The following is a 72,089-nucleotide window of genomic DNA, read 5'->3' on the forward strand; positions in this document are numbered from 1 at the left end:
ACATCAAAATCAGAATTTCTGCTAAGGATTGAGGTAAGGGTGAGAAATTGTTTCAATAATAAGGGGAGTGATGGAAGGGTAGAATGGATGAACCCTTAACCTCCTCAGGATTGGATGTTTTAAATCTAAATTATGATGTTTGTGTTATAATTGTTGATTGTAGGGTAAAATTAGTGTGAAATTCATGTACCTTATGTATGCATATATTTTATTTTGATGTTGTTGATGATATTATACCATTGATTCATGTTTGAAGGTTTTGACCTTGATTGTTTTATTTATGACTTAGAGATGATAAGTATGATGATGTGTTGTAATATGATGTTGATACATGAAAACTATGGTGTAGATGATGAGTTAGGAAGCTATAACCATGAGAAATTGGATTTATTTGATGGACCTTCATAGTATAATTTTTTAGCATTTGAGGAAGTGTTTGGATGGTTTAAAAACTGATTTTGGGGAAAATTTTACAGTATGTGCCGATTTGAAAAGCTCATGCGCTGATCTGAAAAGGTCATGAGCCGACCTGAAAAGATCATGAGCCGACCTGTACGAGTCATGTGTCAACACATAACTTTTGATATATGCATACATAGGTATACCCAAACGATGTGCCATTTGAAGCGTTAAAAAGATAACGTTCAGATCTATAATGTGATAATGATAGGTGAATTATTTAAGTCTTATTATTATGCTTATTGTGTTGGTGAAGTTTTTGGTCATATGTGTTAGACGGTGTGGCTAGTGATCGAGAGGTGGGGTGAATAGATCACCTCTTTGAAAATAAACGGATTTAAAATTTTATCAGAGTTATTGAAACTTAGCGGAAAATTTCAGTCCCGAATCGACTTCCGTCTATTCTGAACCGCTACTGGAAACCCGGACACGCGAATTTATTGCTGGATTTGAGTTAGAACGACAGAGATTATTAACACCAGAATCTTATCAAATTGAATGCTCTTATCACTAAATCCTAATTCCAATGAATAAAACTCAGCAGACAGTTTTGTCAAACAATTGGTGTGTATGTGATCAATGATGAACAATGGTGGACTTTAGTTAAAGAAGTTTTCTTGCCACTATTGTATCGCGAAAAATACAGCCACAACACACTAACTGAAATTACAAAACTGTTGAAAACGTAAAGAGAGATAAGGAAAGAATACGATACGCAGAGATTTGGTAAGGAAGTTCCCCACTGTCGTCCTCGCGTGTGGGTACGTCTCCCTCTCAATTTCAAATGAAAATGAGAACTGTAATTATCAATAATGCCGAATTCGTTGATACAAGGTTACAATACACAGACAGAATTCTAAATCCCAAGAACTTCTTCTTGTATCAAACCTCCACTTGATCTGAGCTCGATCAAGAATTTCCTGCAAGAAATTGCAAACAATTCACTGGTTCCACGACCTGTTTGCGAAATTAACCAAATTCCAAACCCTACGTTGCGGCTGAATTTGTTCTGCAAACGTGACTAACAAACCCGCAAGAACACTCCAGTTCTTGAAGGACAAACCGATTGGTTTTTCCTCAAAACCCCCTTCAACCTTCAACTCAGCTAGATCCTCGATCGTTCCACTGAACACCTCAGCTAGATCCTTGATCGTACCACTGAACGTTATCTCGTTGATCCTTTAATCCAAAGAACAAGAATGATTATGTGTTGATGTTCTTGAGGAAAAGTGATTGAGAAGATGAAGAAGATGAAGTCTCTTTCAGGTTTCTAACTGCTCAAACAATTGCTGCTACACACCCCTTTAATTTGTGTTCAACTGTTTATCTCTTCTGAATTCGTACTTCCCGTACTGCTGTCACAATACTTCTTATATATGAAGGACAGAAGCTGTTAGTAGACAAAACAGACTTATGCATTGATACAAAAGGTTATGCATCGATGCATACTGTAACTTTGATTAATTTTAGAGAATTAATGTAAGCATGTATCGATGCAAAGCTCGTATGTATCGATACATAGAGCATTTTAACTAGGCATGTATCGATACAAGACTCGTATGGATCGATACATAGAGCATTTTAACTGACCATGTATCGATACAAGACTCGAATGGATCGATACATACTGAAGCAAAAACGTTTTGTGATTTACAACAAATTTATGGATCGATGCATATGAACATGTATTGATACATACTAACACAAAATGGTTTTTATAAGTTCTTTTAAGAGATGTATCAATGTGGATCTTTATGTATAGACATGAAACAATAGTATAGGCTAAAAACACAAATGAATCATGTAAAATAATGCACAACCAACAATTAGACAATGATCACACAATTTGCTATCACTCAAAACTTATTCAAAGTAAAGAATTTGCTCACAAACTCCCCCTTTTTGAGGATGGCAAATTTTTAGCAGGATGTGTGATTCTCCCCATGAGTTTGTGCATATCTGTCAACATCTGCATTTCTCCCCCTTTGTCAACATCAAAAAGAAGAAAAAAACAGTTTTATCAAGGCAACATGTTGTAGCAGGGCACAACAAAAATGATAAAGAAGCTAACAATCACAAAGAAAGAAGCTTAAAAAGTAAAGAATCACTCACAAAGAATGACAAATGTGAAATGCAGAAGACATGAATCGATACATACATCTTTGAATCGATACATACTGATGTCAAACCAACTTTTAATTAATTTTTGTGCAGTATGGTTATGCAGTATGAAGTATGTCATGATAATGATGCCCAATTATAATTCACAAATCAGATATTAATGTTAAAACAATATATGCAAAGAAATTCATATAAACGAAAATAAGAAATTTTGTTCTAACATACACAATCACATAGTTCTAAAAGAGATATAGAAAGGAGTGATATTACCTCTGTTGGTGTAACCTTGTGAGGAATAAGTGAAATCTAAAGCAAATCTCATCAACCAAGGTGAGGCATGATATAAATAAGAACAAACATGCTTAAGACAACAATGGAGAGAGATCTAAGATCCGTAATTCGCGACGAATGTTGAAGAACGGTTCTGTTGCCAAATGTTTGGTGAAAATATCAGCAAGCTGATTTTTTGAATCAACATGCTCAAATACAATGTCTTCTTTTTCAACATGATCGCGAAGAAAGTGATGTCTAATCTCTATGTGTTTAGTGCGTGAGTGTAGAACAGGATTTTTAGTAAGGTTTATGGCACTAGTGTTGTCATATTTGATTGGAATACGTTTGAGTTGAATGTTAAAGTCTTGTAGTTGTTGCTTTAGCCACAAAATCTGAGCGCAACAACTACCGGCTACAACGTACTCAGCCTCTGCAGTTGACAAAGCCACAGATACCTGCTTTTTGCTATGCCAACTTACCAAGGAGTTTGAAAACAAGTGACATGTACCACTTGTGCTTTTCCTATCTGATTTGCAGCCAGCAAAATCAGAATTGGAGTAACCTACTAAGCTACAATCACTTCCTTTGGAATACCAAAGCCCATATTTAGATGTTCCGTGAAGATATCTAAATATACGCTTAACAGCTTTCAGGTGTGATTCCTTAGGATTTGATTGATATCGCGCACACATACAAACACTAAACATGATGTCAGGTCTAGAAGCAGAAAGATACAGAAGAGACCCGATCATACCTCTAAACTTTTTGACATCTACACTCTTACCATGCTCATCTTTATCTAGATTTCCGTTGGTAGGCATAGGGGTGTCAATTGATTTTGAGTCGTTCATTCCAAAGCGCTTGAGTAGTTCTCTGCAGTACTTTGTTTGACATACTGCTGTACCCTCATCAAGTTGCTTTATCTGAAGACCTAGGAAGTAATTCAGCTCCCCCATAAGACTCATCTCAAATTCACCCTGCATAACCTTAGAAAATTCTTCGACCAAGTGTATGTTAGTTGAACCATAAATTATATCGTCTACATAAACTTGAACTAAAAGAATGTGCTTTCCCTTGTGTTTAATAAAGAGAGTATTATCCACTTTACCTCTTGAATATCCATGATCAATTAGAAATTTGCTAAGCCTTTCATACCAAACCCGAGGGGCTTGTTTAAGACCATACAAAGCTCATTTTAATTTGTAAACATAATCTGGATTTTCAGCATTTTCAAAACCAGAAGGTTGTGAGACATATACTTCTTCATTTATGACACCATTTAGAAACGCACTCTTTACGTCCATTTGGTAAAGCTTAAAATCATTTGAACACGCATAGGCAAGCAAGAGACGTATAGCTTCAAGGCGAGCAACTGGAGCATAAGTTCCCTCATAGTCTATGCCCTCCTCTTGGTTATACCCTTGTGCTACTAAACGTGCTTTGTTCCTAGTTATCACTCCGTTTTCATCAAGCTTATTTCTAAAAACCCATTTAGTACCTATGATATGATGATCTCGTGGACGAGGGACAAGTTCCCAAACGTCATTTCTTTTAAATTGATTAAGCTCTTCTTGCATGGCCATTAGCCAACTTTCATCAATCAAGGCCTCTTTGGCATTTTTAGGTTCTACTTGTGAAACAAAAGCGAAGTGAGAACAAAACTTACTTATCTTAGAACGAGTCATTACTCCCTTTGAAATATCTCCCAAGATGTTGTCAATAGGATGGTCTTTTGAAGATTTCCAAGCTGATGGAAGGTCATTCACTTCAGCTGTCCCTTCTTCCTTATCTTCTTCATGACTAGTATCTTCCTCCTTCTCATGGGCAACTGTTCTGGACTGATCAGTTTCCGTAACAGCTTCCTTGAGTATGTCTTCTGTAGATACACCTGCGTCATCAAAAGAAATACCTTTTCCGACACTTTTCAGATAAGACTCATCAAAAGAAACATGGACAGATTCTTCAACAGTAAGTAAACGCTTATTATATACTCTATATGCTTTACTTGATTGTGAGTATCCAAGAAAGATACCTTCATCCGCTTTTGCATCAAACTTCCCAATATTTTCCTTACCATTATTCAAAACAAAACACTTATAACCAAATACGTGAAGATGTGACAAGTTTGGCTTTCTTCCTTTTAAAAGCTCATAAGGAGTTTTATTTAAAATAGGACGAATTAAGATCCTGTTTAAAACATAACAAGCTGTGCTAACTGCATCAGCCCAAAAGTATTTTGGTAATCCACCCTCATTTAGCATTGTTCTTGCCAACTCCTCTAAAACACGATTTTTACGCTCCACAACGCCATTTTGTTGTGGAGTTCGAGGAGCTGAAAAGTTATGCTCAATACCATACTTGTCACAGTACTTATCAAAGTGATAGTTTTGAAATTCACCACCATGATCGCTACGAATTGTAACTATTTTGGAATTCATTTTGTTTTGGGACAGATTTGCAAAATTCTTAAAAGCAGAAAAAGTTTCATCTTTGCTATGAAGGAATATAGTCCAAGTAAATCTAGAATAGTCGTCAACGATTACAAAACCATAATAATTTCCACCTAAGCTCTTTGTCCTAGAAGGTCCAAAGAGATCCATATGGAGAAGCTCAAGGGGTCGTGAAGTTGAAATTACACTTTTAGATTTAAAAGAGACCCTCGTTTGCTTTCCCATTTGGCACGCGTCACATAGGTGGTCTTTTGAAAATTTTATTTTTGGAAGACCGACTACTAGATCCTTAGATACAACCTTATTAAGCAAATCGAAATTAACATGCGTTAAACGTCTATGCCAAAGCCAAGAATCATCATTCAAGGTAACTAGACATTTAGTACTTGTTAAAGATACATCAAAAAGGTCAAGCATATAGATATTGTTTACTCTTACTCCCTTAAACACGACATTCTGTTCAGCATGTTCAATTATGCAGCAAGTTTTTATGAAAGAAACTTTATAGCCCTTGTCACACAATTGACTTATGCTTAACAAATTGTGTTTAAGCCCCTCTACTAAATGGACATCAGAAATAGTAGTGGTAGAGAGATTACCTACACTACCTTTGCCAAGTATAGCTCCTTTGTTATTGTCTCCATAAGTAACATATCCCTTCTTCTTTGCTTTGAAGTCTATAAAAAGCGATATGTCACCGGTCATGTGCCTTGAGCAACCGCTGTCAAGAAACCATCTCCTATCTACGGAAGCAAGGCACTCATCCTACAATATCAAAAGAGAGAAGTTGGTACCCAATTTTCATTGGGTCCAAGTGGGTAAGTGCTAACATGGTTTCCTTTTGGCTTCCATTGATAAATACCTTTAGGAACAAGAAATCTCCTAAACTTGCATTTCTCAATGGTATGGCCAGCACGACAACAATAATGACATAAACCATGATGATGTGTTTGTTTATTCTTGTTCATTAAATCCTTTGGAATAAAAGAGTATTTTGCATATGGTGGATTTAATGACTTCTTAAACAACCTAGAGTCAACGGTATAAGTAACCTTAGGTTGTAAAGCTTTTTCCAATTTGACCTTGAGAGTGTTTACCTCTTTTTACCAAATATGACAAGCTTCACAATACCTAACTTTACTACATCCATCAATGTCAATATCTTTTGAATTTTCTGCAATACTAGCTTTTAACCATTCTAAATCTTTTTCAGCTTTGTATACTTTACCTTCCAGAAATGAAAAAATTTTGTTTATCGGAAGATAATCTTTTAAAAGCATCTACAACTTCGTTATGCAGTTTTTCAAAAGCTATTTTCAGTTCAGAAAAAGTCATAGAAGAGAAATTATTATAGTAGGCTTGTTTTACCTTTCTATCATTGATTTTCTTCTTGTGGTAGGACAGATTTTTGGTGTGCGCCATAAGGCACAGATTTGCGGTTTCATCACTATCACTTGAACTTTGTGTGCTTGATGAATCACTATCACTTTCCTATGCAATGTAAGCTCTTCTTTGTTTGTTGTACCCTTTTGTTTGAGCTTTTCCTTGATCCTTATACTTCATAGGACAGTCTGTTTTATAATGTCAAGATTTACCACAATTAAAGCAAGATCCTCTTCCTCTACTCTTCTTATTCTCTTCCTGTTTTGAATCTGTAGACTGTCTTCGAAACTTCATGAGGTTTTTGTCGGAATGCTTGAGTCCATTCTTTCAAATGAATCTATTATATATCCTTACAAACAGTCCCATTTCCTCATCATCCGAATCTTTGTCACTACTAGAATCATTGTCACTTTGCTCTTTTCGTGAGGACTTAGAACTAGAGGCCACAAGAGCTATTGGCTTCTTCTCTCCCTCTTTGTCTCTCTTCTTCTCCTTTTCCTTCTTACTTTTGTTCTCAAACTTTTCAAGACTTTCTAATGCTTGCTGATGTTCTTCCAGCTTTCCAAACAGAGTTGTAATCGTAAGTGTCGTTAGATCGTTGGCTTCCTTAATAGTTGTTACTTTAGGTTGCCATTCCCTGCTAAGACACCTCAGAATTTTATTAGTAGCTATTTCATTGGAAACAGGTTTTCCAAGTGCATTCAACCTATTAGTGAGATGAGTGAATCTCTTTTGCATGTCGGAGATAGATTCTCCTTGTTTCATGCGAAAGAGCTCAAACTCTTGATTGAGTGTGTTAATGCGGGACTGTTTTACATCAGTAGTACCCTCATGGGCAACTTCTAATGCATCCCATATTTCTTTAGCTGTCGTGCAATGGGATACCCGATAATACTCATCAACACCAAGTGCTGAAATTAGCATATTTCGAGCTCTCCAATCACACGACCACTTTTTCTCATCTTTCTCATTCCAATCCGCTTCTGGTTTAGGAACTATGGCGCCAGCCGCATTTGTCATAGTAATTTGAAAAGGACCATTTTCAATGGCAGCCCATACTAGCCTATCCACAAAATTTATATGAACTCGCATGCAGTCTTTCCAGTAGCCGTAATTTTCACCGTTGAAAATAGGCGCTCTATTATACGCCCCCTTTGGTTCAGAATCCATATCGTTACAGGCAGCCATAGAGCACCAGCGAACCAGGCTCTGATACCACTTGTTAGATGGTGTGGCTAGTGATCGAGAGGGGGGGTGAATAAATCACCTCTTTGAAAATAAACGGATTTAAAATTTTATCAGAGTTATTGAAACTTAGCGGAAAACTTCAGTCCCGAATCGACTTCCGTCTATTCTGAACCGCTACTGGAAAACCGGACACGCGAATTTATTGCTGGATTTGAGTTAGAACGACAGAGATTATTAACACCAAAATCTTATCAAATTGAATTCTCTTATCACTAAATCCTAATTCCAATGAATAAAACTCAGCAGACAGTTTTGTCAAACAATTGGTGTGTATGTGATCAATGATGAACAATGGTGGACTTTAGTTAAAGAAGTTTTCTTGCCACTATTGTATCGCGAAAAATACAGCCACAACACACTAACTGAAATTACAAAACTGTTGAAAACGTAAAGAGAGATAAGGAAAGAATACGATACGCAGAGATTTGGTAAGGAAGTTCCCCACTATCGTCCTCGCATGTGGGTACGTCTCCCTCTCAATTTCAAATGAAATTGAGAACTGTAATTATCAATAATGCCGAATTCTTTGATACAAGGTTACAATACACAGACAGAATTCTAAACCCTAAGAACTTCTTCTTGTATCAAACCTCCACCTGATCTGAGCTCGATCAAGAATTTCCTGCAAGAAATTGCAAACAATTCACCGGTTCCATGACCTGTTTGCGAAATTAACCAATTTCCAAACCCTACGCTGCGGCTGAATTTGTTGTGCAAATGTGACTAACAAACCCGCAAGAACACTCTAGTTCTTGAAGGACAAACCGACTGGTTTTTCCTCGAAACCCCCTTCAACCTTCAACTCAGCTAGATCCTCGATCGTTCCACTGAACACCTCAGCTAGATCCTTGATCGTACCACTGAATGTTATCTCGTTGATCCTTTAATCCAAAGAACAAGAATGATTATGTGTTGATGTTCTTGAAGAAAAGTGATTGAGAAGATGAAGAAGATGAAGTCTCTTTCAGGTTTCTAACTGCTCAAACAATTGCTGCTACACACCCCTTTAATTTGTGTTCAACTGTTTATCTCTTCTGAATTCGTAGTTCCCGTACTGCTGTCACAATACTTCTTATATATGAAGGACAGAAGCTGTTAGTAGATAAAACAGACTTATGCATTGATACAAAAGGTTATGCATCGATGCATACTGTAACTTTGATTAATTTTAGAGAATTAATGTAAGCATGTATCGATGCAAAGCTCGTATGTATCGATACATAGAGCATTTTAACTAGGCATGTATCGATACAAGACTCATATGGATCGATACATAGAGCATTTTAACTGACCATGTATCGATACAAGACTCGAATGGATCGATACATACTGAAGCAAAAACGTTTTGTGATTTACAACAAGTTTATGGATCGATGCATATGAACATGTATTGATACATACTAACACAAAATGGTTTTTATGAGTTCTTTTAAGAGATGTATCCATGTGGATCTTTATGTATAGACATGAAACAATAGTATAGGCTAAAAACACAAATGAATCATGTAAAATAATGCACAACCAACAATTAGACAATGATCACACAATTTGCTATCATTCAAAACTTATTCAAAGTAAAGAATTTGCTTACAATATGTTCGGTTAATGCATTGATGACATATTCCGACGATTTTGGTCATAACTTTCATTTTGTAAGTCCGATTTTGATGTCGTTTGAAGCCTTAGAAAGCTAACACTGAGACCTATATCATGGTAGTGATTAGTGATATGTTTGAATATTATTTGTGTACCGACTATGTTGATAAATGTATTGGTTTATATGTTTGGTGAATGAATTGTTGCATTGTTGTAATATCGTGGTGTCATAATGATGTTGTTATGTCGATGATGTTATGATAATGATGTAAAGGAGTTTATAAGTTGCTATTGTTTGTTGGTATTATTGACATGGTAACATGAATTGATTGTTTCATGATGAATGATATGGTGCATAAATGATGAGATGTATGTGGGGATCCTTTTGGTGAACCTTGTTGTGTTAATGAATGTTATTTGAGAGTCATGCAGCATGGTGTACGGGCTTTATCCCAGTTTTTGTAAGCCTCTATCCTATAGTGATGGATCGGGTGTGACTGGATAATTCCTATTATGGGGGATTAGTGAAGCGTTACCTATGGTGATGGCAACGAGTTTTGGTGAACCTCGATCCCATGGTGATAGATCGGGTGTGAGTAACTAACTCCTATTATGGGGGATTAGTGAAGTGTTACCTATGGTGATGGTAACAATTTGGTATAACCCGGTTCTAAGAGGGAATCTGATCCTATGGTGGGGATCGGGGAGCGAAATGAACTTGAGTGTTCATATTTGGTACCACATGCATGTCGATTCAGTGTTGAGTACATTGCATAAGTGTTGCATTTGTATTGATGTTGTTGCATATGATGTTAATGATAATTGAGATGTTGTTGCATATGATGTTAATGATAATGGAGATTTTCTTATGGTGTTTATTAAATTATGCATTAAAATTATATGTGGGGTTTAAGGTGTTACATATAAGGCCCGATCAGAATCACTGAATGCCTTGAGTTGAAAAGGAGAAGTAGAGGAAAAGAACAATCCATGGGACGGGGTTGTTTGATGTATCAAAGCATACAATGAGTAGCTTGCAAATAAAGATTTATAGGTGATGACATAAACTGGCTGAGTTGCTGGACATGAAAACTAAGGTCAAGTCTTGTATCGCACAGATAAATTAACTACCCAATGAGACTTCTATAAGTAGTAGGATCAGTGGGAGAAGAGGTGTCTGAGATAGTATATTTATGAGTTTGGTCATGGGTGTAAGAGAAGGCTTGGCACCAAGAAGGCCTGCATCATGAAGTAATTCAAGAGTGTACTTATGTTGGCAAATGGAGATGCCAAAAGAAGAACGAACCACCTAAATGAGAATGCATCCTATACATTTATACAAAGGTTACATTATTATTGAGAATCAAAATAACCAAATGAAATAATAGAAAAGTATAAAAATCGGGCTCGTAACCGGTTACACCATTCGGTTAACCAGTTACACCTGACAATGAAATTAAATCAACTCAGTGGTAACCAGTTAACACCACAGGTTAACCGATTACGCCTTCGAAGAACATAATTTTCTTCTACTTTAGAGGTATCGTTTCTGTAATACCCCAAAATTTACCCTTCATTTTTTCTGAAGAAAAAAAAAACGAAAAAAAAAAATGAAAAAAAAAATGAAAAATAAATAAATAAATAAAATTAATTAAATAAATAAATAAAATATAACAAATTTTTTTGGACTTGGGTCTCCCTCATTTGAGCCCACTACCCACGAAAATCAGTCTATAAATACTGAAGTTTCAGTAGAGGAAAACACACTTGGAGTTACACTGGGAGATTCACTGGAGAAAGATTTTGAGAGAAGCAAAATACTCTGAGGTTTCCTTGTAACAAAACCCTGAGGAAAAAGATAGTGAGAGAAGAACTAACAGAGTTCAGAGCAGCCTCCAAACCCTGAAGGGAACTCAACTGCACAGAATCACCTCTGCCTCACATAAACCCTAAGGATTGTTTTGTAAACCTCACGGGTGCAACTCAATTTCAATCAAGCTCTCCAATCAGGTTTGCCCTATATCCATCATCTTTATGCCTTTAATTTGAATGCTTTGAATGTATGAGGTATTATGGGTGAATTTGATACCCTTTTGATGCATGTGTTTGACAAGAGGTTTAGGCCTCCTACCCTTGGTTGCTTTTTGTGAGCTTTTTGTGAATTTTGATGGAATTATTCATGTGGTTACATTTTGATTTAAGGGCAACTCTTGGTTACCCTATTTTGTTTCTCTAACCTGTTTGTTGAATTTTTTTGTGAGGGCTCACATGACGTTTGCAGGGATAACTTGCGTGGTTTCCCACTTTATTTGTGGGATACCCCCTGGAGGTTCATTCCGATTACCTGTACTGACCAACTTTCTTTGATGATGTTAGCTTGGAAGGATCTCAGGGTTTCCCATTCCTCTAATTGCTGTTACTTCATATCTTTATCCGTGTGGTACTTTTACATTTTTCCCGCATTTTACTGCTTTCCTAGCTGGAAGACCTCGATAGGAGGCAATGTTTTTGTGTTTACTTTATGCAGGTTCCTTTGTCCAGGGTTAAGAGCTATGAGGTCTTATCCTCATTACCCTTTTGCATGCGCGTTCCTACAATGCAAACAAACCCTTCATTGATTTTTCTTCTCCATAACACACGTTTACTCCTTCTACTACAGGTGAGTAAGTCTCCAAAGGTCGAGCATCCGGTAGATTGCGTAGTAACGTCGTTCATCCAAAACCCAATCCACAACCCCGTAGTTAGCCGAACTACGGCTTGCCCTGATTCTCATTCCAGATGAGATACGTAGGCATAAGACGCGATGTCTTAGCGAGCACACATCCCCCAACCCATAGGTCAGCCGAGCTACGAAGACTCTGATTCTCATATTCAGATGAGATACGTATGTAGTGGATGCGACATCCGTGCGAGTCATTTCTCTTAACCTTTTTAGTAAATAAACACATTAGGTAAACCCACACCCTTTAGACAAAAACCACAAAAGTGGATCCCGTAGAGTACTATGGATGCGTAGGGGTGCTAATACCTTCCCTTCGCATAACCGACTCCCGAACCTAAGATTTGGTTGCGAGACCCCGTTTTGTCCTTTCCTTTTTCAGGTTTACTTCGAGCATTTCCTTTCCCTCCTTTGGGATGAATAACGCACGGTGGCGACTCTTCTGTCATTTTTCTTTCGCCGGTTGTTTTTTCGCACACTGTATTTTTCAGGTTGCGACAGCTGGCGACTCTGCTGGGGACTACTAAGAAGTTGACCTCTTGCTGGTCCATCTTCCCTAAGCGAGTCCCTCCTAGCTTTTGTGATTTCTTGTTCATTGGGTGTTCATGCTTTTGTACATTTATTTACTTACTTGCTTGCATTCATCTGCTGTATCTGTTGGAGCTGTTGTTTGTTTGTTGGGATGGGATGTTCTACGAGAGATAAGCCCATTACCCAGGCTTGAGTGTACACACAGGTTTTAGAGTGGATGATCATGAGGCTTGCGTGGCATGTTGCTACGTTAAGTCGTTCGTGAAGAACCACACCCAGACGAGGTTTCTCTTGGATATATTATGTCCTACGGATGTTCCGTAACGACATGATGTTCCTTTAGAAATCGTCGACTCTGGTGACCATTTCCCGAGAACTCAGTCGAGGCCTCTCCTCCGAGACGTGATTATGTTAGCTCTGGTGGGCGCATTCTCGCTGATCAATCCGAGGACCCCGAGACTGGGAACTTGCTTTAGGATGTCCTGTTGAGGGGAGTCAGTGGAGGTCTTTTATCCCGTAATAATGCCAAACCTTCAGTGGTAAACGTATTATTCACGACTGAAGGGCTGAAGTTGACGAACTTCTGTTCTTAGAACCTACCAGTGAGGGGCAGGCTAAATTCAGGAAACCTTAACCTCCAACCAACCCGGTTTTCTGGAGCAGAGCTTTGATCTTGTATTATATTCCTCAGTGGTTTTCTCTTCAGACAGTGTAACCCGACAGATGTTCAAGCAGATACCGCAATCCTGATTGACATGCCACTGCATTGCATTCACATCATTGCATCACATCATTTTGCATTCATATCATTTAACACATGTTTATCTATTACTAGGGGTTTACATCTTCTTCTTGATTCTAGTCGGGGTTTTCTTCTTACACTGTTTATCAAATGTGAGGCTGGAATCAAGGGGGTAGAATGCCCTTTGGAATTGATAAACATGTCATTGCATTTACATATTCATTTACATAACAGGTACCGCCGCAGTGTTCTCAGTTGTTTGGTGTTCCATTAGCAGGATAGCTGACTCAGGCATTCACCGATACGGTACCCGAAGGAATCAACAGAGAGCAATGGAGAGCCTACAAGCAGAGCTCGCCGAGATGAAGATTCGCATGAATCAATTCATGGATTTGGTTCAAGGGGTGGCTCAAGGACAGCAGGAGCTTAGATTGTTGGTGCAGAGGGATCCCCCTATTACTCAACCGGAGACGTTGGCTGATCCTCCAGCTGGAGAGGCTAATGGTCCCAATGGACCGGGGCCTATCCCGATCCCGCATGTCAACCTAGATCAACAACCCATTCAGGATGGTCAGGATGATCAGTTCCCCTTGCTTCAGGAAGACTTTGGCATGGACCCCATGTTTAGAAGATTGGAAGAGAGGTTGAAAGTAGTGGAAGGACAGAATCCTCTAGGAGTAGATGTTGCTGACCTGGGGCTGGTCCCAAGTGTGAGAGTGCCACCGAAATTCAAGGTCTCGATATTTGACAAATACAATGGCAGCTCTTGCCCCAAAACTCACGTGCAAGCCTATTTCCGTAAAATGGTTGCATACTCTGATGACGAGAAGCTACTTATGTACTTCTTCCAGGATAGCCTAGCCGGGGCATCCTTGGAATGGTATATGAGGCTGGACAGAGCCCACATCCGTTGCTGGAGGGATTTGGCAGAGGCTTTCGTGAAGCAGTATCAGTATAATGCAGACATGGCTCCGGACAGAACTCAACTTCAGAATCTGTCTCTTAAAAGCAATGAGTGCTTCAGGGAATACGCTCAACGCTGGAGGGATACAGCTTCCCGTGTTCAGCCTCCTATGTTGGAAAAGGAAATGGCCAACATGTTCATGAATACGCTGCCTGGACCTTATCTGGAGCGTCTGGTGGGGTGCAATGCTTCCAACTTTGCTGATGTGGTCTCTACTGGAGAAAGGGTGGAGAATTACCTAAAGACCTATAAGAGCCAGAGTGGAGGTGGATCCTCATCAGGGGTGAAGAAGCCGTTCATTCAGAGACAGAAGAGGAGAGAAGGGGATGCAAATGTCATATCTTCTTATCAGAACAGGGATAACCGGAGGAATAATTTTCAGAATTATCATCAGCAACCGTATGTTGCGGCTGTGACCATTCCAGCTGCAGCGCCACTACAACAACAACAATCACAACGTCAACCAGCTCAGTATCAACAGCAGCAGCAACCGGGTAACAGACCCGCTTATCAACAGAGGCAAAGGATGATGGACCGGCGTTTCGACACCCTTCCAATATCGTACACTTAGTTGCTTTCTAGTCTTCAACAACTACAACTTGTGCAATTGCACACTCTGGCTCCACCTATTGGTAGACTTCCAGTGGGTTACGACGCCAACGCTAGGTGTAGCTTCCACTTTGGGGCACCTGGCCACAATATTGAGAATTGCAAAGCTTTTAAGCACGTAGTTCAAGACCTCATAGATTCAAAGGCCATCGACCTTGCACCGGCTCCGAATGTCGTTAACAATCCCATGCCCCAGCATGGTGGTGCGAACGTTAACATGATAGAGGGAAAAGCCAAGTCCATTAAGGATGTGCTGAAGTTAAAGACTCCATTGTTGGATATCAAAGGATGCTTGCTGAAGGCCGATGTTTTCCCCGGTTGTGGGAAGGGTTGTTTGGATTGTGCCACTCAGAGTGGAGGTTGTTTGAAGCTACAGCAGGGTATCCAGGCCTTGCTCGACAAAGGTATCCTCCAGGTTGAAGATTTGTCTGTCCAAGAGTTTATGGAAGGGGTTGAGGAAGAAGGGTTTGAAGATGCTACTGATGAATTCGCAGATGTTGTTCCTACTGATTATGTAATCCATGATGATGTATTTATTCCCGATGTTTCGGATGCTTGCACTTCACTGAATGAGATTTCCGAGTACGATTGTGATATTGCTACTATCACTATTTTCTACCCAACTAATCAGATCAGTGTGCCAGAAGTGCAACCCGTGCCACCAGTGTGACGATCTACTATGACCATCACAACCCCTGGTCCTTTACCTTTCACCAGTGAAAGGGCCATTCCGTGGCATTATGGGGGGAGCGTGTATACGCACGATCATAGGGTGGAACGGCCACTGAAAGTAGAAGAGGGTCAGAAGCCTGAACTTGACGGTCCCGCAGTGGATAATGTCGATGGAATCGGCCGATTCACCAGGAGTGGTAGATTGTTCTCACCACCGGTTACCCAAGCTGATAATGCTGATGCAGTGGCGAAATCCAAAGGCAAGCAAGTCGTGAATGAGGGTACCTCTGCACCCCAGGATGGTTCTGAGCCCACTTTTGCAAAGGATGTGGACGAGCTTCTGATAATCATAAAGAAAAGCGACTACAAGGTAGTCGATCAGTTGATTCAGACTCCGTCCAAGATATCCATTCTCTCACTCTTGTTGTGTTCGAAGGCACACAGGGAGGCACTTCTGAAGGTTCTTAATGCTGCATATGTACCTCAAGAAATCTCGGTAAACCAACTAGAAGGGATCGTCGCCAATGTGCATGCAAGCAACGGGTTGGGTTTCACCGATTCTGACTTGACACCAGCCGGACGCAATCATAACAAGGCTCTGCACATCTCGATGGAATGCAGAGACACCGTGCTATCGCATGTTCTGGTGGATACAGGCTCCTCTCTCAATGTGCTACCCAAGAGAGCCCTGTCGAAGTTAGAAGTAGAGGGTTTGGTCTTGAAACCTTCAGATCTTATTGTGAGAGCCTTCGATGGTTCTAAGAGATCGGTGTTTGGAGAGGTAGAATTGCCAATTCTGATTGGATCACAAACCTTCAACACTGTCTTCTACGTGATGGATATCAGTCCTTCCTACAGTTGCCTGCTGGGTCGTCCTTGGATCCATAATGCTGGGGCAGTCTCTTCAACTCTACATCAGAAGATTAAGTTTCCGGTCAACGGACGAATTATCACCGTCTGTGGTGAGGAGGACATCCTGGTCAGTAACCTGTCTACATTCAAGTATGTAGAAGTAGAAGGTGAAATTCATGAGACTCTGTGTCAGGCTTTTGAGTCAGTTCAAATCAAGGATGCAACTCCGGTGGAAGAGGTTAAAGCGGGTGCCTCTATCTCATCCTTTAAGCAGGCACGGGCCGTGGTGGATTCAGGTGTTGCTCCCAGTTGGGGGCGTCTGTTGGAATTACCAGTGAAAGAAGATAAGTTCGGGATTGGGTATCAGCCAGTTTTGACTTCTACAACACTTCAGGGGCCGATCACTTTCTCCAGTGCTGGCATCATTCAGTATGGTCAAGTCTCTGCGGTCAACGAAGAAGATGGGGATAATGATTGTGACATTGACAACTGGGTGCGTCCGAGGATCCCGGGTGAAGTCATCAACAATTGGTCTTCTGAAGAGATTATCCAAGTCACTCTTCTTGAAGAGTAATTTTCTTTGTTTATTCATGCATATCCAAGTCTTACGTTCCGCCCAGGGCGTAATGACTCATTGTAGGGCCCGTCTATGTGACACTTGCATTTTTATCATAAATAAAGGACGTATTTTTGCATTCAAATATTTCGTTCCCTGTCTTTCTATTTTTGCAGTTTTTCAAAATAAAAAATGGCAATGTTTTGTTTAGTTTTCACTTCTTGTTCACACTCATAAGCACATACCATCACTCATGCAGATGCACATCACCGGATCCTATTGATAACGTTTCTGCTACGGCTCGTTTCGACTTTGAAAATCCAATCTTTCAAGCTGAAGAAGAGGATGATGAAGACTGTGAACTCCCTGAAGAGCTTACCAGGTTATTAAAACAAGAGGAAAGGGTTATTCAACCGCATCAAGAGCCTACTGAAGTGATTAATCTCGGCACCGAGGATGCCAAGAGAGAAATCAAGATAGGGGCTGCTTTAGAAGACAATGTGAAGAAAGGGCTGATTGAATTGCTGCAAGAATACGTTGACATCTTCGCCTGGTCTTATCAGGACATGCCTGGGCTGGACACAGACATCGTGGTACACCGCTTGCCTCTCAAAGAAGGTTGTCCTCCGGTCAAGCAGAAGCTCAGAAGAACAAGACCAGAGATGGCTGTCAAGATAAAGGAAGAAGTGCAAAAGCAGTTGGATGCAGGGTTTCTAGCAGTCACCAATTATCCGCCATGGGTTGCAAACATCGTCCCAGTACCTAAGAAGGATGGAAAGGTACGGATGTGTGTCGAGTATCGGGATCTGAACAGAGTTAGCCCTAAAGATGATTTCCCATTACCTCACATCGACGTTTTGGTGGATAATACAGCTCAGTTCTCGGTATTCTCCTTCGTGGATGGCTTTTCTGGCTATAACAAAATCAAGATGGCACCAGAAGACATGGAAAAGACAACTTTCATAACCCCATGGGGCACCTTCTGCTACAAGGTGATGCCGTTTGGTCTGAAAAATGTCGGGGCAACATATCAACGAGCTATGGTAACTCTGTTCCACGATATGATTCATCATGAAATCGAGGTTTATGTGGATGATATGATTGCCAAATCTCAGACAGAAGAAGAACATTTGGTGAATTTGCAGAAACTGTTTGAGCGTTTGAGGAAATTCAAACTGAGACTTAACCCGAACAAGTGCACTTTCAGGGTGAGATCGGGAAAATTGCTGGGTTTTATCGTTAGCGGAAAAGGGATTGAGGTGGATCCCGACAAAGTAAAAGCGATACAGGAAATGCCAGAGCCAAGAACAGAGAAGCAAGTCCGTAGTTTCTTAGGGAGGTTGAACTACATTGCAAGGTTCATCTCTCACCTGACAACCACGTGTGAGCCAATTTTCAAATTGCTGAGGAAAGATCAGGCTATCAGGTGGAATGAAGATTGTCAAAGGGCTTTCGAGAAGATAAAAGAGTATCTACAGAAACCTCCAATCCTTATACCTCCAGTTCCTGGGAGACCTCTGATAATGTACCTGTCAGTGACTGAGAACTCGATGGGGTGTGTATTGGGACAGCATGACGAGTCTGGTCGAAAAGAGCATGCCATATACTACCTTAGCAAAAAGTTTACCGACTGTGAAATCAAATATTCGCAGCTTGAGAAAACTTGTTGTGCTTTGGCCTGGGCTGCTCGCCGACTGAGACAGTATATGTTGAACCATACTACCTTGTTGATTTCTAAGATGGATCCAGTGAAGTACATCTTTGAGAAGCCGGCTCTCATCGGACGTGTTGCCCGTTGGCAGATGATTTTAACAGAGTATGATATCCAGTATACATCCCAGAAAGCCATCAAAGGGAGTATTCTGTCAGACTATCTTGCTCAGCAGCCAATTGATGATTATGAGCCGATGAAGTTTGATTTTCCAGATGAACACATCATGTTCCTCAAGATGAAAGACTGTGAAGAGCCAGTTGTTGAAGAGGGACCTGATCCAAACGAAAAGTGGACTTTGTTGTTTGATGGGGCTGTCAACGCCAGAGGAAGTGGAATTGGCGTTGTCATTACAACTCCGAAAGGTGCGCACATACCTTTCACCGCTCGTTTGACTTTTGAGTGCACAAATAATGAAGCTGAGTACGAGGCCTGTATCTTGGGTATTGAGAAAGCCATTGATTTGAGAATCAAGACTTTGGACATCTTCGGAGATTCAGCTCTGGTGATCAATCAAGTGAATGGTGATTGGAATACTCTCCATCCCACTCTGGTCCCCTACAGAGACTACACGAGAAGACTGTTGACTTTCTTCACAACAGTAAAATTGTATCATATACCTCGTGATGAGAACCAGATGGCAGACACACTTGCTACTCTATCCTCCATGATCAAGGTAATTCGTTGGAACCATGCTCCCAGGATCGATGTGATGCGCCTTGACAGGGCCGCATATGTGTTTGCTGCTGAACTGGTAGTCGATGACAAGCCTTGGTATCACGATATCAAGTGCTTTCTGAGGAATCGAGAGTACCCTGCAGGGGCATCCAACAATGACAGAAAGACTTTGAGAAGATTGGCAGGAAGTTTCTTCTTGAACAAAGACAATGTGCTGTATAAGAGGAACTTCGACATGGTTTTGCTCAGATGCGTGGACAGACACGAGGCGGACATGTTAATGCAGAAAGTTCATGAAGGTTCCTTCGGTACTCATGCCGGCGGACATGCAATGGCTAAGAAATTGTTGAGAGCAGGTTATTACTGGATGACCATGGAGTCAGATTGCTTCAAATATGCTCGGAAGTGTCATAAATGCCAGATTTATGCTGATAAGGTGCATGTACCGCCAAATCCTCTGAATGTTATGACTTCGCTGTGGCCGTTTTCTATGTGGGGCATTGACATGATTGGAAAGATTGAGCCGACTGCTTCCAATGGGCATCGCTTCATCCTTGTTGCCATCGACTATTTCACCAAGTGGGTCGAGGCAGCGTCGTTCGCGAATGTCACCAGACATGTGGTTGCCCGTTTCATCAAGAAAGAAATCATTTGTCGTTATGGGATTCCCGAAAGAATCATTACTGATAATGGTTCTAATCTCAACAACAAAATGATGAAGGAGTTGTGTCAGAACTTCAACATTCAACATCACAATTCTTCCCCTTACCGCCCTAAGATGAACGGCGCTGTTGAGGCGGCAAATAAGAACATGAAGAAGATTGTGCAGAAGATGGTCGTCACGTACAGAGATTGGCATGAGATGTTACCTTTCGCCTTGCATGGGTACCGCACTTCAGTACGTACATCGACCGGGGCAACCCCTTACTCCCTGGTGTATGGTATGGAAGCAGTCCTACCTGTTGAAGTGGAGATTCCTTCTCTAAGAGTCTTGTTGGATGTCAAGTTAGACGAAGCCGAATGGATTCGGACAAGGTTCAATGAGTTGAGTCTTATCGAAGAGAAGCGAATGGCAGCCATTTGTCATGGGCAGTTGTATCAGAGTCGGATGAAGAGAGCCTTTGATCAGAAAGTGCGTCCTCGTTGTTTCCAAGTCGGAGATTTAGTGTTGAAAAGGATCCTTCCTCCTCAGACAGATCACAGGGGCAAGTGGACTCCTAACTATGATGGACCGTATATTGTCACCAAGGTTTTTGATGGTGGGGCCTTAATGCTTGCAACTATGGATGGTGAAAACTTCACTTCCCCTGTGAACTCAGACGCAGTTAAAAAATACTTCGCATAAAATAGACCCGCTAGACAGTAAAAAGAATAGTCCAGGCAAAATTGGGCATCCCGACGAACCAAGAAAATGAAAAGGTTCGGGCAAAAATTAGGGATTAAAAATGAAAAGATCGTACACCCGGTAAGTTGAAAACCTGAAAAGGCAACTTAGGCAAAAATGGGTATCCCGGTGGATTGAAAACCCGAAAAGGGCGATCCAGGCCAAAGTTAGGGATTAAGCGAATGACTGCGTTCTGAGTTAGTTCTGAATCTCATCTCATGTCGATGAATGGAAATTTTCGAAAGGTAGGAAACAGTCCAATCACCTTTTCAGAAGGCTGATCATCTGGAGGATCTTGAAGACGGGCAAGTCATAGCAGAATTGGAACCCAATAGAAATCCATTTCACATTGTCATTAGATTAATTTCTGTTTTTATCTTTTGTGCGATTACCTCTTTCCAGGGATTGCTTCCTAATGTAAATCCCTATTCAGAGGCCATTCAATCAATAAAATCATGTTATTCAGTATATCTCTGTTTTCATTTTCATTTTACTGTTTTGTTTGCAAAAATGACGTCCGAATTTTTGATAAACATTGCATCATGACACATAAGGGCTTTACAGGTACATGCTTAATAAACATTTAAAATTGCTGTAAATTTTAAGTGTTTTGGATCGTCTATTCAGAACAGATACCCTCGGGGCATTTCCTTAAAATCCCCTGCAGATGATCGTGAATATCTTCCCCAGTGAAGTCGCCAACAGACGAATCTGGTGTCTTATCCCTGCAGAGCTGATCAGAGTGTTGGATTCTTCAATCCCCAGCAGGTTCTCACCACTGTACTTCCCCAAGCGTTTGTTTCAGGACATACACTCCCCAGTAGAGTTGACAGTGCCAGACTATATATCCCCAGCGGAGTTGACAGTGCCAGACTGTATCTTCCCAGCAGAAGTGGCTGCTCCTTAGGGTTCGAGGCCAGATCGATAATTCCAATGCCAGATCCATGGTTTCTTTCCTTGAAGCAGAACCTCGGTACCGTATCAGTGTTTGCTTCCCCTGCTGAGTCATCTCTCGCTGATCGTGGTTTCCAGAACCACTATCGCTTTCCCCAACAGTAGGTGTTCAGTGTCGTTCTCTCCCCAGTCAGAATCTCAGTATTTCGTCATTGCTAGAACACCGTGTGACGGGTCATTTCCCCACAGAATTCTTTGCGTTGTGCATCTCCAACAGCCTTGCCAGGGTCTAGAAGATGGTGATCATTTCCCCAGTAGATCCCCTTGCCTCAGCTTGGCATTCTACCCAGCATTTCGCATCCCTGGATGTAGAATCATATTGCATTGCATCCTCCAAAATCGCGTAGCATTTCCATTTTCATGGAGCATTACGCCATTGAAAGATTCAAACATACGCATGTAAGCATAAAACATTCTCGGTATCCCAAGTGATAAGTTAGAAGTTGTTTCCAGTACTCAGACTGAAGATTGTTCATGACCCACCTTGGTTATCCCCAGCAAGTGTCATTGGCCCATGCGTCGCCTCTATTTTCTTTCCATATTTCTGCCGATGCTGACAGGCATGAAGTTTTTCCGGTATTCAGATCGAAGTGACGTTCAGGCCAGTTTCCGGTATTTAGACCGAAGTGGCATTCAGGCCAATTTCCGATATTCAGATCGAAGTGGCATTCAGGCCAATTTCTGATATTCAGATCGAAGTGGCGTTCAGGCCAATTTTCGATATTCAGATCGAAGTGGCATTCAGGCCAATTTCCGATATTCAGATCGAAGTGGCGTTCAGGCCAGTTTCTGGTATTCAGACCGAAGTGGCGTTCAGGCCAGTTTTCCGATGTCCAGACCGAAGAAGTTTCCGACGTTCAGGTCGATGCAACTTGTGGCATTCAGGCCAGTTTTCCGATGTTCATATCGAAGAAGTTTCCGACGTTCAGGTCGATGCAACTTGTGGCATTCAGGCCAATTTTTCGATGTTCAGATCGAAGAAGTTTCCGACGTTCAGGTCGATGCAACTTGTGGCATTCAGGCCAATTTTCCGATGTTCAGATCGAAAAAGTTTCCGACGTTCAGGTCGATGCAACTTGTGGCATTCAGGCCAATTTTTCGATGTTCAGATCGAACAAGTTTCCGACGTTCATGTCGATGCAACTTGTGGCATTCAGGCCAATTTTCCGATGTTCAGATCGAAGAAGTTTCCGACGTTCAGGTCGATGCAACTTGTGGCATTCAGGCCATGGTTATTTCTGTGTTACCATTTATTTTGGTATCCAAGTTAACATTCTTTTTCGGTATTCAGACTGACTCTCACCGTACCAGACGGATTCTTCTTTCAAGACCACCTCTTTGCCGATTCTGACAGACATTGTTACTTCACTTCACTTCAGTGCAAATTTTTGGGCTTTTATTGTATTCAATCCCTTGATACCTCGAAAGTACGAAAGCAGCTGTCATCTTCTTTCCAGGTCTCCAGTTGATTGAATAGGGGCAGCTGTAATACCCCAAAATTTACCCTTCATTTTTCCGAAAAAAAAAACGAAATAAAAAAGAAAAGAAAAAAGAAAAAAAAAGAAAAAAAAAAGAAAAAAAAAAGAAAAAAAAAAGTTAAAAATAAATAAATTAATAAAATTAATTAAATAAATAAATAAAATATAACAAATTTTTTTGGACTTGGGTCTCCCTCATTTGAGCCCACTACCCACGAAAATCAGTCTATAAATACTGAAGTTTCAGTAGAGGAAAACACACTTGGAGTTATACTGGGAGATTCACTGGAGAAAGATTTTGAGAGAAGCAAAATACTCTGAGGTTTCCTTGTAACAAAACCCTGAGGAAAAAGATAGTGAGAGAAGAACTAACAGAGTTCAGAGCAGCCTCCAAACCCTGAAGGGAACTCAACTGCACAGAATCACCTCTGCCTCACATAAACCCTAAGGATTGTTTTGTAAACCTCACGGGTGCAACTCAATTTCAATCAAGCTCTCCAATCAGGTTTGCCCTATATCCATCATCTTTATGCCTTTAATTTGAATGCTTTGAATGTATGAGGTATTATGGATGAATTTGATACCCTTTTGATGCATGTGTTTGACAAGAGGTTTAGGCCTCCTACCCTTGGTTACTTTTTGTGAGATTTTTGTGAATTTTGATGGAATTATTCATGTGGTTACATTTTGATTTAAGGCAACTCTTGGTTACCCTATTTTGTTTCTCTAACCTGTTTGTTGAATTTTTTTGTGAGGGCTCACATGACGTTTGCAGGGATAACTTGCGTGGTTTCCCACTTTATTTGTGGGATACCCCCTGGAGGTTCATTCTGATTACCTGTACTGACCCACTTTCTTTGATGATGTTAGCTTGGAAGGATCTCAGGGTTTCCCATTCCTCTAATTGTTGTTACTTCGGATCTTTATCCGTGTGGTATTTTTACATTTTTCCCGCATTTTACTGCTTTCCTAGCTGGAAGACCTCGATAGGAGGCAATGTTTTTGTGTTTACTTTATGCAGGTTCCTTTGTCCAGGGTTAAGAGCTATGAGGTCTTATCCTCATTACCCTTTTGCATGCGCGTTCCTACAATGCAAACAAACCCTTCATTGATTTTTCTTCTCCATAACACACGTTTACTCCTTCTACTACAGGTGAGTAAGTCTCCAAAGGTCGAGCATCCGGTAGATTGCGTAGTAACGTCGTTCATCCAAAACCCAATCCACAACCCCGTAGTTAGCCGAATTACGGCTTGCTCTGATTCTCATTCCAGATGAGATACGTAGGCATAAGACGCGATGTCTTAGCGAGCACACATCCCCCAACCCATAGGTCAGCCGAGCTACGAAGACTCTGATTCTCATATTCAGATGAGATACGTATGCAGTGGATGCGACATCCGCGCGAGTCATTTCTCTTAACCTTTTTAGTAAATAAACACATTAGGTAAACCCACACCCTTTAGACAAAAACCACAAAAGTGGATCCCGTAGAGTACTATGGATGCGTAGGGGTGCTAATACCTTCCCTTCGCATAACCGACTCCCGAACCCAAGATTTGGTTGCGAGACCCCGTCTTGTCCTTTCCTTTTTCAGGTTTACTTCGAGCGTTTCCTTTCCCTCCTTTGGGATGAATAACGCACGGTGGCGACTCTTCTATCATTTTTCTTTCGCCGGTTGTTTTTTCGCACACTGTATTTTTCAGGTTGCGACAGTTTGCCTTGCTGTAACTGGTTACACCCCCGTTTTAACCAGTTACATCACTTTAATTACTTGAAATAAATTCAACACACCGCCTTAATTCAAATGCTCAAAATCTTCCATGCTTATATTCATCTTCAACCTCTTTAATACATACTTTGTGACTCCCTTAGTCAACAAATAAGCAACTTAGTCCTCATTTCTGCAATATCCAAATATTAACCTTCCTTCAATAACAAGTTCCCTCAATTAGTGAAACCTCATCTCAATATGCTTGCTCCTCCCATGTGCAATTTGGTTCTTAGCAAGATTAATCACGAAAACATTGTCAACCAGGAGTGTAACAGCCTCACCCTCACTGCTTCCCAACTCCTCCAATAGATTCATAAGCCACACGGCTTGGCATACTCATAACGAAGCGGAAATATACTTAGCCTTACAAGATGAGAGTGCAACTACCGAATCCTTCTTTGAACACCATTAGATTGGTGTTTCATCGAACATAAATATGTATCCAGTTGTAGACTTTCGATCATCTTTATCTCCGCACCAATTGGAATCGATAAAACCGTGATAATATCATTTTTTACCTGTATCCGCTGCACGAAAGAGACTTCCACAGCCAACAGAGTGTTTGATATATCTTAGGATCCTTTTGAATGCTGCCAAGTGAGAGATGTAACACCCATTGCATGCAATTATCAAAGAATTTAATTAACAAAATACAATCACTTAGGGTGTCACTCACAATAATCATAGCCTATTATGTAACACGGGTTACAACAAAATATTTCACTACACACATTTTCACTTAGGATGTTTACACGACATCCAACTCATCTGAATAACTTCGCAGCAGAATCATAATAAGAAAACATACCAATTTTAAATCTCGTAATAGTTTTCATAACAAAATTAAAAGCACCAACTCGTGAGTTTTCTCCAAATGTTATCACACCAAAACATAAAACAAATACGAGAGCATGATTGTCTCTTAGGAAATTTCAACACAAAATAAATAATTTTCTCCTCAGTTTACATATCAGAGCATAACCAAAGCTAACACGCATAAACTAAAAGAAATAGCTCTAGTCTCTACTCTTGAGTATCAAACATAAGGGATAAGAATTCATTTCAATAATAACAACATAGAATGTAAATAGAGTACAACATATACACAATCATGCATAATAACATATCACATTCCACTCCTAAATTATCATCAGCATCACCTACAACAACACCATCATTACACACAATCATATTTCACGCATATAATTCATTCATGTTATGCGACTCACGACAAAGACAACAACTCATATGCATGTGGTACCAATTCAATATTTGGTTCTTCTTACAAACCCAATTCCTCCTTCGAAATCCCGAACTCCCCCTTCCGAGTTCTAGATAAGTCTTTTGTCCCCCTTCGGACCTATAACTTATCTCCTTCAATATATCAACAATGAATGTATGACATGGTAATAATGCAATTAACACAATAATTATAATAATATTTAGCGATCTGCAATCGATCACACAATCGCAACCATGCATAACGTAATCCATCCTTCAAGACTATCACCAATATAATAAAACACATCCTCCCAATCATTTACAACACATCCAATAATTTGTAAATACGGACCTCGTCCATATTCGTCACATCATACATTTCTTTCTCACCTGCTACTGACCTCTGATAAAATCATTCAAAATATTTTACGCTTAAAACAAATTTATAATCCTCTATTTCAGCTACCCAATTATTTGAACCCCGTCCTTAAATTATTTACGAGTTGAAAGTTATTATCAAAACCGTGCATGAAGGCGTTACCAAAAATTTGTTGTTTTCTGAACTTTCCAACACGGTTTTCATCTTCTCCAACCCCAAAAACGACCATGAAATCATCCCCAAAAATATTTAACCCCTGAAACAAAGTTATTTTCCTCTGCTTCAAATACCCAACACTTTAAACCCCGTCCCAAAATGATTTACAAGTTGAAAGTTATTATCAAAATCGTGCATAAAGGCGTTACCAAAAAGTTGTTGTTTTCTGAAATATTCAGCACGATTTTCATCTTCTCCAACCCCAAAAACGGTCATGAAATTATCACCAAAAATATTTTACCTTTGAAACAAAGTTGCATTCCTCTTTTTCAGCTAGCCAACGCTTCAAATCCCATCCCAAAATGATTTATGAGTTGAAAATTATGATCAAAACCGTGCACAAATGTGTTACTAAAAAGTTATTGTTTTTCTGAAATTTCCAGCATAATTTTCATCTTCTCTTACCCCAAAAACATCCATGAAATCATCACCAAAAATATTTTATGATTTTAAGTTCAGCCATAAATATACATATATCAATCACTATTTATATTCATATGATCATGGATCTATATACTATATCAATCCCTAAAAACTTCAAACATCATCAATGGTGAACATACATGAACACTTTAGAATATAAATTTCATTCAACAAATATCAACATTCATCATAAATTCAAAAAAATTTAAACATTCCTCTGACCTTACATTCATATCTCTATTATTGAACCAAATTCTCATCCTTACCTTATAATTCCAGAAAAATTCAAGCTTTTGGATATGACTTCTCTTCCCTGTAGCTCTCTTTAGGTTTTCCTTACTTTTCTCTTCTCTTGTCTCTTTTTCTCCAATTCCAAAAGTTTCACCTCACTTCTCTCCTCATAAATCAAAACCTTATTTCTACCTTTCTAATATTCCACTAAGCCTCAACTTATTACTAACTTACATTATTTATTTTAATTCTCCACAATTTTCACTTTCCACCCCAAACTCATTATTTCCTTTTATTTTATTATTTCATTTAAATAATAACACTAAAACATTATTTAATTAATTAAATAATTTTAAATAAATCTATCAATCTCTAATTACTCTTCACACTCTCTACCTAAGGGTCACTCACCCTTGTTGCCGTAACACATCTCAATTATCACACAAATAATAATTAGGTACACACATAAAATTATAATTTTAATTAATATAAATAATTTCTATAAAAACAGAGTGTTACAAGACACCTTCAGTCTTCCCATGAATCTACTCACAATACCGACACTGAACGCCAAGTTTGATCGCGTATTGTACAAGTAACGCAAATATCCAATCAACGTCCTATATTGAGTTGGATTAACATCTTGATCATCCTCATTCTTAGACAACTGCGGCCTTGGTTCAGCTGGAGTAATGACAACATCATAATGCTTCATCTCAAACTTCTTCAATATCTCAAGAGCATACAGTCTTTGGTGCATGAGCAAACCCCTTTTGGACTTGTGGAACTCAATACCAAGAAGTGTGTCATGAGATCAAGGCCAGTCATCTCAAACTCTTTCATAAGTTCACTCTTGAACTTAGAAATACATTTTTCGTTTTTTCCCATTATCAACAAGTCGTCTGCATATAGACAAAGGATAATCGCTCCTTCACTTGTATTCGTCTTCACATACACTCCATGCTCGGATACACACTTCTTGAAGCCAACATCCTTTAGGAACCTATCTATTCTTTTATTCCAAACTCTTGGAACTTGCTTCAAACCATATAATGTCTTCTTCAACTTATAGACCTTCAGCTCTTGGTTTCACACAACAAAATCAGGGGATTGTCCTACATATACCTCATCTTCAAGCGGTCCGTTCAAAAATGCATATTCGACATCCATTTGGTAGATGGGGGAAATTATGGTTATTTGCAATACCAATAACAAGCCTAATGGTTTCAATCCTAGCAATCAGTGTAAATACCTCTTTAAATTTTAGGCCTTCTCTTTGCAAAAACCCCTTAGTCACCAATCGAGCCTTATGCTCGATTATCTTACCCTTTGGATTTTCCTTCACTTTAAACACTCATTTCACACCAATTTGCTTCTTTCCATCCGGATAATCAACCAACTCCTAAGCATTGTTATTCTCAATGGATTCCAACTCCTTCTTCATAACACAAATCCACTTTGGATCACTTAAGACGTCTTTTGTATTAACGGGTTCAGATTCGACCATAAGTGCAAAATGGACAAAAACACCATTATCATTAACTTTGTTGTCTCAGAACAACTCAAAATCTTGGAGTCTTTGAGGAAAACCTCTTTGCCTTGTTGACCTTATAACCTCTCGTTCATTTCGGGCTTCGACGACGAGTTGTTCCGCACTTCCCTTTTATGCAGAACTTAGAATTTCGAAGTTGTAACCGGTTATAGATTTTTGTTAACCGGTTAACGCGTGCTTGTAACCAGTTAACGACTTCTTGTAACTGGATAACAGTTGCTTCACTTGCTTCAATTCATCAACCACAACATCTCGACTGATTAAGATCCTTCTATTTTGAGTATCAAACAGTTTATAACCACCGGTAGAGTGATACCCTACAAGTATCATCACTTCTCCCTTATCATCCAACCTCTTTCTAAGTTGTCCCGAAACATGTCGGTATGTAATGGAACCAAAGACTCTCAAATGGTTCAGATTCTGTTTGAATACTAACCATGCTTCCTCCGGTGTTACTTTCTCAAGCTTCTTTATGGGACACATATTCAACAAATAGGCAGATGTGGATACCGTTTCTTCCCATAACTCTTTTGGTAAGTTCTTCCCCTTTAACGTGCTTCTTACCATGTTCATGATCGATTGATTCTTCCTTTCGGATATACCATTTTGTTGTGGTGTATAGGGCGGTACTACCTCATGTATAATCCTTTCTTGATCACAAAACCTCTCAAAGTCTTTTGAGACATATTTGTCTCCACCATCCGTTTTGAGCACTTTGAGTTTTTGATCACTTTGTGTAAGAACAAAAATTGTTCTACAACAGATTCCTTGATTTTGATGATAACAAAGGATGAAACCAAAAATGGCACCCTAACGAAAAGTTTCTAAGTGTGCAGGATTCTAAAGAAAGAAGGAAGAAATCTGATGACATCATCAGATACAGAACCAGATCAGATACAAATTATCAAATGATCAGAAGCATCTGAAGTGGAAACAAGTTCAAGAAAGTCTAACTCTGAGCATAACAGCAAAGTATCAGAAGCATCTGAACAAGAAGTAAGCTCTAGATGGTCTGACTCTGAACAACGCTATCTCTAAATTCCAGAAGTTATCAGCGCTGTCTGAAGAAACTATCTGAACTCAACATCAGAAGCAAGATTCCAAGATTCTCAGATACACGAAGACTCTGATCATGGAATTGCTAATTATGAAAGAGTAACGTTAAAGTCAAGTAAAGATTTGCAAATGGATTTCCTAAAACAGAAAGAGACGTTAATCTCCAATTTCAATAAAGAAGATACTATATGTGGTAAGTAGTCACTTCAAGGAGAGAAAGTTATCCTGCAGAAGCTATTTATGTTATGGCGTAAATTCATCTTATTACTCATCAGTTTCAACTACTACCTCACTGATCTATATAAAGGACTGCAAATCAACATTCAGTACAACAACATATACAAGGAGAAATTATACTAAAACATCAACACACAAGAAAACCTTCTTGCTCTCTAAATCTTCACGAAGCTTTTGCTTATTACGTGAAAAACTCTTGTTCTTAATATTGTAATACTTGCTTTCTTAGAAGCACTCTAGATTACATAAATCTTTTATCTATTGTTTGTTTATTTCCTCAAGTGACTCTGTGTAGTCTGTATACTTGAGAGGACTAAGAGATCTTCCTCTTAGACGTTGTTTGTAATCTTTCAAGATTAGTGGATTAAGTCCTTGTTGAAGGCGAAATCACCTTGGCCGGGTGGACTGGAGTAGTTTTGTGTTATAAGCGAACCAGTATAAAAATCCTTGTGTGATTTTCATTTTGAAAAAGCGTTTATTTTCCAAACAATTCAAACCCCCCTTTCTTGTTTTTCTCACCTTCACTTTGCCTTTCAACCATGGACTTGAACTTCTTAAACACTTCAAATACCTCGTCGTTTCTCTTGATTAGGTATGTCCATAACTTTCTACTATGATCTTTGATAAATGTGACAAAGTACATATTGCCACCAATGGAATCTACTTGCATCGGTCAGCACACATCCGAATACACCACCTCAAGGTGATTCTTGGTTATACAACATGCATCCTTGCTGAATTTACCCTTATGTTTCTTTTCTTCCACACATTCTTCACAAATTTTAGCTAGTATGTTGATCAATGGCAACCCTGTTACCATTTTGTTCTTTTGCAAGTCTTTGAGATCTCTAAAGATGAGATGCCCAAGACCACAGGGCCATATCCATTATTCTCTACTTTTTATAGTAGAAAGACATCTACGTTCCATAACCTTAAGCTCAACCTTAAAGGTTCTATTGGCAGTCAAAGGTGCTTTAAGGACCAAAACTCCCTTTGCATTCATAACACGCAGCCCTTTGTTTTCCTGTAAATCTTGTAACCCTTCTCAAGTAATTGGCCACTACTTAGAAGGTTACATTTGATTCCTGGAATGTACAAGACATCTTTGATCAAGGAATATCTACCATCCCTTCTCATGATCAAAACATCATCGATCTCATTTACTACTAGAGTGGTGTCATCCGCGAACTTCACTTTGTTCTTCATGGCACGATTGATTTTAACAAACCAATCCTTCCTCCCTATCATATGAGTTGAACAACCCGAGTCCAAGTACCATTCCTTGTTGCATTGAACTTCTTTCATACTCATCATGGCTTTTTCTTCTGCATGTAACCGATTAACCGTATCATTCAATCGGTTATAACTCAATTTTGCAAAATTCCTTGAATTGCTACTATTGTTGTCCCGCAACTTATTGTTGTTGCATTCTTTTTCTGTAATCATGATCAAGAGTGTATTCTCTTTATCAAACTCTTGTTTTGCAACCTTGACTTCTCCCCTTGAGGTTCCTTCTTGTTCGCATTCCACTCTCTTGCAAAATGAACGAACCTTTGACACTTAAAGCATTTCTCCTTGCTCTTGTTAAACCTCTTCTTTTCACCTCTAAAGTTTCCTTGACCACCATTTTTGTTGAAGGTGTTCTCACCCATTTGACAAGCCGAATTCTTTGAATTTTGAGGCTCTCTTCCACCAAAATTCTGAAAATTCCCTTTACTCTTCATGGACCATTTTCCTTTCAAAGCGATCTCCGCTTTTGCCTTATCGAAATTTATCTCCTTCATCCTTTTCTCATGAGTCTCAAGAGAGCTTTGCAACTCTCAATTGTCACAACTACATTGTCAAATCTTGGTGTTAAAGAATGCAATATTTTCGCAACAACATACTGCTATCTAACAGTTTCTCCGTATGCCTTGACTTGATTCACCAACCTAGTGATTCTCGTTGTGAAATCGTTGATTGTCTCATTTTCTTCCATTTAAATCAATTCGAGCTGACGTTTGTGAGTTTGTAACCTCACTGCCCTCGTCTTGTCAGCCCCTGCATAGGCCTTCTCTAAGATCTCTCACGCTTGCTTTGACAATTCACAATCACCGACTTTCTCAAAGTTGTCACCATTAACACATTGATAGATAAAAAAACAACGTATTGAAATCCTTCTTCTTCTCTTCCTTATGCGTTGCTTGTTGTGCATCCATTGCACCAGCGACAAGAGGAGTAACCCCATTCTTGATCACTACAAGAACATCTTGGTAACCAAACAACACTTTCATTTGCTTACACTATTTGATGTCATTCTTTGCATCAAGGATATGTAGGTTTTAAGGGATTATTTCATCGTAAACAAAACTCATGTTGCACACTAGGTGTTTGTGGATCAGAACCAGACTTTTGATGCCAAATGTTAGAACTTTGAATCACAAGATTGGTGTGAACAATGGTGGAGAGAATTGGAATGTGGAAAGCGAAAGAGAAAAATTAAGAGAGAGAGAGAGAGAGAGAGAGAGAGAGAGAGAGAGAGAGAAAGAATTGAGGGTGAGAATTCAATCATGCATTAATCTAGGATGAGAATGCATCTTATACATTTATATAAATGTTACATTATGATTGGGAATCAAAACAACCAAATGAAATAACATAAAAGTACAAAAATCAGACTTGTAACCGATTACATCATTCGGTTAACCGGTTACACCTGACAATGAAATTAAATCAACTTAGTGGTAATCAGTTAACGCCACCGGTTAACCAGTTACGCCTTCGAAGAACATAATTTTTTGCTACTTCATTGGTGTTGTTTGCCTTGCTGTAACCGGTTACACCTCCGTGTTAATCAATTGCAGTACTTGAATTACTTGAAATACATTCAACATGAGGTACACACATCACTAACCTTGATCCATACTAGAATCCCACTTCTGCTTCTTCACTAAACTAACCATGACTCTGAAACTATTTGTTAGTGAGTCTGAGGAACGTCAGATGTGTCGATAAATTAAAACATTAAGAATTCGAGAGATCTTAACATCACATATACACTTAATATACACTTAAAACCTTAAGACACTGAAAATATGAATCAATTCTCTTATTATCTGATATTTCCTCCATTCATAGTTAATGTAAAACTCAACCACTCACATTTGAATTTCAAATGATATATTAGATTCATTAATACCTTTAAATAGATTCCGGTCATTAAAAAAATGTTTGATAGATAAATAAATAAATAGATGTATAACCTAGTAAATCTATAGATAAAATTGTCACCACTATAAAGCATGAGAAAATAAAGTTACAAAACCCCAAACAAACGATTGTGTAGTTAGAGTTCAGCCATAGAAGTTTCGCTTGTTTGCACCTTAAGTATAGTAACTAGATTTAGTGTACATGCATCATACATGATACTAAATTACCAAATATTCTTTATCCCTCGCGGGACAAAAAAATTATTATATATCACAACAACTTCTTCAATAATATCATCAATAACTTTACTAAAAATATTAATTCATGTGATATTTGATCTTCAAGTTGATTATTTTCACAGAAAGACTAATAATGATACCGTGCAGTAAAGATCAGCTAATCCCAAACTGAAAACAAGTGTTTAAAATAAACCTTGCTGTGCAAAATCATCCACCAAAGGGAATGTTTGAACTCACTTTTGGGGATATGATGATGATTCTCCCTATTAAAATGTTTTCAGAGGCCAATGCAGAAATTTCAACATTGCTACACATTCACTGCTGCAGCATCACTCCTCGCAGGTTTCAGTCACAGAACCAAATCTTAGCTCAGCTGGAGGAATGAAACAGTCCACAGAAAGGCCAGGGACATTGAAAGCCACTTCTTCAATTATCCATGCTTCTTCCATCCTTGTTTTTGTGTGGCTCATTGCTGTTTCTCCAAACTTGAAAAGTGTTACGTGAGAACGACCCGAGTGAGCAATCATTATCCCTTCAACAGGCCTATAATCATCAAGAAATGAATTGATTGTTGTCTCCCAATATACAGCATCGCCTCCGTTGTTCTGAATACGAGTTAAATGAGAATCTTCCAAGTGAATAAGAAGTCCTGTTTTCTGACTGAAGTGTCCTAGCAAAACATGTCTAATGATCTCTGTGGAACCTTGGCTTCGGGAATTTAACGTGGATGGATCGGAACATATTTTGAGAATGAAACAGTCCTCTCCATTTATCTTCTTCTCTCCAACACATCTTGAATTCATAAACATGCTTGCAGTTGTTCTTGGATCAAGACCCTGCGAGCATAAAAAAGTCTAAATTATAGAATGGAAAGACAACAAAAGGTAACTGATAACAGATAGTTATGTTGAAACCTGAAGAGAGCGTCTTAGAGGCCTAGGTGGCCCTTTGGCCGAATGAGGACCAAGCCACGGTGTGTGGCGCCACACAAGTTTCCCATTGCAACCTGCATGAACCTTGCTTCCACCAAGAGAAAGCTCCACATACCACATGTCTGGCTTCATCTGCCACAGGACAAACCCACCGGATTGTGCAGCTTTAGAGGGGTTCCGTGTACGCACAAGCTTGTTAGCCGTCTCAAACTCGGAAGCAATCATCCTCACTTTTCCCATTGCATAAGCATTGTAAATAGAATCTTGAAGCTTCAATCCCCCAGAAGCAGCTATGTACTGTTGCAATATGTAGTGAGCAGAAGATGTTTCCTGTAGCAATACCCAATAAGAGGGTAATGAAAATCTTTGGTAACTAAGTAACACTAATAATCTTTTATACAAAATAGTAAAAGATAAACTTTTCAAAGAAAAGAAAGAGGAAAGTGAGAAACAAACAATGGGAATGTCTTTGATAGCAAGGTGAGGAAAGGGCTCGGTGATGCTGACACGGAGAGGAGCCAGAGGAGCACCAAGAACACCAAGCAGCAGCCTGAGATCGGAAGAGGAGGAAACAGAGAAGCTACATTCTCTTTCCTCGGGGCCCTCTTTCAACGGCGACATTGTTTCCACCGGTGGCCTTGAGAGGCATCTTTCTGCAAACAGCAAGTCCAGTGGAGGAACATGGTCTTTCTTCCGCCGCCGGAGTAACGTTGAAATCGGAGTAGCACCGCTCGCCGGCAACAGGCCTTTGATTAAGTCGTCTTTGAGTGTGGAGAAGAAGCCTTGTTTTTTGTCCATTGTTAGTTACTGTTACCTCGAGTTTGTGTTAGTTGGAGTCGAAACAGTAACCACAAACAACTGAGAAAGAGAAGTCAAATACTACCAAAACAAACAGCATTGAGAAAAAGACATTGTTAATATTATTTAATATTTTATGTTTTTTATAGATAAAAATGTTAAACCCAATGGTTATTTATTTTGTCAATGGTTATTTTGTCACGGAAGGACTATTACTGTATTTCTTGGGGGTGGTAGAAGACAGGACAATGGAAAGGGACATAGAGGAAGATGATAAAAGAGGATATGATTTTCTTGTCGAATGAGAAATAAGAACAGAACTATGAATGGACGAAACTGGGCAGCTCTCGTAGTGACGCTGCAGAATAAAGGACGGGAAATGAAACGGTAACTCGTCTTTACTCCTTGTAACTTGTGTGGGGTTGGTACACTACACCGTTAACAATGGCCAATGGGACTCTGTTACGGTCAAATGAACCTTTCCTACGTAATTAGTAGTATCTCCTTTCTCTCTCTACTATAACTATTTATATTTTCTTAGGTTAATGTCCTATCAAAATTACGTTTTTAAATTATTTTTTGGGTTATCTTTTTAATTTAAAATTTAAAATAATTTAATAGAGAAATTACATTAACCTTCCCAAATATGTTGAAATAAGACTAATATTTTTTTTTAGTTTTGAAATATGTACTAATCTCCTTTAAAATTATATATAGCATCAAAAACTTTTGATGATTATAAAAAAAAAAATTAACTTAATTCATTTCGGCTCCTTAACTTAATTTTAAAGGTTACTCTTATATCATCAAAAATATTTTTGTTAATCAATTTAGTTCATTCCATTAATTTTTAATTTTAAATATATTATTTGAGATAATATTGTTGAGTGTGTCATAGATTTTATTAATATTTTTATTATTATTGATCATTTTAAAAAATGTGTGTCGGTAATGATAATGTGAAATTCTATTTAAAAATAAAGGAGTGTTTCATTTTATTTGATAGGACATTTTTCACCAATACGCCTAATCACCAATACCCCTCGATGGATAAATTGTCATCACATTTAATCTTTATAAAGCCTTCCTACACCAATATTTAGGGAAGGGAGAACAAAGTATGTGGCTTTCAAAGTTAGGCAATCTTAAAGGAAGAAATTATCATGATGAAGATTAAAATTCTCTATTAGACATTTGACTCAACGAGAATATTGACAACATCATTGTCCTTAAGGAAAACAAAGAAGGAGGTTTGGAAAATTGAAAAATCATTAAAGAAGGCTTTCAACTAAATACTCAACCCCACCTACATCATTTGGACAAAGTTCTAATTAAGTTCACGACAAGAGCTAAGAAACTCGTTGGATCATCTAAAGATATTGGGAGCATAATCCACGGTGTTAGATGCCATGTTCCATGAGAGTGAAATTAAAGGGAACTAAAAGAACAAGATCCACTCGTCAATTTAGCTAAATATACTAGGGGTCAAATAATTTGTTTACCAATCCAAAGAAGGGTGCCAACCTGCTGAGAATGTAATTCATGGTGTCGAAGCATAATATTGTCGAAACACCTAGGTATCGAAGTGTCAGAGAGTTTGTTTTGACATGGATTTTTACTTAGGCCCAATTTTATAGTGTTAGGAGAATTATGTATTATGGTCTTTTGTTTGAGGAGCAAGCAAATCCAAATCTATAAATAGGAAGTAACCCTTATTGATTGTGATAACACAACATAAGTGCAGTTGTGCAATTGAATAAAATCTCGGTTTGAGAGCAAATAGTTATTCTGCAGAAATATCTTCTTCTTCTTCCTTATTTGAAAATCTTAATCTCTCTTTCTTCCTCAATTCAATTTTGTTTCTTTTCATTACCAATGTGCAGCGAAATCTTGCAACCAAGATTGGTTGATTCACTTGAGTGAAGAGTGCAGAACATGAGGAGTAATCAATCAGAAAAATTGGTTCTTGTTCATCAAGATTCGGTTAAAAATTCTCCATAGATTTTGGTGAATTTCTTGACGGAAAATTGGTGAATTTCCAACACAACCTTCGATAATGGTAGGTACAGATTATTTTGTCATCCGTACTTTTGACTACAAAGTAGCCCGACTTTACATAGACTTAAAAAAATAAAAAAAATATCAACTTGACAATCCATGTTAATAGAAAAATGAAAGGTCAGCCAAGTCATTGATTTTGATGATTCGGTTTCTTGAAGGACCAAAACATGAGAATCTTCATAAGAGAGAGAATCCAAACTTTTTTTACAATCTTTCAAAAATTATCCATATGGTAGGGGATAAAATAACTATTAACCCTTTAAATTTTTCCTAATTTTGTGAATGTTAACTTGCATGCTACATTCTTATGGTTCCTAACCTTTTCCTCATTGGTTAATCACTACCCAACCACATCTTATTAATAGATTTTCATAAGGCATTATTCCTCTCACATTTGATAAATATATCTGGTTTAGAATCGCTCTATCTATCAAGAGCTCTCTTTTAAAGATGGTTATACTACAAATGTTACTTCTGGTGAACTTGGTTATTGGGGGAGAAAATTTGGTTGGATGTGATGATTCTTCATGTCAAAACACTGATAATTGGGGAAAAAATCATAATGCTTTGTGTATTTATGACTATCTAAGAAAAAGTGATTTCATTATAGTGTCTTGTCACACAATACGTTTGAAGATACTCATTATCTCTTTAGAATATGTTATTTTTCTTTTCAAAATTGGAATTGGTCATCAACTATTGTTGAGAGGCCATTGGACTTCACTTCAATATACATACTTTTTTTTCCATAATGGATGTAACTTGGAACTTGTAATTCAAGGATTTAACTTTATCAGCAATTACTAATATTATTTGGTATATTTGGTTTTAAAGAAACAAGATTTAGTTTGACAATGCTCATAGTAATACGACTATTGGGTTGAACAAAATCAAGCGAGATGTTTTCTTATCCATAAATTTATCTTAAGGGCAAATACATTCTTGTATTCAAGAGGTCAAATTCGGTTGTTGATAATGTAATTGTTGATTATTTGAATTATCCAAATTATGTGTGTGTTAACTTGCCCGTTGAGGTTTGTGACTTCATTCATAATGGTTCCTTGTCTTTTTTCCTCATTGGTTAATCATTGTCCGACCTGATCTTATCAATACTATCACATAATTCTTTTCTCTCACATATGATAATGACCATCCTTTTGGAATCACTCTATCTATCGATAGGTCTCTTTTAATGATGTTTATGCTATCAATGTTGCTCTTAATCAAATAGTTGGATGAGGGAATAAAATTTGGTCTAATGTGACTTTCATGACAAAACCTTGGTAATTTTGAAAAAACTTCATAATAATTTTTCTACCGATGACAAACTTAGAAAGATTGACTTCACTATGGTGTCCTAATGCCGCTATTGCACAATACCTTTCAAGATACTCATCATATCTTTTTTGAGTTTTATTTTGCTTTGCAAATTTGGAATTGATTTTCATCTATTATTTATATGCTCTTGAACATCACTTCAATATACCATCTCTTTTCAATTATGAATGTAAATTTAATTCTATCAACAATTACTAACATTATTTGGTATATTTGATTTTATAGGAAGACGATGTAGTTTAAAAATGCCCATAGTAATCTGGCTATTGTGTTGAACAAAATCAAGTCAAATGTTTTCTTATCCACAAGTTTTTCTAAAGGACATATGCATTCTTGTGTTCAAGGCTTCAAAATCATCAAATTTTATCATGTTACTTGTCATACTCGAATTGCTCCAAAAATTACTTAAGTTAACTAGGTTGCCCCTCTTAAGTTTTGGTTTAAATGCTATTAGACGATAGACTTCAATCTAGAAGAGGGGGTGAATAGATCACAAGTTAAAAAGTTTAGTAAAAAACTATTTTGAAAAGTTTATGGCAAGCGGAAGTAACCCAGATCGAATCGTCTAACCGAACCTTTATCGAAGCTCGTATATGAGTTAATGCTATCAATGTATGATAATGAATACAAATTAATCAAAGACTTTTAACCACTACCAATTGAATGCTATGCTACAAGGATAGTCTATTCCCAATAATAAATTACACAAAAATTCTATTGAGACAAATTATCGAACACCTTGTGTGCAATCAATTGTGTTTGGAAACTTATATGGTTTTGTTGATCTTAAAATCCAATCACAATCTAAAAGATTGTGATCAACTCAATTATTTCAAAAGGTTTATCAAAAAATCCTATCCAAACGTATTGATCGCACGGTCGATGATTTCAACAATTTGCAAGTGAAAAATAAAAGAGAGAGAGAGAGAGAGAGTACACATGGATTTGTTTAGGTAGTTCCTCAATCGACTTTGCTATGGGTACATCTTCCCTCAATTTAAACTTGAATTGAGATAATGAAATTAACTTTACTTTGCAAAAGTATGTATATAAGAGAGATGTAGCAATCCAACCCTACAAACCCTAAGTTTTATGTGATTCTGACACCTTCTCTTCCCTTGATCAAGTAACCCAACAATGCCAATTTGATTCACCCTCTCACGCTACTTCTTTGCAAGAAACCCCTTATTCTTCAAAGCTTTCACTGGATCGAATCCAAACTGCAAATTGTTGTAACCCAAGATTTACCAATATGATCCGTCGTCTCACGCTACTCTTTTGCAAAAACCTCTCGTTCATTAAAGTCTTCACTCGACCGGATCCAAATTGCGTAATCTTGTCCAAAACCTTCAAATCCAAAATTGATCTTGATGGAAAACTCACCTTAGTTTTCTTATTTGAAACTCTCAAAGATCTCAATCCAAATTATAATTCAATCAACCTAAATTGGAAGTTCTCAACCCTAATTCTAGATGGCACCCAAACAAATAATGATTATGTGTAGTTTGTGTGTGTATGCATAAAATAAGGTTGAAGATGATGAGAACTATTTGAAATCCCGGTTTCGTGTAGGTTTACTCTATAACCTTTCTAGAAATGATGCATGTATAAAGTATTTATATGCATGCATGTTCTGAGGCAAAAGGAATGCAAAAGATTTAAACAAGTTATGAATTTTTGGAAATATAAGTTGCATGTGTCAACCTATGTAAGTCACGTGCCGACCTGTTCAATGCATATGTCTACATGTATAGGTCATGCTTCGACATGTATAAGTCATATGTTGACCTATAGAGGCGACACATCAAACAGAGGTTACAGACTTTAAAAATGGAGTACATGAGCCGACCTGAATATCGGATGTGTCGACTTATATAGGTCATGTGTCGACCTATACAATCAGCACATGCTACAGGATTTAAAAATGACTTACATGTGTCGACCTGTAGCACGTGTGTGTCGACAGATAGACTGTTTTTCCTATAAAAAATTATTTTTAATGCATGACACCTTTTCTAAATCCTTTGAAAATGTTTTTATACTTCCTAATGCTAAGATGCACATTAAGACTCAGAGGATACCGTCCAATATGCATAAGCGCTAAAGTATCCTAGTTTTGAAATCATGTAAAACACATCTAACTGGAAATTTCACTCGCATACTCCTTTTTTTATGATGGAAAAACTTGAGACAATGTGTCGTGTGTCTTCATAAAGGCTGCCCCTGAATGTATGCATCTCAACTTCATATTGCAGATGCTTCTCCCCCTTTGACAACATCAAAAAGAGACAAAGCAATCCATGAGAAGTATCTTATATCACACATATACAAATATAACACACATAGGCATTTGCAAAGATAAGATCATCAATAACACAACACTCACATAAAATGATGTACGTATTGAAAAAGAATGCCTAAACATAAATAAAATCATTTAAAGCAACAATATAACATGGTTGCCATAACTTATGCCAAATACCATATACAATAAACATGAAAGATGAAGGATACAATGCAATCAAAAACTTCTGAGTTGCTATAAAAGCGACATGATTACGTGACATATATTTTTGGTACTCCTACTGCACACGCATGTGCTCTAGCAAAGTGATATATAGATTTACCACCACTCAAATCAAAATGTTGCACACACATGTGCTCTAGCAAAGTGATCTATAATTGATAAAGAAATGTCATAAAACGCTTGAAATTATTTACGTCCTCCACTTTAACTTTTGTCATTAAGAGTTCCCTATGATGGATTGCAAGTGCAAAAAATTATCTAGGTTCAAGATTTGTGTTTTTAAATATTCATTTAAGCAGAAAATCATTTATTTTTCTAACTTTTTTTAAACCTTTTTTTTGTTTTATATTAGAAACAAATAACTACAAGATGAATCATTTGATCTTACCCAAATATCAAGGAGTCGAAGATCCAACATATGATCTTCAGGGATAAATTAATTTTTATTTTAATATTCTGTGTGAACAATGTAATATTTTGGGTAAATATTGTAGTATGTATATAAATCATTTTTATTTATTTTCTGTGTAAATAATGTAATGAATTTCAATTAAAGAAACAATATATGTTACCCCTCGATTTTATTGTAAACCGAGATATATGAGGCGCTAGTTTTATAAATAATAAAAATGCAGATGAAGAGGTTCAAAAACTCATGTGCAAATTAATTTATCCCTTGGTGTTTAAAGAACTAAGGTGACAAATCGTTACTTTTCATGACACCCTTCGTTACCTCGGTACTACAACCGAGATAAAATGCATTTCACATCCGATGTAAAAAAACACTTTTTATAGTAGTGAGTGTTTGTATTTAAAGAGATTTTAGACAGTGTCGGCCCTATTCATGTGCAGGGAGTGTTGTAGCACTGAGCCTCATAATTATAGGGACCCCATATTTTATTATTATTATTATTATTGAATATATAAAAAAAATTAAATATTGGAAAATAAAACGTTTGGTATCAGAAAAACTTTTGATCTTCTCCCTCTTTCTCTTCTCAGATTCGTGAAATAAGGAAAAGGAAAACAATTTTTTTCTCTAAAAACCTTCTCTTCACCATTATAACAAAACTTTCGTTGCACCACTGTAACAAAACGTTGTATCATCGCCGCACATCAATCCTCTTCTCTATCAGGTTTGTTTCTTGAATCACTTTCTTTCCATCCATATAAAAAATTATTTACTTTTTTACTGTGATTTGATTTTGAAGGTAGAAAAAAGAGTAATTTTAATTGGAATAAATTGAATATTTAAATTGACTTTGAAGGTATTAAAAGAGAGTAATTATAAAAATCTCGATATGAAAAAAGTTGCTGAAAATGCAGATTTTTTTTTTATTTGGTACTGTGGTACAGTAACAGTAGTAGTGCTAATAGGATTTGTTGGATATTAATATTATTCTATTATTACTATTAATAAATTGGTGGAGGATCTTGTTAGAAAAAAAATGGTATGCACTGCAATATTATTTTTAATTGAATTTGATTTGGCATTTTATGAGTAAATAAGTATGATTTGATTAGTAGTACCATTTTATGAATAAGTATGATTTGAATAGTTATTTTTTTCAAAAAGAAAAAGAAAGTGATACAATATCAATATTTTATTTTATGGATGAACTTATATTATATTAAATATTATTATATTAATTTACTTTTTTTAACTAATTTTTAATTACTAATTTTCAATGTTTTTTTTATGATTAATGTATAATTTCCTTTATTTAAATGTAATTGATTTTCTATTTTTCTTATTACTAATGTAATAATTTAATGTGTAGGGATACAATTTCACAACAGGATTATTAGTAGATCATCAACAGACATAAAAGAAATAGTGAGATATTCCAGGTTTTTTTTACTACGCCTCCTAAGAATAGGAAGTATGAATGTGAAAATGATAAGCGTAAGAAAAAGAAAAAAATTGAAGAGTTAATTCAATCTCAAGTAGGAGCTCTTGATAATTTTTTAACCAAAGAACCACAAGTTTCAAATGAAAGTCATTATGTTGATAATATTGATGTTGAATTTCTTGATAATGTGCCCATTGAAAATGATAATCTTGATAGTGCGTCTTTTGAAAATGATAATTTTGATACTGTGCCCATTAAAAATGATAATCTTGATAGTGTGCTCATTGTTGATGAAGTTAATAATGATGATGTTGATAATCTTGAAGAAATTAATAATGATGATGATAATGTTGATTATGATATATTTGATCCAAGAAATTGGGATCGTCTTCAACCTACAATGGTTGATTTATTAGTTGCGAAAGGTCCTAAAAGAGATAATTCTATTGTGAAGGGTCCTAGAGATAGTTTGAATAGACGTTTTACGACTAATTTGTATACTAGAGATTTAGCAAATTGAGAGATGTGTGATAGAGATTAACTTATTTATTCGAAAGAGCTTGATAGATTATTTTGTTTTTGCTGTAAAGTTTTTAAAAATGGAATTTGCAGGGGACAATTAGCAAATGAGGGTTATAGTGATTGAGTACATGTTGGTGCAAGAATTAAAGAGCACGAGTTAGGTATGGAACATGTTAAAAATATGACTATTTGGTATGAGTATCGCCAAAGGCTGCAAAAATTTCAAACTATTGATAAAGCGACTCAAAGATTAATTGAGAAAGAAATGATCACTGGAAATATGTTTTAAAAAGAGTTATTTCAATAGTGAAGTTTCTTGCTAAACATAATTTGACCTTTAGTGGTTCTAAGGAGAAATTGTACGAAGATAGCAATGGCAATTTTTTGGGTTTGATTGAAATGTTAGCTGAATTTGACCCAATCATCCAAGAACATGTTAGACGTGTTACAACTCAAAAAGTTCACATTCATTATAAAATACAAAATGAATTGATTTCATTGCTTGGTTCTGCGATTAAAATTGAAATCATTAGAAAAATTAAACAGACAAAGTATTTTTCAGTGATACTTGATTGTACTCCTGATATTAGTCACCAAGAGCAAATGTCTTTGATAATAAGATATGTGGATATTTCTTCAGCTTCTATTAGTATTGAGGAATTATTTTTAGGATTTTTGAATGTGAATGATACAACTGGTTAAGGGCTTTTTGATGTTTTACAAAATGAATTGAAAGAACTTGGTCTCGACCTATTTGATGTGAGAGGGCAAGGTTATGATAATGGGTCAAATATGAAAGGAAAACATCAAGGTGTACAAAAGAGATTTTTAGACATGAATCCGAGAGCGTTTTATACTCCTTGTGGTTGTCATAGTCTTAATTTGACATTGTGTGATGTGGCTAACTCTTGTAATAAAGCTAGGAATTTTTTTGGAGTTATTCAACGCATTTATACAATTTTTTTTCCAATTCTACTAAGAGATGGAAAATTTTGAAAGATAATGTAAAGGGGTTGACACCAAAATCATTGTCATCCACTCGTTGCGAGAGTCGTGTAGAAAGTGTCAAAGCTATAAGAACTCAAATGTTAGATTTTACAGAAGCTTTACTTGAAGTGTCAGAAAATGATCTTGATCCTAAAATACAAAATGAAGCTAAATCCTTAGCAACAAATGAGCTTGGTGATTTTGAGTTTTTGATGGCCATAATTATTTGGTTTGAAATACTATTTGCAATTAATTCTGTTAGCAAGTTTTTACAAGAAAAAGATATGCTTATTGATGTTGCTATGAAAAATATAAAGGGGTTGATTTCATATTTTGAGGAATATAGAGAAACAAGTTTTTATAAGGCATTAGTTAACGCTAAGGAAATTGCGGTGGAATTGAATATTGCCCCAATATTTCCTCAAAGGCGTATAATTAAAAGAAAAAGACAATTTGATAAGAATTTGAATATTCCAGAAGTCGAGCTATCAGAAGAAGAATCTTTCAGAGTTAATTATTTTCTTTACCTTGTTGATCAAGCTGTTGTTTCTCTTAATAAGAGATTTGAGCAATACCAAGAGTATGAAAGTATTTTTGGTTTTTTGTTTACTTCTCACAAATTACAATCATTGGATGATGCAACTTTGAAGTCTTGTTGTAGTAACTTTGAACATGTATTGAAACATAATGAGCAATCTGATATTGACGGGAATGAATTTTTTGCAGAGTTGAAGTTACTAAGAGAAATGTTGCCTGAAGAAACCATAAGACCTACTGATATATTATTATTTTTGAAATGTTTGGATTGTTTTCCTAATACAATTATTGCATATAGAATTTTATTGACTATTCCTGTAACAGTTGCTTTTGCAGAAAGAAGTTTTTCAAAATTGAAGTTGTTAAAGACTTACTTGCGGTCTACCATGTCACAGGAAAGACTTAATGGATTGACATTAATAGCAGTGGAAAATGATATTTTGGAGACAATAAAATATGAAGACTTAGTTAACAAATTTGCTTCAAAAAGTATTCGTAGGAAGACTCTTTAAATAGTTAGTTACTTTAAGTTGTATGAAATGATGTTTATAGTTTAAACAATACTTTGAATTTTTGGTACTTTATTTCTTTAATATATAATTTTATCTTTTGCTTGTCATTTTAATTATTAAAATTATATATTTTTTAAATTTAGGTCTATTTTTAAAATTAGAACAGGGCCTCTGAATTAATTTGGTCGGCCCTGATTTTAGAGACTTTTATGAGAGATTTTCCTAATTGTTTTGGTGTCTCTACCTCAAAAAATACTTGCATGAAAACACACATAAGTCCTTATTCTTATAAATATTTAATAAGAAGAGAGAAAATTTTAAATTTATTTTAAATTTAATTTCATTTTAAAATTAGAATTATGGGATGGTTGTGGGGATATAAAGGAGATAGAAAAATTTATTTCTACTTTTTAATTAATAAAAAAATTGTGATTTATTATTCGTATAATTACGTGTGTCGGGATTGTTTCTATCTATGAATTTTCCCTCTACCTCTCTTCATGCATAATTGATCACGGTTAATTTATCCATTAAAAATGTATATGATAAAAGATGGTATAACCTTTAGCTAGAATGTAACTCTATGTTTCTTTATCAAGTTTCCAGATATTTTTTCTAACTACCTTTATTTAATTATAAACTTCATTTTAAAGACTCTCGTATATACATAAAAGAAAATGTGTGTGTGCAAGTGGCCTTACTAACATTGTTTTTGATTATGATGATTTTATTTAGTGAAATTGTATCGAGCAAAATTTATTTAGGAACAAAGTGTGAATTAACTTCTTTCATATTCAATTAATATTATTTTCTTTCTATGCCCTAATTCATCAGATATATCCCACTGAATTTTCTCAATAAGATTTTTAACAATGCAGTTGATTGTAATTGTTACTTCCTTGAGTTTTGGTCTAAACCTTAAAAAAATTGTTTTCTCGTATAATTTTTTTTCTTGTATAATTCTTTAATAATATTTTACTTTGAGGTTTTTTTTATAAGTAATAAAAAATTTGAAATAAAAAATGAGCATTATGGGTGCTAACACTTATACAACCAAGAAACCAACCAGGAAAGACTCCGCGAAAACTTAAACCAACAACAAAACCAGACCTGCTAACCACCGGCAAGAAACACAAAAAGAGAGAAAAACAACTACGCCCAACAAATATCGGGGTTATTATAACAATTAGATCGAGAGATATTTCTTCCTCTTCTATGAAAAGCCAAAAATCAATCATAAGATAAAGTCTTCATAAAAACTCAACACTTCCATTAACAAGGGAGTGATCTTTAAAAAGAATCGAATTCCGGCATGATCAAATGGACAAAAAAACACAAGACAAAAAAAACAAAAAGAGGAAGAAGAATTAAAATAAATAAGTCTATCTAAAAGCGAGTCACCTAGAGCCGGACAATCTACCACAATCCATAAGCAAGAACTGTTCCATAAGAAGTTGGAAATGGAACAAGAACAAAACTAATGCTCCACATCTTCATCTTTTAAAAACCACAAGTGACACACCATATTATGAGCTCCCCCGATAATTCCTCTCTTCGCCAACTCCATTCTCGTAGGTAACTTGTTGAGAATTAACCGCCATCCAAAAATGAGATTTTTGCTTGGAATTTTGGTCTTCCATAATTGATCAAGTGATTTAACTATGTTGGGATCCAAAGTAGGCTCACCAAACAAGACTCACGAATCCTCTTGTAGCAATCTTTAATCGAAAAACCATTTTTTCCTCCACCAAATAAAACGATCCTCTTCATCCGACTTAGGTTTCACCGTATTCAAAATCGATAATAACTCATCTAATAACAACACCTCATCTACATCAAAGATCCTCCCATTGAGATCCAAATCTCACACCCAAGAATCATTAATCTAAGATCCTGCATCGGCCACTTTGGAAAAAGGCAAAAGACTCAACCTATGTAAAGAAGGAAATAACTCTAAAAAGGAGGATGAGCCACACCAATTATGTCGTCGAAAGTCCAAAGGCTTATCGTTACCAAGCTTACAAGAGATAGAAGAAGAAAACCAATTTGATTGGGTATCAATATCAATTGAATTCCCTAAAGCACATAAATCCCTCCACCACAAATAAGCTTTCTTAAAAGATGTCGAACCCCCCAACACTGCGCTCTTAACATCCCCATAACGAGACTCAAGAAAATCGGCCCACGAAAAAAGTTCATCATTTAAGTTCCTTCATTTCCACTTTGAAAGTAATGACAAATTGAACATACCACAATGTTTAACTCCAAGACCCCTTTCCTCTTTAGGAAAACAAATGGTGTCCCAACTCATCCAACAAACCTTCTTCACTTCCTCACCCCCTCCCCATAAAAAATATTTTGAATCTTGATTATGTCATTAATAACAACCTTGGGAGCCTTATAGAAAGAGAAGAAGAAGATTGGAATATTTAATAAGACGAAATTTAAAAGGACTACTCTACCTCCAATAGATAGAAATATATTATGCCACTCCACTAACCTTATTTTCAACTTGTCAACAATCAGTGTTCAAACCTCCTTTCTTCTAGGATTAATCCCATTGGACTACCAAGAAACACAAAATGGATCAAACAAATACCACAAGACAAAAAAGAAGCGACCGTCTGCAAAAAATCGAAATCAAGGTTAAGACCAAAAATATGACTTTTGGATAAATTCATCCGAAGCCTCGACACCAACTTAAAACCTCTAAGTGAAATTTTAATGGTCCAAATGTTATTCCACGAACCCTCTCCAATCAAGATAGTACCATCCGCAAATTGAAGCAAATCAACATGCATATTATCATTAATATGAAAATCTTCAATATCCCCCAAAGAAACTTGCAAATCCCTTCGCTACCAAAAGGAAAAGAAAAGGGGAAAGAGGTCTCATTGTCTAAGCCTTCTAGTAACTTTGAAATCCACCATAGGATTCCATTAACTAAAACGGACATAGAACTACTAAACACCAAAGCTTCTAACCAACCACACCACCTAACACCAAAACCCATCCTTCGTAACGTGCTTTTAAGGAAATCCCACGAAACATAATCGTAAGCTTTTTCAAAATCCACTTTGATCAACATACAAATCCTTCTAACTCTTTTAGCAAAATCCACTAACCCATTCAAAATCAATACACCATCCACCATTTGTCTATTAGCAACAAACGCAGTTTGACACTTTAAAATGAGTTTATGAATAACCACTTTCAATCTAGTCATAAGAAACTTGACTATAATCTTATACATACTTTCCACTAAGCAAATAAGTCTAAATTCATATATATATATATATATATATATATATATATATATATATATATATATATATATATATATATATATATTATATATATATATATATAGATAGATTGAGAGAGAGAGAGAGAGAGAGGATTATCCAATTTAGGAATTAAAGCTATAAACGAAGTGGTAAAACTTTAGGAACACGATCAACATGATAAAAAGCTTCCACCACTTTCAAGAGATCATCCATCATAATATCCCAACAAGCTCTATAAAAGTTCAAGTTGAAACCATCCGGACTGAGACTCTTATCCCCGTCACCATGCCAAATGACTATCTTGATTTCTTCCAAGGAAAAATGCTTCTCAAGCAAAGACCTAACATCGTCATTCAACCTTTGAAAAAAAAGACCCCCTCAAAGAAGGTCTTCTATAAAATAATTCTTGAAATCTAGTCTCAACGTGACTCTTAATCTCTCTCTTCACCTCATCCACCTTATCCACCCAACCACTATTCGAATCAATCCCCAAAATACTATTCCTCTGAAATCTATGATTCATTGCTTTATGGAAGAATTTGGAATTAGAATCCCCTTTTCCAATCCACTTTTGTCTAGTCTATTGTCTCAACATACTCTCCTTAAGAAAACTCGAATGCCACACTTCGTTAGAAGCTAAAGACCTCTTAGAAGCCATAACTTCAACATCTAGACCACCAACATTAGCAACTTCAAAGTCCAAAGCATTCAACTCCTTAATCGCCTCATCCACACCCAAAGATGTTCTTGTTCCAACTTCTTAATTTCTTTTTGAGAACTTTAAGCTTTTCTACGAAGGAATAGAAAGCACTACCCGACACAACCAAAGACTTCAAAACCTTTTCGACAAAGGATAAAATTTGTGGATGTTGAATCCAAACATTAAAAACTTGAAAAGTTTGAAACCCCAATTAATAAATTACCTTTGATCAAGGGTATCCACGTAGTTAGGATATCTCCTCTTCATCTTTATTAACTCATTGATTTGTTATTAATGTTATTAATATATTTATAAAGATTAAATAGTTTGATTATTAAATTAATGACATTTTAAATTTTTTATACTGCTGTGAAAATAATTAATTTGAAATAAATTGATTTGATTCTGATAAAAATAGTTTAAAATAAAATAATTTATATTTAAATAAATTTATATAAAAGTGCTTTAAACAATAAATTTCAGTATAAATTTTAATTCTATCATTTTACAAATTGTTTTTCTAAAAATAAATAATGTCAATCTTTAATATCTACCCATTCGAAGAATCCACCATTTTCATATAAATATCAAATCCAATAACTTTGCAGGTAAGAGATAGTAATATTAAAATCAAATATTTCATATCCATAATTTAGACTTGATTTTATAAATATGAGTTAAGTCATACTATAATTCTATAAAAAAAACAAGATTTAATTTATTTTTTAAATATGCTCTAGTGAAATGGACACGGTTTTGAAGGACTCTGCCGTATGAAAGGCTGCCTCTTGAGTTAGCTGAAACTTTAAGATTCCTTAGAAAAATTGAGAAAGTGTTACAAAAAGAACCCTTTAAAGCAAGTATTCTTGGATTAGTGTGTCGTTTACATTAATTTTATGTGTTTGAAAGCAACTTATTTTTAAAGAAAAAGTAAAAGTGCCCCCAAGCTACAAATAATGACTTCTTTTTTATACAACAAGTTAATAATAAGGATGAGATCATATATGAGTTTAAGGAATGGGATTGGACTGAAGATGTAAAGAAGTATCCAGTGAGATTTTTATGTGAAGAATCAGTAAGTGAAGTCGAAAGAGAAGTTCGACAAGAAGAAGTCAGAGGTCAAACAAGCACAAGTAGACCTCAAAGAACAAGACACGTGCCTGCAAGATTGCAAGGATGTTTGATTACATCAGATGATATGGTCAATGATGAAGGTGAGCTGGTACAATATGCTTCCTATGCAAATGTTGAACCAGTCTATGCAGCTGAGGCATTGAAGGATTCGAAGTGGGTGAAAGCAATGAATGAGGAACTGAAGTCCATCGAAGACAAAAACACCTGGTCACTTATCGAATTGCATCAAGGCAAGAAGGAAGTCGATGTGTAGTGGGTATATAAGGTGAAGTTGAATCCCAAAGGCGAAGTAACTCGACGTAAGGAAAGACTTGTGGCGAATGGATTTCTTCAAAAGGAAGGAATCGACTTCGATGAAGTTTTTGCACATGTTGTTAGGATCAAAACAATCAGGTTGGTTGTTGGTCTAACAAACATGAACAAATGGCACACATGTCAGATGGATCTGAAATGTGCATTCCTGAATGGCCCCTTAGATGAAGAAGTGTATGTTGCGCAACCAGTTAGGTTTGTGAAACAAGGCGAAGAAAGAAAGGTATACAGGTTGCATAAAGCCCTGTATGGACTTATGCAAGCTCCAAGATCTTGAAATAAGAAGATAGACACTTTCCTAAGGGAAAACAAACTTGTGAAGTGCACAACAAAGCATGTAGTATACGTAAGAAGAATCAATGGTGAATTACTTATATTATGTCTCTATGTCGATGACCTGTTAATAACAGGGAGTTACAAGAAGGGGATTGAAGATTTCAAACATGATCTAAGTAAGGAATTTGAAATGTTAGAGTTGGGAAAAAATCTCTCATATTTCCTTGGCATTGAATTTTACAAGAGTAGTAGAGGCTTGATGATGCACCAAAGAAGATATGCAGACGAAATACTAAAGAGATTTGAGATGCAAGAATGCAACCCAACTTCGACTTTAGCTGAGCCCAGATTGCAACCGTCTAAAGACACAAATGAAGATGATGTCGATCCAACACAGTACAAAAGACTCATTGGATAACTTTCATACCTTTGTCACATAAGGCCGGATCTAGCATACAGTGTAGGTATGATGAGTAGATTCATGTAGAAGCCAAAGGTATCACACCTAGAAGCAACAAAGAGGATACTAAGGTATCTCAAAGGAACTCTCGACTATGGCATTTTGTTTCCTGCAGCTGATGAAGGAAAAGAATGCAAACTAGTGGGATACACCGACTCAAGTTGGTGAGTGATGCTGAGGATAGAAAATCCACAGTTGAATATGTGTTTATGCTAGATGGTGCACCAATTTCTTGAAGTTCAAAAAAGGAACTAGTAGTGGCACTATCATCGTGTGAAGTAGAGTACATAATTGCTTCTCTTTGTGTATGTCAAGCAAATTGGATAGTGAATCTGGTCGAAGAGATTACTGGGAAGAATCATGGAGCGATTACCATGAAGATCGACAACATATTTGCTATCAATCTGGTGAAGAATCTGATAGCGCATGGTGAGACAACCTATGCCCCATTAGTGAAATTCTAAAATAAAATACAGAAAATTTAAAATTTTTAAATAACAAGACTGAATTAATTAAAATATACTACTTCACATATATATGCTTCAAATATGTTTTACATAAAGTTTGACACCGTTAAGACTAGTGGCCTTTCCACATAGATAAAACTTAAAATAAAAGTACATGAATAAAATCAAAAGAAAGCTTAACAGAAGGACCTCCTAAGTCCAACAGGACTGACACTTATACTGACTGTATATAATATTACGTAGTAGTAACGATGTGATAAGCGTTTGACAAAACGCTATCAACCTTCAGCCTTGACATTATCAAAATCTGTCACTCCATAGTCTTCCCTCCTAAATGGTCTAGCTCGTCGCCTGATCGTCATAGATCAATCCAAAGATGCAAGACAAAAAGAATACAGGGCTAAGATTTACGTACAAGTTTTAAAGTAGGAATAGGCTGTAAAATAGTAATATATATATATATATATATATATATATATATATATATATATATATATATATATATATATATATATATATATATATATATATATATATATATATTTGAACAAGCGTATCTTTATCCCATATTATAAGTGTTTATTCTAATGCATCCCTGAACTATATGTTGACTTAGGCCACTAAACGCTGTCAAGGATACCTATCCCATTTACCAAGATCAGATATCACAAGACTAGATGCCACCAACGTACTCCCAACTACCAAGAGCTACGCCACCTAACTTCACATGGAGTCTAGGTGTTATAAGTCAATCGTCCCTGAGGATTCAGGCCAAGACCCTCGCCTTGCATAGCATGCATAAATAATAATCCCCGTCGGGATTGTAGGCGACTGATCAACCTCGTACGTCCCATACCGCACGACAGTGGACTTACACATTCCTCAATGCAGGTCTATATGATCACTCAACCATCTTGTAGCAACTCTCAACCATAAGTATTTAGTTAATATTTGGGAAATATTGTATCAACCTTTCAGGTCATAGTTATTATCTAATTACTTTGGTTGAGTGCTAAATCCATTAAATGTCTTGTCTATTTCTCCTTGGCATGATCCTTATCTGTATAGAACTAGTTCAGTTTATACAGTGAATAATGTATGGTTGACTTCCCAAGTAAGAGAGGTGGACCGTAAAGGACATGGTCGACCAAGTCTTTTCCTTAGCCAGAACCCAACCAAATACAACTACTCAATGTATCCAACTTCCCTTATTTCATTGGGGATCTAACACTTAATATCTAATCAATGTTGTTGTTTCTCTCCTTAATAGATCATTTTCTTAGTCTATCAATCACAATCATTCAAGTATAAATAAAATAAACAATTAGACAATTAATCAAACAATTTAAGCACAATACAACCTCAAATCATCATAGATCATTCTTATGATAAATAATTAAGGTCGGCATAAGCTCGATTAGTGATTTGGGAAAATCATTATTCGAGAATAGGCTCTCCTTACTTATTTATCGCTAGTAGGGCTTGGGTCACCACTACACACATATATATATTAAGTTATTTTACGCTAACCGTCCCAACGTATACGAGACCTTGCCCCCACCTTTTGTTGTTGATCGTTGTTGAAAGTCCACGAGCGTTTTCTCTAATGTTTGCGCAAAACCTAATTTACGATAACCGTTGAATTGTATGAAATTCATAAAATAATTAGAATATAATTTACGGTTAAATAAACATAATCCCGTTACAAATTAAAATGTTTATTTATTTAAAATATTTAATAATAACTAGGGGTGCAAGAAGAAAATTTTAACGTTTGGAGAAGATAGTGGAGAAGTCATAAAGGTGGAAACTCTGACCCAAAAAATTATGATGTTATTCTCTATGTAAGAAGGAGAAACCCCTAGTGTTGAAAATCTTCCAGTGGCCTGTGAATTCCCGGAAGTTTTTCCAGAAGAGGTTCCAGGTTTACCACCGGTTAGGGAAGTGGAGTTTTCTATAGACTTGGTTATAGGCACTGGACCAATTTGTATATCTCCTTATCGAATGTCACCTTCGGAGATGGCTGAGTTAAAGAAACAGTTAGATGAGATGTTAGAGAAGGAATTTATTAGACCGATTGTATCGCCATGGGGAGCTCCAGTCTTGTTTGTTAAGAAGAAGGATGGTTCTTCTAGACTTTGTGTAGATTACAGACAACTTAATAAAGCTACTGTAAAAAACAAGTATCCTTTGCCTAGAATCGATGACTTGATGGACCAGTTAAAGGGAGCATCGGTATTCTCGAAGATTGACTTGAAGTCTGGATATCATTAGATCAGGGTGAAGGAGGAGGATATTCCAAAAACAGCTTTCAGATCCCGTTATGGACATTATGAGTACTTATTAATACAATTTGGTTTGACTAATGCTCCAACAGTAGTCATGGATTACATGAATATGATCTTTAGGTCGTACTTAGATCAATTTGTTGTAGTTTTCATCGATGACATTTTGATTTATTCCAAGAATGAGGTAGAGCATGAGGAACATTTGAGAATTGTGCTACATATATTAAAGGACCGCCAATTGTACGCGAAATTCTCGAAATGTGAATTTTGGTTGAAGGAGGTACAATTTCTTGGTCATGTTATCAGTAAAGAACGTATTGCAGTAGACCTGAGTAAAGTCGAAGCAGTAACAAAGTGGGAAAGTCCAAAGAATGTTGATGAGATTCAAAGTTTTCTTGGACTAGCTAGATATTATCAGAGGTTCATCGAAGGATTCTCAAAGATCGCTTTGCCTATGACTCGGTTAACGAGGAAGGGTAAGAACTTTGAATGGACAAAAGAGTGTGAAGAAAGTTTTCAGAAGTTGAAGGAAAGATTGACTTCATCACCAATACTCATCTTACCAGACCCGTTAGGACGACTCGATGTGTATTGTGATGCGTCATACCAAGGTCTTGGTTGTGTGTTGATGCAAGAAAGGAAAGTGATAGCTTATTCATCAAGACAGTTGAAGGTGTATGAGAGAAACTACCTAACTCACGACTTAGAGTTAGCAGCAATTGTGTTTGCCTTAAAAATTTGGAGGCATTATCTTTATGGATCAAAGTTCACTGTGTTAAGTGATCACAAAAGCCTGAAGTATTTATTTGATCAGAAAGATCTAAACATGAGACAAAGGTGCTAGATGGAATTTTTAAAGGACTATGATTTTGAGTTACAATATCATCCAGGAAAGGCCAATGTTGTAGCAGACGCCTTGAGTCGAAAGACACTTCATGTATCTGCAATGATGTTGAAGGAAGAAGAGTTGATTAACCAATTCGTGGATTTAAACTTAGGAGTACATCACAGTGAAGGAAGTATGTTCATAGGCACTATTGTCGTGTCTAATGAATATCTAAAATGGATTAAAGATGAACAACAACTTGATGACCAATTAATGAATATAAAGGAAACTATCAAAGACAGTCAAAATGGGGATTTTAACATAAGAAGTGATGGAATCCTAAGGTTTGGAGAAAGGTTGTGTATACCTCAAAACCAGGATATTCGAAAGTTGATCTAGGAAGAAGGACACAAAAGTAAGATGAGTTTTCATCCAGGAGCCACAAAGATGTATCAAGATTTGAAGAAAATGTTTTGGTGGTTTAGAATGAAGAAGGATATAGCAGAGTATGTTCAAAGTTGTTTGATATGTCAGAAGGCAAAGATTGAAATCAAAGGCCAACTAGATTGTTACAACCTTTAGACATTCCGAAGTGGAAGTGGGATGGAATAGCTATGGATTTTGTAACTGCTTTGCCCAAAACTCAGAAGAAGCATGATGCAATTTGGGTAATCATTGATAGGTTGACAAAGAGTGCACATTTCATTCCCATCAATCAAACGTTTAGCTTAGAGAGACTAGCTCAGATATATGTAAAGAAAGTTGTTAGATTACATGGGATACCTACAAGTATAGTCAGTGATAGAGATCCCAGATTCACATCAAAGTTTTGACGTCAGTTGCATTTAGAGCTAGGAACCAAACTAAGGTTAAGTTCAGCTTATCATCCCCAAACAGATGGCCATTCAGAAAGGACAATTCAATCGTTAGAAGATCTGCTAAGGGATTGTACTCTTGAACACAAAGGAAGTTGGGATGAGTTCTTACCATTGATTGAGTTTACTTACAACAATAGCTTTCACTCAAGTATTGGCATGCCTCCATATGAAGCATTGTATGGACGAAGGTGTCGAACGCCTTTATGTTGGTATGAAGTTTGAGAAAATAAAATATTGGGTTCAAAATTTGTGCAACAAACAAAAGACCAGGTTAAGCTTATTAGAGAAAAGATGAAAACTGCACAGGATCGTCAAAAGAGTTATAGTGATAAAAGGAGAAGACCTTTGGAATATGAGGCAGGAGATCACGTGTTCATTAGGGTAACTCCTAGAGCGAGAATTGCACGAGCAATCAAAACTAGGAAGTTAACACCAAGGTTTATCGGGCCTTTTCAAATTCTACGACAGATTGGACCTGTAGCATACCACATTGCTTTGCCGTCAAACCTGTCTAATCTTCATGACGTATCCCATGTATCACAACTAAGGAAGTATTATCCTGACCCTTCACATGTCATTGAGCCTGAAAGTGTGGAACTTAGAGGCTTTACCTGTCAAAATTGTAGATCATCGAATTAAGGAACTTCGTGGAAAGCAGATACCATTGGTTAGAGTTGTGTGAGATGATGTAACTGGTGATTCTACCTGGGAAAGAGAAGAGGAGATGCGTCAAAAGTATCCACATATGTTTTAGATACGTTAAATTTCGAGGACGAAATTTCTTGTAAGGGGGGTGGTAATGTAACATCCTAATTTTCCATACCTTAAATAATATATATGATTATAATTGAGATTTTAACATCGCTAATTATTAAAAACTAAACATTGAAATTAGCAGCTATAATAATTAATTTATCAACTAATTACTCTTTATTTTATTATTAATATTATTATTCAATTTGAATATCATCGTTTTATTTTACAAACTAAACTTTGATATTAGTCATTTAAATACTTAATTTTAAGTTAATTAATTATCCATATTATCTTTATTATTATTACTTTTGTTATTTTGTTATTATATTATTTGATGTTATTTGATTTGAATATCACTATTTTACTCTACAAACTAATCTTCAAAAAAAAATAGTAAATAAAATAACCTTAAGTTAATAAATGTATTAAATAATAATCCTTATTATTATTATTATTATTATTATTATTATTATTATACTTATCATTTCATTTTATAAAAGAAATATATTTTATTTTTCTATTAATATTCTACATGATCATATGTCATGAAATAGTAGAAAATCAAACTTCCATACATTTCTCACCAACTATTTTCATAAAGTCATATTAGAACATCTATAAAACTATTCATGCAAGACTTGTAAATATTTGATAAAGACGTATTTACTAGCAAGAGTTGAAAAGTTAGAAAGCATGGGCAAAATGAGATAAATTTATATTATTTTAATATCTTACAACTAGTATAAATAGAGGTTACTTGAATTTAATAACGATTTAAATATAGTGGAGGTTATTATTAAATATTTTAAATAAATAAATATTTTAATTTGTAACGGGATTATGTTTATTTAACTATAAATTATATTCTAATTATTTTATAAATTTTGTACAATTCAACGGTTATCGTAAACTAGGTTCTGGGCAAACATCAGAGAAAACGCTCGTGGACTTTCAACAACGATCAACAACAAAAGGTGGGGGCAAGGTCTCGTATACGTTGGGACAGTTAGCGTAAAATAGCTTAATATATATATGTGTGTAGTGGTGACCCAAGCCCTACTAGCGATAAATAAGTAAGGAGAGCTTATTCTCGAATAATGATTTTCCCAAATCACTAAGCGAGGTTATGCCGACCTTAATTATTTATCATAAGAATGATCTATGACAATTTGAGGTTGTATTGTGCTTACATTGTTTGATTAATTGTCTATTTGTTTATTTTATTTATACTTGAATGATTGTGATTGATAGACTAAGAAAATGATCTATTAAGGAGAGAAACAACAACATTGATTAGATATTAAGTGTTAGATCCCCAATGAAATAAGGGAAGTTGGATACATTGAGTAGTTGTATTCGGTTGGGTTCTGACTAAGGAAAAGACTTGGTCGACCATGTCCTTTACGGTCCACCTCTCTTACCTGGGAAGTCAACCATACAATACTTAAGTGAAAGCTATTGTTGTAAGTAAACTCAATCAATGGTAAGACTTGTAATTCTCTATGAAGCATTGTATGGACGAAGGTGTCGAACGCCTTTATGTTGGTATGAAGTTGGAGAAAATAAAATATTGGATTCAGAATTTGTGCAACAAACAACAGACCAGGTTAAGCTTATTAAAGAAAAGATGAAAGCTGCACAGGATCGTCAAAAGAGTTATAGTGATAAAGGAGAAGACCTTAGGAATTTGAGGCAGGAGATCACGTGTTCATTAGGGTAAGTCCTAGAGCGAGAAATGCACGAGCAATCAAAACTAGGAAGTTAATACCAAGGTTTATCGGGCCTTTTCAAATTCTACGACGGATTGGACCTGTAGCATACCACATTGCTTTGCCGCCAAACCTGTCTAATCTTCTTGACGTATTCCATGTATCACAACTAATGAAGTATTATCCTGACCCTTCACATGTCATTGAGCCTGAAAGTGTGGAACTTAGAGATAACCTAGAATATGAGGCTTTACCCGTCAAAATTTTAGATCATCGAATTAAGGAACTTCGTGGAAAGCAGATACCATTGGTTAGAGTTGTAAGGGATGATGTAACTGGTGATTCTACCTGGGAAAGAGAAGAGGAGATGCGTCAAAAGTATCTACATATGTTTTAGGTACGTTAAATTCCGAGGACGAAATTTCTTTTAAGGGGTGGTAATGTAACATCCTAATTTTCCATACCTTAAATAATATATATGATTATAATTGAGATTTTAACATCGCTAATTATTACAAACTAAACATTGAAACTAGCAGCTATAATAATTAATTTATCAACTAATTACTCTTTATTTTATTATTAATATTATTATTCAATTTGAATATCATCGTTTTATTTTACAAACTAAACTTTGAAATTAGTCATTTAAATACTTAATTTTAAGTTAATTAATTATCCATATTATTTTTATTATTATTACTTTTGTTGTTTTGTTATTATATTATTTGATGTTATTTGATTTGAACATCACTATTCTACTCTACAAACTAATCTTAAAAAAAATAGTAAATAAAATAACCTTAAGTTAATAAATGTATTAAATAATTATCCTGGTTATTATTATTATTATTATTATTATTATTATTATTATTATTATTATTATTATTATTATTATTATTATTATTATTATTATACTTATCATTTCATTTTGTAAAAGAAATATATTTTATTTTTCTATTAATATTCTACATGATCATATGTCATGAAATAGTAGAAAATCAAACTTCCATACATTTCTCACCAACTATTTTCACAAAGTCATATTAGAACATCTATAAAACTATTCATGCAAGACTTATAAATATTTGATAAAAACATATTTACTAGCAAGAGTTGAAAAGTTAGAAAGCATGGGCAAAAAGAGATAAATTTACATTATTTTAATATCTTACAACTTGTATAAATAGGGGTCTTTCTCACCCCATTTTCATTCATTCATTCACAAATCATCTTTCTTACCTTTTTATTTCCTTCTTTCTCTAGTTTCTTCATATAGAAATATTAGTTTTAGTTGTCGAAGTTTTCACGGTGTCGGTTTGTAGTTTTTAGAGTTATTTTGGAGTCAAAGTTCTTCTAAAGTTTTAAAGGAGTTTGATACGTCAAAGTTCTGCTCAAATCATTTTCATAAGTAACCGGTAAGCCGTTATAGTTTAATTATTTTAATTATGTTATTTATATAAAGATTATTTTAAGATTTCGATTTAAATTTCCATTCAGACATCAAGATATTGAACTTATCAAGTCCAAGATAAATTTTACAATTTTAAGTTGTTATAATGCCCAAGTATTATTATAAAATTAAAATGTTATTAGGAATATACCCTTGATAATTTTCTAAAACAAACAAATCCAAACGGGAGTATAGTGTAATTTATACTTGAATTTAATAACGATTTAAATATAGTGGAGGTTATTATTAAGTATTTTAAATAAATAAATATTTTAATTTATAATGGGATTATGTTTATTTAACCGTAAGTTATATTCTAATTATTTTATAAATTTGGTACAATTCAACGGTTATTGTAAATTAGGTTCTGGGCAAACATCAGAGAAAACACTCGTGGACTTTCAACGATCAACAACAAAAGGTGGGGCAGGGTCTCGTATACGTTGGGACGGTTAGCGTGAAATAGCTTTATATATATATATATATATATATATATATATATATATATATATATATATATATATATATATATATATATATATATATATATATATATATATATATATATATATATATATATATATATACCCAAGCCCTACTAGCGATAAATAAGTAAGGAGAGCCTATTCTCGAATAATGATTTTCCCAAATCACTAAGCGAGGTTATGCCGACCTTAATTATTTATCATAAGAATGATCTATGACAATTTGAGGTTGTATTGTGCTTACATTGTTTGATTAATTGTCTAATTGTTTATTTTATTTATACTTGAATGATTGTGATTGATAGACTAAGAAAATGATCTATTAAGGAGAGAAACAACAACATTGATTAGATATTAAGTGTTAGATCCCCAATGAAATAAGGGAAGTTGGATACATTGAGTAGTTGTATTCGGTTGGGTTCTGGCTAAGGAAAAGACTTGGTCGACCATGTCCTTTACGGTCCACCTCTCTTACCTGGGAAGTCAACCATACAATACTTGAGTGAAAGCTATTGTTGTAAGTAAACTCAATCAATGGTAAGACTTGTAATTCTCTATGAAGTATTGTATGGACGAAGGTGTCGAACGCCTTTATGTTGGTATGAAGTTGGAGAAAATAAAATATTGGATTCAAAATTTGTGCAACAAACAACAGACCAGGTTAAGCTTATTAGAGAAAAGATGAAAGCTGCACATGATCGTCAAAAGAGTTATAGTGATAAAGGAGAAGACCTTTGGAATTTGAGGCAGGAGATCACGTGTTCATTAGGGTAACTCCTAGAGCGAGAATTGCACGAGCAATCAAAACTAGGAAGTTAACACCAAGGTTTATCGGGCCTTTTCAAATTCTACGACGAATTGGACCTGTAGCATACCACATTGCTTTGCCGCCAAACCTGTCTAATCTTCTTGACGTATTCCATGTATCACAACTAATGAAGTATTATCCTGACCCTTCACATGTCATTGAGCCTGAAAGTGTGGAACTTAGAGATAACCTAGAATATGAGGCTTTACCTGTCAAAATTTTAGATCATCGAATTAAGGAACTTCATGGAAAACAGATATCATTGGTTAGAGTTGTGTGGGATGATGTAACTGGTGATTCTACCTGGGAAAGAGAAGAGGAGATGCGTCAAAAGTATCTACATATGTTTTAGGTACGTTAAATTCCGAGGACGAAATTTCTTTTAAAGGGGTGGTAATGTAACATCCTAATTTTCCATACCTTAAATAATATATATGATTATAATTGAGATTTTAACATCGCTAATTATTACAAACTAAACATTGAAACTAGCGGCTATAATAATTAATTTATCAACTAATTACTCTTTATTTTATTATTAATATTATTATTCAATTTGAATATCATCGGTTTATTTTACAAACTAAACTTTGAAATTAGTCATTTAAATACTTAATTTTAAGTTAATTAATTATCCATATTATTTTTATTTTTATTACTTTTGTTGTTTTGTTATTATATTATTTGATGTTATTTGATTTGAATATCACTATTTTACTCTACAAACTAATCTTCAAAAAAAATAGTAAGTAAATAACCTTAAGTTAATAAATGTATTAAATAATTATCCTTGTTATTATTATTATTATTATTATTATTATTATTATTATTATTATTATTATTATTATTATTATACTTATCATTTCATTTTATAAAAGTAATATATTTTATTTTTCTATTAATATTCTACATGATCATATGTCATGAAATAGTAGAAAATCAAACTTCCATATATTTCTCACCAACTATTTTCACAAAGTCATACTAGAACATCTATAAAACTATCCATGCCAGACTTGTAAATATTTGATAAAGACATATTTACTAGCAAGAGTTGAAAAGTTAGAAAATATGGGCAAAAGAAGATAAATTTATATTATTTTAATATCTTACAACTAGTATAAATAGGGGTCTTTCTCACCCCATTTTCATTCATTCATTCACAAATCATCTTTCTTACCTCTTTATTTCCTTCTTTCTCTAGTTTCTTCATATATAAATATTAGTTTTAGTTGTCGAAGTTTTCACGGTGTCGATTTGTAGTTTTTAGAGTTATTTTAGGGTCAAAGTTCTTCTAAAGTTTTAAAGGAGTTTGATACGTCAAAGTTCTGCTCAAATCATTTTCATAAGTAACCGGTAAGTCGTTATAATTTAATTATTTTAATTATGTTATTTATATAAAGGTTATTTTAAGATTTCGATTTAAATTTCCGTTCAGACGTCGAGATATTGAACTTATAAAGTCCAAGATAAACTTTACCATTTTAAATTGTTATAATGCCCAAGTATTATTATAAAATTAAAATGTTATTAGGAATACACTTTTGATAATTTTCTAAAACAAACAAATTCAAACGGGAGTATAGTCTAATTTATACTTGAATTTAATAACGATTTAAATATAGTGGAGGTTATTATTAAATATTTTAAATAAATAAATATTTTAATTTGTAACGGGATTATGTTTATTTAACCGTAAATTATATTCTAATTATTTTATAAATTTCATACAATTCAACGGTTATCGTAAATTAGGTTCTGGGCAAACATCAGAGAAAACGCTCGTGGACTTTCAATAACGATCAACAACAAAAGGTGGGGGCAAGGTCTCGTATACGTTGGGACAATTAACGTAAAATAACTTAATATATATATATATATATATATATATATATATATATATATATATATATTATATATATATATATATATATATATATATATATATATATATATATATATATATATATATATATATATATATATATATATATATATGTGTGTGTGTGTGTGTGTGTGTAGTGGTGACCCAAGTCCTACTAGCGATAAATAGTAAGGAGAGCCTATTCTCGAGGTTATGCCGACCTTAATTATTTATCATAAGAATGATCTATGACAATTTGAGGTTGTATTGTGCTTACATTGTTTGATTAATTGTCTAATTGTTTAATTTATTTATACTTGAATGCTTGTGATTGATAGACTAAGAAAATGATCTATTAAGGAAAGAAATAACAACATTGATTAGATATTAAATGTTAGATCCCCAATGAAATAAGGGAAGTTGGATACATTGAGTAGTTGTATTCGGTTGGGTTCTGGCTAAAGAAAAAAGACTTGGTCGACCACGTCCTTTACGGTCCACCTCTCTTACCTGGGAAGTCAACCATACATTATTCACTGTATAAACTGGACTAGTTATATAGAGATAAGGATCATGCCAAGGAGAAATAGACAAGACATTTAATGGATTTGGCACTCACCCGAAGTAATTAGATAATAACTATGACCTGAAAGGTTGATACAATATTTCCCAAATATTAACTAAATACTTATGGTTGAGAGTTGCTACAAGATGGTTGAGTGATCATATAGACCTGCATTGAGGAATGTGTAAGTCCACTGTCGTGCGGTATGGGACGTACGAGGTTGATCAGTCGCCTACAATCCCGACGGGGATTATTAATTATGCATGCTAGGCAAGACGAGGTTCTTGGCCTGAATCCTCAGGGACAATCGACTTATAACACCTGGACTCCATGTGAAGTTAGGTGGCGTAGCTCTTGGTAATTGGGAGTACGTTTGTGGCATGTGGTCTTGTGATATCTGATCTTGGTAAATGGGATAGGTATCATTGACAGTGTTTAGTGGCCTGAGTCAGCCTATAATTCAGGGATGCATTAGAATAAACACTTATAGAGTATAGGTAAATATGAGATAAAGATACGCTTGTTCGAATAATTGTGGTTGTCATATATATATATATATATATATATATATATATATATATATATATATATATATATATATATATATATATATATATATAAAACTATTTTACATCCTATTCCCACTTTTAAACTTATACGTAAATCTTAGCCATGTATTCTTTTTGTCTTGCATCTTTGGATTGATTTATGACGATCAGGCGACGAGCTAGACCATTTAGGAGGGAAGGCTATGGAGTGACAAATTACGATAATGTCAAGGCTGAAGGTTGCTAGCGTTTTATCAAACGCTTATCACATCGTTACTACTACGTAATATTATATACAATCCGTATAAGTGTCAGTCTTGTTGGACTTAGGAGGTCCTTCTATTAAGCTTTCTTTTGATTTTCTTCATGTACTTTTATTTTAAGTTTTATCTATGTGGCAAGGCCACTAGTCTTAACGGTGTCAAACTTTATGTAAAACATATTTGAAGCATATATATATGAAGTAGTATATTTTAATTAACTCAGTCTTGTTATTTAAAAATTGTAAATTTTCTGTATTTTATTTTAGATTTTCACTAATGGGACATAGACTGTCTCATTTAATAGTATCAGAGTTGGTCGATTCAGCTCGGACCTTAAGTGTCTAGAGTTATACTAACTGTATCAAGTTGGATTCCAAACCGGATGATAACTTTTCTTTTGTGTGTTGAGTCTTCCTCTTGATAGCCTTTTAATATACTGATCTAGGAAGCGTCTTTAACACACTTAACTTATTCTTCTTTCTTTTTCCCCCAATGGTCACAAACCCAACGGTAACGTAACGGACACTTCACAAAATTCACTATATAAATACTTCACACCTATACATTATTTTCATATCAATTTCAAAGTACTTATCCATACCTTACAAATGGCTAAATGTTTTCTTTTATTCATCACTCTTCTGGTCATTATCTTGTTTCTTATTGGTATTATCAAGCATGAAGAATTAGGTAAAGATTTCTTAGCAATAATGATAATTATAGTTTTACCATTACTAGTCTTAGCTTGGTTTATTAATAGAGGTTTTTAAATGAAACATGGTCATGGTTTTTGTAATCGTTGTTATTGAATAAATTGATATGTTTTTGTTTATACACTAAATATTGATTATCTTTGCCAAAATTCTAGATATAATCATAACTAACGTTAAGCATTAATTCAACATATTAAACATAACATTGCATGTGAGAGAATTGACAAAATCCTTATCGATGAATCATTCATTGGGATATAAATATACATATTTATTATGTTCTTTATGTCTTGTGGATGATTGAACCTAATAACTTATCCTTTTCAGGAAGTTATGGTTCAGAACGCCAGAAATGTGAGGCGTGGTAGGAGTGTTGGTAGAGGCGCTAATAGAGGTGTAAGTAGGAATGTGAGTGGTGAAGCTACTCCTGAAGGGGTATCTAACATCCCCATGGGACGAGAAGATCATTCGCAAACTGGAACAAACTCTCAAGTTGACACTCGAGATGTTCGTGAACTTGCTGTGGCTGTGTTAGTTCAAACACAACAACATGCTCAAATCCTGCAAATCACTCGTGATCATCAACTTTTTCAGCAATAGCAAAGAGAAACTGTGCATGAAGATTCGAGATTGAACTCGTTTCTGAAAGGTAAACCACCACAGTTTGGTGGTGACTTTAATCCGGAGGGTGCTGAGAAATGGTTGCAAGAGATAGAGAAGATATTTTCTTTCACTCACTGTAGAGAGAGTAGAAGAGTCGGTTATGCAACATTCATGCTGACAGGCGACGCTGAAGCCTGGTGGAGAGGAAAACATAGATTATTAGAAGAGGAAGGAAGAGAGATCAACTGGATCTTGTTCAAAGAAGAATTTTTGGGGAAGTATTTCCCAAAGCTATGTAGGAAAGAGAAGGAGAGAGAATTCCAAAACCTGCGTCAAGGTATGATGACGGTGGGAGAGTATACTAGGAAGTTTGAATCCTTGCTAAAGTATTCTGAATTTTACCGCTTGCATCCAAGGGAAGAATGAATGTGTGAAAAGTATCAAGATGGATTGAAATATGATATCCAGAGGGCGGTTCTACCTCTGCATATTATGTGCTTTGGTGAGTTGATAGAAAGATGTTTGGAGTTGGAAGGAATTAACAATAGGAAGAATCAATATGGATCAGGAGTACCAACCCGCAACAACAATCACAAGGGCCATTTTAACCAAGACCATGGAGGAAGGACCCAACAAGGGGGTAGGCCATATCAAAGGCCTACACCATATCATAACCAGGATTCTAGGAGGTTAATGTTCAAGTGTTACAGCTGTGGAGGGGCACATCTTAACAAAGATTGTCCAAATAGAAATATGGGAGCTTGTTTTCGTTGTGGTCAGAAGGGCCATTTTCTCAAAGATTGTCCCCAAGGACAAAATCAACCAACAAGCCAGAAGAGCATCCTAATAAACAATAATAATGTAGGGAGATCAAGGAACGAAGGCCCAAATGTTGGTCAAGGACCTCAAAATCAGAACAAGCCAAGTACAGGAAGAGTATTTGCAATTAGAGGAGCCGAGATCTCAAAGTCAGATGGGTTAATCCAAGGTATGTGTCTAATTGGAGATAAGTTGGTATCAGTATTATACGATTCAGGAGCTACACATTCATTTATATCTACATCTTGTGCGGAAATTTTGGGATTTGAAATTGTTGATCTCAACTATAAATTGACCATTACAACTCCCTCGGGAGAAAGAATGGTAACTTGTTCAGTATGTGCAGACTGCCATGTAATTTTAGAAAATAGAAGATTCTTAGTAGATCTTGTAGTACTCCCACTAAAAGACCTAGATGTCATCTTAGGAATGGATTGGTTATCAACCAACGATGTAAACTTGGGGTGCAAGAAGAAAATTTTAACGTTTGGAGAAGATAGTGGATAAGTCATAAAGGTGGAAACTCTCACCCAAAAATTTATGATGTTATTCTCTATGTCAGAAGGAGAAACCCCTAGTGTTGAAAATCTTCTAGTGGTCTGTGAATTCCCTGAAGTTTTTCCAGAAGAGGTTCCAGGTTTACCACCGGTTAGGGAAGTATTTCTATTTGGACAATCTTTGTTAAGATGTGCCCCTCCTTTAAAGGACTATGATTTTGAGTTACAATATCATCCATCCAGCGCCTTTGTCTCAAAATCAATATTTTTAAAGGACTATGATTCTGATCAAATAAATACTTCAGGCTTTTGTGATCACTTAACACAGTGAACTTTGATCCATAAAGATAATGCGTCCAAATTTTTAAGGCAAACACAATTGCTGCTAACTTTAAGTCATGAGTTGGGTAGTTTCTCTCGTGCACCTTCAACTGTCTTGATGCATAAGCTATCACTTTCCTTTCTTGCATCAGCACACAACCTAGACCTTGGTATGACGCATCACAATACACATCGAATCGTCCTAACGGGTCTGGTAAGATGAGTATTGGTGATGAAGTCAATCTTTCCTTCAACTTCTGAATACTTTCTTCACACTCTTTTGTCCATTCAAAGTTCTTACCCTTCCTCGTTAACTGAGTCATAGGCAAAGCGATCTTTGAGAATCCTTCGATGAACCTTCGATAATATCCAGCTAGTCCAAGAAAACTTCGAATCTCACCAACATTCTTTGGACTTTCCCACTTTGTTACTGCTTCGATTTTACTCGGGTCTACTGCAATACCTTCTTTACTGATAACATGACCAAGAAATTGTACCTCCTTCAACCAAAATTCACATTTCGAGAATTTCACGTACAATTGGCGGTCCTTTAATATATGTAGCACAATTCTCAAATGTGCTTCATGCTCTACCTCATTCTTGGAATAAATCAAAATGTCATCGATGAAAACTACAACAAATTGATCTAAGTACGACCTAAAGATCCTATTCATGTAATCCATGAATACTGCTGGAGCATTATTCAAACCAAATGGCATTACTAAGTACTCATAGTGTTCATAGCGGGATCTAAAAGCTATTTTTGGAATATCATCCTCCTTCACCCTGATCTGATGATATCCAGACTTCAAGTCAATCTTCGAGAATACCGATGCCCCCTTTAACAGGTCCATCAAGTCATTTATTCTAGGCAAAGGATACTTGTTTTTTACAGTAGCTTTATTAAGTTGTATGTAATCTACACAAAGTCTAGAAGAACCATCCTTCTTCTTAACAAACAAGACTGGAGCTCCCCATGGCGATACACTCGGTCTAATAAATTCCTTCTCTAACATCTCGTCTAACTGTTTCTTTAACTCAGCCATCTCTGAGGGTGACATTCAATAAGGAGATATAGAAATTAGTCCAGTGCCTGGAATCAAGTCTATAGGAAACTCCACTTCCCTAACTGGTGGTAAACCTAGAACCTCTTCTAGAAAAACTTCTGGGAATTCATAGACCACTAGAGGATTTCAACACTAGGGGTTTCTCCTTCTGACATAGAGAATAACATCATAAATTTTTGGGTGAGAGTTTCCACCTTTATGACTTCTCCACTATCTTCTCCAAACGTTAAAATTTTCTTCTTGCACCCCAAGTTTACATCGTTGGCTGATAACCAATCCATTCCTAAGATGACATCTAGGTCTTTTAGCGGGAGTACTACAAGATCTACTAAGAATCTTCTATTTTCTAAAATTACAGCGCAGTCTGCACAGACTGAACAAGTTACCATTCTTTCTCCCGAGGGAGTTCTAATGGTCAATTTATAGTTGAGATCAACAATTTCAAATCCCAAAATTTCCGCACAAGATGTAGATATAAATGAATGTGTAGCTCCTGAATCGTATAATACTGATACCAACTTATCTCCAATTAGACACATACCTTGGATTAACCCATCTGACTTTGAGATCTCAGCTCCTCTAATTGCAAATACTCTTCCTGTGGTTGGCTTGTTCTGATTTTGAGGTCCTTGACCAACATTTGGGCCTCCATTCCTTGCTCTCCCTACATCGTTATTGTTTATTAGGACGCTCTTCTGGCTTGTTGGTTGATTTTGTCCTTGGGGACAATCTTTGAGAAAATGGCCCTTCTGACCACAACGAAAACAAGCTCCAATATTTCTATTTGGACAATCTTTGTTAAGATGTGCCCTTCCACAACTGTAACACTTGAACATTAACCTCCTAGAATCCTGGTTATGATATGGTGTAGGCCTTTGATATGGCCTACCCCCTTGTTGGGTCCTTCCTCCATGGTATTGGTTAAAATGGCCCTTGTGATTGTTGTTGCAGGTTGGTACTCCTGATCCATATTGATTCTTCCTATTGTTAATTCCTTCCAACTCCAAACATCTTTCTATCAACTCACCAAAGCACATAATATGCAGAGGTAGAACCGCCCTCTAGATATCATATTTCAATCCATCTTGATACTTTTCACACATTCATTCTTCCCTTGGATGCAAGCGGTAAAATTCAGAATACTTTAGCAAGGATTCAAACTTCCTAGTATACTCTCCCATTGTCATCATACCTTGACGCAGGTTCTGGAATTCTCTCTCCTTCTCTTTCCTACATAGCTTTGGTAAATACTTCCCCAAAAATTCTTCTTTGAACAAGATCCAGTTGATCTCTCTTCCTTCCTCTTCCAATAATCTATGTTTTCCTCTCCACCAGGCTTCAGCGTTGCCTGTCAGCATGAATGTTGCATAACCGACTCTTCTATTCTCTCTACAGTGAGTGAACGAAAATATCTTCTCTATCTCTTGCAACCATTTCTCAGCACCCTCCAAATTAAAGTCACCACCAAATTGTGGTGGTTTACCTTTCAGAAACGAGTTCAACCCCGTATCTTCATGCACAGTTTCTCTTTGATGTTGCTGAAAAAGTTGATGATCACGAGTGATTTGCAGGATTTGAGCATTTTGTTGTGTTTGAACTAACACAGCCGCAACAAGTTCACGAACATCTCGAGTGTCAGCTTGATAATACCTTCTCTTTCACTCATCCACAAGACATAAAGAACATAATAAATATGTATATTTATATCCCAATGAATGATTCATCGATAAGGATTTTGTCAATTCTCTCACATGCAATGTTATGTTTAATATGTTGAATTAATGCTTAACGTTAGTTATGATTATATCTAGAATTTTGGCAAAGATAATCAATATTTAGTGTATAAACAAAAGCATATCAATTTATTCAATAACAACGATTACAAAAACCATGACCATGTTTCATTTAAAAACCTCTATTAATAAACCAAGCTAAGACTAGTAATGGTAAAACTATAACTATCATTATTGCTAAGAAATCTTTACCTAATTCTTCATGCTTGATAATACCAATAAGAAACAAGATAATGACAAGAAGAGTGATGAATAAAAGAAAACATTTAGCCATTTGTAAGGTATGGATAAGTACTTTGAAATTGATATGAAAATAATGAATAGGTGTGAAGTATTTATATAGTGAATTTTGTGAAGTGTCTGTTACGTTACCGTTGGGTTTGTGACCGTTGGGGGAAAAAGAAAGAAGAATAAGTTAAGTGTGTTAAAGACGCTTCCTAGATCAGTATATTAAAAGGCTATCAAGAGGAAGACTCAACACACAAAAGAAAAGTTATCATCCGGTTTGGAATCCAACTTGATACAGTCAGTATAACTCTAGACACTTACAGTCCGAGCTGAATTGACCAGCTCTGATACCATTAAATGAGACAGCCTATGTCCCATTAGTGAAATTCTAAAATAAAATACAGAAAATTTAAAATTTTTAAATAACAAGACTGAATTAATTAAAATATACTACTTCACATATATATGCTTCAAATATGTTTTACATAAAGTTTGACACCGTTAAGACTAGTGGCCTTGCCACATAGATAAAACTTAAAATAAAAGTACATGAAGAAAATCAAAAGAAAGCTTAACAGAAGGACCTCCTAAGTCCAACAGGACTGGAACTTATACTGACTGTATATAATATTACGTAGTAGTAACGATGTGATAAGCGTTTGACAAAACGCTAGCAACCTTCAGCCTTGACATTATCGTAATCTGTCACTCCATAGCCTTCCCTCCTAAATGGTCTAGCTCGTCGCCTGATCGTCATAGATCAATCCAAAGATGCAAGACAAAAAGAATACAGGGCTAAAATTTACGTACAAGTTTAAAAGTGGGAATAGGATGTAAAATAGTAATATATATATATATATATATATATATATATATATATATATATATATATATATATATATATATATATATATATATATATATATATGTATATATATGACAACCACAATTATTCGAACAAGCGTATCTTTATCCCATATTTACCTATACTCTATAAGTGTTTATTC

The 72,089-nt window shown here is 35.9% G+C and overlaps 4 protein-coding genes and 1 long non-coding RNA gene across 5 annotated transcripts in view; 2 read left to right on the forward strand and 3 right to left on the reverse strand.

Moving 5' to 3' along the window:
- Positions 1-33,854: 33,854 nt before the first annotated feature.
- On the reverse strand, positions 33,855-35,993 carry LOC127088056 (uncharacterized). The gene is made up of 3 exons (XM_051028969.1): positions 35,284-35,993; positions 34,810-35,157; positions 33,855-34,731 (listed from the first exon to the last, which is right to left on the reverse strand). The coding sequence occupies exons 1-3, from the start codon at positions 35,623-35,625 to the stop codon at positions 34,225-34,227; spliced, it is 1,197 nt and encodes a 398-aa protein (XP_050884926.1). The 5' UTR covers positions 35,626-35,993; the 3' UTR covers positions 33,855-34,224.
- Positions 35,948-44,050, forward strand: LOC127079046 (uncharacterized). Its single transcript, XM_051019458.1, has 3 exons — positions 35,948-36,012; positions 43,432-43,899; positions 44,017-44,050. The coding sequence occupies exons 1-3, from the start codon at positions 35,948-35,950 to the stop codon at positions 44,048-44,050; spliced, it is 567 nt and encodes a 188-aa protein (XP_050875415.1).
- A 961-nt stretch (positions 44,051-45,011) lies between these two features.
- On the forward strand, positions 45,012-52,089 carry LOC127079047 (uncharacterized). Its single transcript, XM_051019459.1, has 2 exons — positions 45,012-45,939; positions 51,806-52,089. The coding sequence occupies exons 1-2, from the start codon at positions 45,012-45,014 to the stop codon at positions 52,087-52,089; spliced, it is 1,212 nt and encodes a 403-aa protein (XP_050875416.1).
- Positions 52,090-69,177: 17,088 nt separating this feature from the next.
- On the reverse strand, positions 69,178-71,128 carry LOC127079049 (uncharacterized). Its single transcript, XM_051019460.1, has 4 exons — positions 70,975-71,128; positions 70,852-70,868; positions 70,254-70,716; positions 69,178-70,076 (listed from the first exon to the last, which is right to left on the reverse strand). Exons 1-4 carry the CDS (start codon positions 71,126-71,128, stop codon positions 69,178-69,180), a joined length of 1,533 nt encoding a protein of 510 aa, XP_050875417.1.
- Positions 71,129-71,524: 396 nt separating this feature from the next.
- The window catches only part of LOC127084866 (uncharacterized), a 2,374-nt gene continuing 1,809 nt past the window's right edge, over positions 71,525-72,089 (reverse strand). The window contains exon 3 of the long non-coding RNA XR_007788816.1: positions 71,525-71,828. This is a non-coding gene — a long non-coding RNA (uncharacterized LOC127084866). The remainder of the gene's footprint in view (positions 71,829-72,089) is intronic.

Source organism: Lathyrus oleraceus, chromosome 5 (genome assembly GCF_024323335.1).
Source record: "Lathyrus oleraceus cultivar Zhongwan6 chromosome 5, CAAS_Psat_ZW6_1.0, whole genome shotgun sequence".
Classification (NCBI taxonomy): Eukaryota; Viridiplantae; Streptophyta; class Magnoliopsida; order Fabales; family Fabaceae; genus Lathyrus; species Lathyrus oleraceus.

Excerpts from the sequence above, each read along its gene's own strand:
- LOC127088056 (XM_051028969.1), bottom strand. The coding sequence starts at position 35,625 with ATGGACAAAAAACAAGGCTTCTTCTCCACACTCAAAGACGACTTAATC. Across the intron at positions 35,158-35,283 it reads CTATCAAAGACATTCCCATT|GAAACATCTTCTGCTCACTA; the intron begins GTTTGTTTCTCA and ends GTATTGCTACAG. Across the intron at positions 34,732-34,809 it reads CTCTAAGACGCTCTCTTCAG|GGTCTTGATCCAAGAACAAC; the intron begins GTTTCAACATAA and ends TTATGCTCGCAG.
- LOC127079047 (XM_051019459.1), top strand. The coding sequence starts at position 45,012 with ATGTTAGATTTTACAGAAGCTTTACTTGAAGTGTCAGAAAATGATCTT. Across the intron at positions 45,940-51,805 it reads TAACAAATTTGCTTCAAAAA|GGAGTTACAAGAAGGGGATT; the intron begins GTATTCGTAGGA and ends TGTTAATAACAG.
- LOC127079049 (XM_051019460.1), bottom strand. The coding sequence starts at position 71,128 with ATGGCTAAATGTTTTCTTTTATTCATCACTCTTCTTGTCATTATCTTG. Across the intron at positions 70,077-70,253 it reads ATTCCAGAACCTGCGTCAAG|AAAGATGTTTGGAGTTGGAA; the intron begins GTATGATGACAA and ends GTGAGTTGATAG.
- LOC127079046 (XM_051019458.1), top strand. The coding sequence starts at position 35,948 with ATGAATGGACGAAACTGGGCAGCTCTCGTAGTGACGCTGCAGAATAAA. Across the intron at positions 36,013-43,431 it reads AAAGGACGGGAAATGAAACG|GAAGTATGAATGTGAAAATG; the intron begins GTAACTCGTCTT and ends TCCTAAGAATAG. Across the intron at positions 43,900-44,016 it reads AGACGTTTTACGACTAATTT|GGGACAATTAGCAAATGAGG; the intron begins GTATACTAGAGA and ends TGGAATTTGCAG.